The sequence below is a fragment of the Lactuca virosa genome, chromosome 2 (genome assembly GCF_052849685.1).
Source record: "Lactuca virosa cultivar CGN04683 chromosome 2, Lactuca_virosa_CGN04683_v6, whole genome shotgun sequence".
NCBI classification, from domain to species: domain Eukaryota; kingdom Viridiplantae; phylum Streptophyta; class Magnoliopsida; order Asterales; family Asteraceae; genus Lactuca; species Lactuca virosa.
Genome location: NC_136427.1, coordinates 286,925,772 through 286,997,860, shown reverse-complemented (window position 1 = coordinate 286,997,860; position 72,089 = coordinate 286,925,772). Strand labels below are relative to the sequence as shown.

General features: G+C 38.0%; 5 protein-coding genes and 2 pseudogenes across 6 annotated transcripts; 5 read left to right on the top strand and 2 right to left on the bottom strand.

The window, feature by feature from the left end:
• Positions 1–20,452: 20,452 nt before the first annotated feature.
• LOC145161327 (uncharacterized) lies at positions 20,453–22,250 on the bottom strand. The gene is made up of 2 exons (XM_079080828.1): positions 22,144–22,250; positions 20,453–21,792 (listed from the first exon to the last, which is right to left on the bottom strand). Exons 1-2 carry the CDS (start codon positions 22,162–22,164, stop codon positions 20,665–20,667), a joined length of 1,149 nt encoding a protein of 382 aa, XP_078936954.1. The 5' UTR covers positions 22,165–22,250; the 3' UTR covers positions 20,453–20,664.
• Positions 22,251–34,975: 12,725 nt separating this feature from the next.
• On the top strand, positions 34,976–38,146 carry LOC145161326 (uncharacterized; annotated as a pseudogene). The gene is made up of 2 exons (XR_013738468.1): positions 34,976–37,618; positions 37,706–38,146. The product of XR_013738468.1 is annotated as an uncharacterized LOC145161326 (transcript).
• A 1,602-nt stretch (positions 38,147–39,748) lies between these two features.
• LOC145161325 (uncharacterized) lies at positions 39,749–42,995 on the top strand. Its single transcript, XM_079080827.1, has 2 exons — positions 39,749–42,388; positions 42,477–42,995. Exons 1-2 carry the CDS (start codon positions 39,778–39,780, stop codon positions 42,848–42,850), a joined length of 2,985 nt encoding a protein of 994 aa, XP_078936953.1. The 5' UTR covers positions 39,749–39,777; the 3' UTR covers positions 42,851–42,995.
• A 7,504-nt stretch (positions 42,996–50,499) lies between these two features.
• Positions 50,500–51,351, bottom strand: LOC145158609 (uncharacterized). The gene is made up of 2 exons (XM_079077482.1): positions 50,979–51,351; positions 50,500–50,903 (listed from the first exon to the last, which is right to left on the bottom strand). Exons 1-2 carry the CDS (start codon positions 51,349–51,351, stop codon positions 50,500–50,502), a joined length of 777 nt encoding a protein of 258 aa, XP_078933608.1.
• A 6,442-nt stretch (positions 51,352–57,793) lies between these two features.
• On the top strand, positions 57,794–58,489 carry LOC145158608 (secreted RxLR effector protein 161 pseudogene; annotated as a pseudogene).
• Positions 58,490–59,390: 901 nt separating this feature from the next.
• On the top strand, positions 59,391–61,678 carry LOC145157079 (uncharacterized). The gene is made up of 2 exons (XM_079076222.1): positions 59,391–61,314; positions 61,390–61,678. Exons 1-2 carry the CDS (start codon positions 60,179–60,181, stop codon positions 61,415–61,417), a joined length of 1,164 nt encoding a protein of 387 aa, XP_078932348.1. The 5' UTR covers positions 59,391–60,178; the 3' UTR covers positions 61,418–61,678.
• A 5,547-nt stretch (positions 61,679–67,225) lies between these two features.
• LOC145157080 (receptor kinase-like protein Xa21) lies at positions 67,226–68,089 on the top strand. The gene is made up of 2 exons (XM_079076224.1): positions 67,226–67,558; positions 67,639–68,089. Exons 1-2 carry the CDS (start codon positions 67,270–67,272, stop codon positions 68,001–68,003), a joined length of 654 nt encoding a protein of 217 aa, XP_078932350.1. The 5' UTR covers positions 67,226–67,269; the 3' UTR covers positions 68,004–68,089.
• Positions 68,090–72,089: the final 4,000 nt, after the last annotated feature.

Below are 72,089 nucleotides of genomic sequence, written 5' to 3'. Positions count from 1 at the left end.
TCTACTCCAGTGGATCCAAGAATCAATCTACATGGACAAATGGGAGAACCTTTTGATGATCCTTCAAGATATCGGAGATTAATTGGTCGGTTATTGTATTTAAACATAATGAGACCTGATATCTCTTATATAATTCAAAATTTGTCTCAGTTTGTTGCAAATCCACGAGTGCCACATTATAATGCTGCTTGTCATTTGGTTCGATACCTTAAACAAACTCCAAATCAAGGAATTTTTTTGTCTTCAAAGTCATCCATGGTGTTAAAGGAATTTTGTGATACTGATTGGGGTAAATGTTTGGATAATCGACGTTCAGTTTCTGGTTTTTGTATTTTTTTTGGGAGATTCCTTGATTTCTTGGAAATCGAAGAAACAGGCCACCGTTTCAAGATCATCTGCTGAAGCGGAATACAGAGCTATTGCGTTAACGACTTGTGAGCTCATTTGGTTGAAACAGCTTCTCAAACATTTTGGTGTTTACAATAATGAAGCAGCTTTGTTATTTTGTGACAATGATTCAACAATTAAAATTGCTACTAATCCTACATTTCATGAGCGCACAAACCACATAGAGATTGATCTACATTTTGTGCGAGATAAAGTCATTGATCGTATGTTAGATGCATTTCATGCATCCATTTTGTAGTTTTACTCCATAAAAGTGCATTGCATTTACGTTTAAACTCGTGCATTTTGCATGTTTTTCGGGATTTTTCATGAGGCAATTTCATTCACATATTTTTGTGATATTTCAGGGACTTTTGGAGGTAGGATATTGTTGGAGGAGGTAAATAAGAGTTGCGGACAAAATTTCGGGACTTGCGGAGCACCGAGGAGCAAGACATAAAAGAAATGAAGATTTTGGCTTTACAGAGATTTACACGGCCGTGTAAATGGAAGCCTTGCGTTTACACGCCCGTGTATACGTAGATTTCTGCGCAGTGTATTTTTGCGTTTACGCGGGCGCGTAAACGACAGTGTTAATTTATGCGGGCCGTGTAAACGTAAATGCGGGTTTTAAAGCAGTTTTTCACCATTCTTAAAGGAGGGAACCGATTTTTTTAGAGAGGAGTTGATTTTAGGAGCAGAGAAGGCGATTTTTTGGAGGATTTTGGAGTTGATTAACACTTGGGAACCTTTGATTTCACTTTGTAAGAACTTTAATTTCATTTTCTAGATTTGTGATCTTGTTCTAGTCATGAGTGGCTAGAACCCTAGTTTCTCCAACTTCATGTCTTGACTTTTTAGTTGTGTCACACCCCCAAACCAGAACGGCGGAAACGTTCGGGGGCGGAGGACTTCATGTAAGTATCACAACACATGCAATATAGTAATCAAAGTACAAACAACCATTGCATTAATAAGTATAAGTTTTACATAAGTGTTTAAACATTACATATTCAAACACCAAAGTAGATACAGTAGAAGACAAGAGTCGCAGTACGGTACTAGGTAGTCTTCTCAAAAGTTTCGGGAGTGTACCTGTCTACTGGATTCCTGAGAATACAAGTTATTTTGAAAGAGTAGATCAACATTTAAGCTGGTGAGTTCATAAGTATTTTAGTTCTATAAAGTATACTCTAAGTTCTTGGAAAAGTTCGCTGGTTCCTCCAGAAAATGCTATATTTCCTGAGGTGATAAACTGATAACCTCAATAGTTCCCTATGCAATTACTTAGTTTATATTAATTATATATAACCTAATATCGAATGGACAGTTAAATGGGTGTATCTGCCCTAAGCCCACAACCAAACAAGGAACATGAAGTAAGGCGGAAGTCACACATTTCACTGTCAATCGGATATTACTTATGTATAACTCTGATGTAAAAACTAAGGAATTATAGAATTAACCACTAAAGGTCATTTATGTTATATTAGTTTAAAGAGAGTGAATGACTAAGTTCTATCTGATAAGTAGTTTTAAATCCCCATAAAACCGTTTCTGAATAGTAGTTTTAATTCCCCATAAAACCGTTTCTGAATAGTAGTTTTAAATCCCCATAAAACCGTTCCATTTGTAAAAGTAGTTTAATCTCATAAACCGTTTCATTTGTAAAAGTATCTTAGTTATATCTGTTCTACAGTAAAACATTTGGTATTAATCCTGGAAAATATTATATTTTCCATAATACTGATTTGTGGGTTTAAACGTTCCAAAACCAAAAGTACAAGTATATTTGCCATACTTGATTTCATGTTACGTAGTTTTTACTATAAGTAAAAACTAACAGAAAGTATATTTGGTCAGTAAAATAGATCGGATGTAATTATCTTTTCTTACTGTTTTAAGAGAAGTGTATTACTAAGTAATTTACTCGTTGTTTTATCCATGTGAGTTCTATTAACCATACTAATATGACTGATGTGCCTGATGCGACGTTCTTCAGGCGTCGGAAACGATATGACATTTGTCACCCTAGGTGTCACACCCCCAAACCAAGGATGGCGGAAACGTCCGGGGGTGGAGGACTTCATGTATAGTATCATAACAGCAATTGTAATAGTAATTCAAGCAAACACAACCAACATATATATAATTGAAAAAAAAATTACATCATTGTATGAATTACATGTTTACGAATCAAATACAATATGTTGATAAAATATGAAATAGTAGACGCCTTAGCGTCCCATCCTCAAAAGCACTTGATTACCTGTTTAATGATTTCCTGAGAATACAAGTTGTTTGAAAAAGTGTCAACACAAAGGTTGGTGAGTTCATAAGCTTTTCGTTTGTAAAAGTAGTATTTGTGTTAGAAAAATCCAATATTTTCCTTAATGTGTAAATGTAGTCTTAAAACCCAAAGACCGAAATGTACAAGTAATTTGTCATATTTATAGTAAAACAACGCAAGTTTAAATCGACATAAACTCGTTAAATTTTAATGAAGTTCCCGTAAATTCCAATGTTTGTTAATACTTTATGTGAGTTTATTATAACCATACTATGACCAAGGTTGCCTAAAACGACGTTCTTCAGGCGTCGGAAATGTTATGACATTTGTCACCCCAGACCTATCGGTCTAACTGTTGCATGCAGTTTAGGTGTGGGTTTGTCAAACCCAATATAGATCTATACACAAGTATCACGCTCTCCCTCAAGGAGACTCTGGTTACAATACAGGACTTAATGGTAATTTGAAGTAAATGTCTCACAAAGTCATTAACGGAATTACGTGTTATGAAAACTTGGTACCGTATGGCCGTACCTTGCTTAATGAAAATATCCTTTGTATAAATGTACCCTTTTTAAATGTATGTGTTATGTAATGTATCATAAACTATACCTATTATAGTTTATCAACCAAGGGTAGTACGTGGTAATGTATGCAAACTATATTCAAAATAGTTTATTTAATGTTTGAATGTATCGATTGTACTTTGATTATAATCACTTGTTATTCTTTATGTTTTATATGACCAAATCCATTTGTAAGCTGATGTGTGTCTAAATATTAAGATAAAATGTCATATATTGCAGTAACATATAGTCACATAAAGATATACACCTTGCTCAACATGTTACAAGGTGAAATGAAATTAACAGCAACTTTTCGTTAAAAACAGTTTCTGTTACCGTTCTTAGAAAATTTATAGAAAAATCATAACAGCTCTAAATCCAAATCCGCAAATTTTGAGAGTTTGGAATATGAGTCTAGTTTGTTCGTAAATTTTATCATGATTTTTAGTGATCTCTAACAGAGGTGAAAATGTTCATAATCACAGACTGGTCCGGGTTTGCCTCTGAAATGACAGGCAGTTTTGTAAAAATCACCATTAATTGTAGAAAAATCATTTGGAGATGTGCAAGTAGTCATTTTAAAGCTAAGAGTTTGAGCTACTTGCACCTGAAACAGTTTTGAAAACTAAAATTTTTAAGTTGACCAAAACAGTTCGTGATTAGCGTCCATCTTTTCTGATGCAATCTGTTAGAAAAAGTTTAATTGTGTTCTTGATGATTTTACTTGTATTCCCCCCTTAAAACTTAAGAAAAACATGTAAATGTATGGGTATGAACTCACCTTATGTGGTTTCAGTAGATGAAAGTGAGAGAGAGGAAGTGTTCAACTCAAGAACACTAAGAAGATGTCTTGATGATTCGAGAATCTAACACCGAATAAGATGGAACTTGTGTAAGATATCAATGATTTGAGTAGAATGGAGTTTAATAATTATGTGAATGATGAAGATATTTACTAATTGAAGAAAGAAATCCCTGGAGAGGGCCTTGAAGTTCTTGAAGTTGAGAGAAAAGATGAGAGAATTTTGGAGAGTGTTCTTGGTTGCTAAGTGTAGAATGAAAGAGTTTTATGGAGAATGAGGAGAGAGGATCAATCCTCTAGCTCTTAGAACGTCGGAAGAGCTGGAGATTGGCTGTAAAGGTCCACTAAGGAGACAAGGGGTAGTGGGAAAGAGTGGCTAATCATAGAGTGAGGTGGTAGTGGTTTGCTTTTGCCATAAATTAAGGAAAAGCAAATATTCCCTCAATAATTAGTTCAATCACCAATTCTTTTAATATATTTTATAAAAACCCTGAAGATTTATATATTTTGGGGCCTTAGTTTATAAAATAAAGTTTTGGGTGAAAATCCCACGTTAAAATAATGAAAAACGGAGTTAAAACGAAGTCGTAGTCGAAAAACCGGTAAAAAGGGGCTGGCTTCGGACCCTGGCTTCGGACACGGGCTTCGGACCCTGACTTCGGACACGGCTTCGGACCCTGACTTCGGACACGGCTTCGGACCCTGTCTTCGGACACGGCTTCGGACCCTGTCTTCGGACCCTGACTTCGGACCCCTGACTTTGGACAAGCCTCGGCTTCGGATCAGAGGCCTCGGATGCGAGGCTTCGGTCCAAAAGCTTTGGTTTCGGATCCTTAAAGCTATTTTACTCGTTTTTACCCCGTTTCAAGCGATTTTTGACCCGGTTAAGGGTCGAGATGACCCAAATGATTACAAAAAGTTAAAGTAACTTTTGAGAGAGATTTGGGAGAGATTTGGGAGAGATTTGGGAGAGATTTCAATTAGAAAGAGATAGAGTGAAAACGATTTAGAGAGGTTTCGTTTGTGATTAATTTGAGTGTCCGGCTTCACAACGCAAGGTTCGTAAACCCCATTAAACCGTGTTTTAGTGTCTTACACAATCCCGATGATTGTGTAATAGTGTTTTATCGTTTTGGTTCGTTGTTTAGCACTTGTTAAGGCTAAGGAAAATCAAACACATGAACTTTCCAAATGATGATTTCTCATTAAAATAGCGAATTGTGTAGTGATTACATAACGTAAACCCTAGCATACAAGGGTTATTGGAGTTGACCGGTTTGACTTGTTGACTTTGAATTGACCGAAATTTGACGGTTGTCACACTAGGCCTGCCGGCCAAACTGTTGCGAACTGTGAAGGTGCGAGATTGTCAGTCTCATATAGATCTATACACAAATTCACGCTCTCCCTCAAGGAGATTCTGGTTAATAAGTCAGGACTTAAGGTCGTACTTAGATAAGTACACCATGAAGAGTCTCACAAATTTATTGTTTCAACGAGATTATGATGTATTATTACCCCGTGATTGCTAACCCTGGTACGTTGTATTTGTACCCTTGTTAATGCAAACCCGGTATGATGTATTATTACCTCTTTAATATATTATCCATATACTAAAAGTATTATACATATCCTGGTATAAATAAATGAATTGTTAGTAATTTCCTTGGAATAAAAAGTATACAATTGTTAATCATACTTGTATATTTAGTTTTGAATCATAAATTATACCTATTATAATTTATATGTTCTATCTGATTAGCATGATTTCTCATGGATGAACACCTTTGCTTAGCATGATACAAAGGTAATGATACCGAATGAAGTAACCTTTTATATTCATATATGTATAATATATATACAATTAAGAAGGGAACGACCTTCGGACAAATAACACCACCTTAATTCCACATCCAAACAAGGAAAAAGAAATAAGATAATTCATTAGTCCTAAGCCCTTCAAATCTTATTTATATATTTATCCATGTATAAACATGATTTTGGCAATTATAATTTGAAATAGTTTATAAAACATTTTTCAAAGAATTTAACAGTATTAAAAGAGTTCACATGACTTTAATGATTTAACATGGCTTTAAGTCATTTTGGAAGTATTTGGAAATCCTTAAAAACATAAGGAAATCCTTTGTGTGATTATTATCACATACAATTATTAACACAATTTATATTGTGTTCAACTTGTATCCCCCCTAAAAAGCATTTAAAAACCATTAAAAAGGTAGATTATAGGGGTATGAACTCACTTGATAAGTGGTGATTTGGTCAACGTTTCGTTTCTATAGATGATCTTTCTCGAAGAAACCGCGAGTTTTTTATTAAAAAACCGGGCTTTACGCGGGCAGAACTTCGACTGGAAAGAGGTTAGTTTCTCGAGAATTCCTGGGCTTCGGGGCTTGCTTCGGGTTTTAGATATGATACCGGGTCTTTGGGGGGTTTTAAGGAAGTTTGGGGAGGTGAAAAAAGTGAAAAATGATGAAAAATGAGGTAAAAATGGTGAAGGAACCGGGAGGGTTCGCACCTCCTATTTATAGTCCGAAGTCTCGGACAGGTGGCGAGGGGGAGAGGAGTCATCTGTGAGGTGGCAGCGAGGGAAGGAAGCCACGTGTTCGGTTCGCAAGGAGCCACGAGGCCGAAGTCTGAGGCGGTTGTGCGAAGCTCGGATGCGAGACACGTATGCGAGGCGCGTCGAATGGCTACTGGACCGATCTTCGGTCCAATAAGGAAACGCCACGAGCAACTTCGGTCCAATCAGCAGCGAAAACGTGGTGACACTAGGAAGCCTCGCATGCGAGGTGACGTGGCCGAAGGGTGACCATGCGATTTTTCCCGGTTTTCAACATTTTTCGATTTTCGTGCCAAAAGCTTGCGAAATTCATAACTTTCGCATACAAGCTCCATTTTCGACGTTCTTTATATGCACGCGTAGGTAAAATTATACTCTACGACTTTCGTTTAGACTTCATCGGATAATTTTGAATTTATTTTTAATATTATTATTTTTAACAGACCGGGACAGGAAATCCGTTAAAAATTCATAACTTCTTCATCCGACGTCCGTTTTCGTCTGTCTTTTTACCGTTGTACTAATTTTGACGAGATCTTCGATTCTCGTATAAGTTGTGTCGGCTAAATATCGATCAATTTTTATTTTGAATTTTTAGCTGTCTACTGCTAAACCGAAACTTAGAAAAATCATAACTTCCTCATACAAAGTCAGATTTTTACGTTCTTTTTATGAAAGTTCTCGGTTTAACATATTCTACAACTTTCATTTATATTGTTATGGCTAAAAAGCCTTTTATCGAAAATTCACATTTTACACTGAACAGTTTTTTGTCGGTTTTGTCGCGGATCTTCGATTGGTCATAACTTCTTCGTTATAACTCGGATTTCAGTGTTCTTTATATTTTTGGAAACCTTGTTACAATCTCTACCACTTTGTTCATCCCAATTACGATTATTGATCAATTTATTTTTGACCTAAATTTGACTGGTGTTACAAGTTGTGATTTCAATCATGTGATTTGATGTTTGCTTCCAATTCCTACCTAGTGAATTTGATTTTGTTTCAACTGAATGTTTGATTCTGATTGTGATTCTTATTGGCCATTTGAATTAGGGTTAGGTCATTCAAGTTATCTAATTGCAAAATCCATAATTGTTTTGTGAATTGGACTAAGTAACAAACACTAAATTGATTTCCATTGAATGAATTTAGTGTAAATCTTATTCACATACTCTTACACTCCCGAGCTTGTAAGGAGTATTGGGTGTTGTTGGGAACATTCACATAAATCTTATTGCAACCTTTTGATTTCTATCTAAGAGCTTGTTTAGACTTAAATTAGAAGGTTAGGTTATTTTCAAAGAGCTTGTTTTGAATTTGACAACTTGTTGAATGGGAAGTGTTAGAACTTGTTAACACTTTCAAGTACCAACTTAGGTGGATTTGAGTAGAAATCATTTCACCCTTGGAATCACATTGCTAAATTGTCTTACATAGAGTTGGAGTCCTTACAGATCTTGAATCTACTTCATTTAATCAATCATTTACTTATTGCTTTATTCTATCGTTTAAATCATTGCTTATAAATTCCCCCCATTCTGTGACCATTTTTGTACCTTACGCAAAAAGGTATAAGCACTTGTCTCGTGTCTCTGTGAATCGACCCTGGTTACCTTGTATTACATTTTTAGTGCAAAGTAACAGTGTTTTGGAGTCATTTTGTACCCTTTTATTTGTTGGGTTTGACACGCCTAACATCGTACTATACGATTGATACCAATACATACCAATTTTCAACTTGCAGATCTCTTCACAAAACCACTTCCAGCTACAAAATTACAACCATTTATGTCCAAGATGTCACTCTAGAATATCTATTCTCTAGTGTCATCTTGAGGGGGAATATTAGGGGTTATTTTGTAAATAAAAGAAGTTGAGGGTCAATGTTGTATTTTATCTTTAATCAGTTAGATTAGCTGTTAGAGTTGTTAGTATCCATTGTATAAAGGTTAGATTAGTTCATTGTAAATCGTGATGAATCAATAACAGATTTTCGTTAATGGTTCAATATTATCTTTGTAATAGTTGTAGAGTTTCTCATTACCTTTTCGTGGATATAAGGCCGTCGAAACCGAAGTTGAAACGAAGAAGTTACGATCGATTGAAGTTAGAACAATTTTTGGGTTAGCCACGTACGCGGGGCGTACGAGGAGTACGTTAGGCGTACTAGGGCATCCCTAGTACGCTGGGCATAAATTGAGTACGTTGGGCGTACGCGATTAGTACCCAAACCCTATTTTTGTTTTTTGAGCCCTATTTAAGCTCCTTAACTTCCCCAAACCCATTCCATTCTCACCCTTCACCTCTCCAACACCCTCCCTTGAAAACCTAACCCTAGTTTGAGCCTTGTGAGCAAAAAGAAGATGTTTTGAAGTGTTCTTGGTGCACCTTGAAGAAGAAGGAACTCATTGAAGAATCGTTGGTTGCATTGGAGCTTGTAGATCCAGACCTTGTTCACATTGATCTTTCTTCTGGAGGTATAAAGTTTAAATCTTGATGATGAAATTGTTAGATCTAGCTAGTTTTGGGTGTTATGAGCTTTTGGTCACTTTAGTGCATAAATTTTAGATCTTGAAAGTTTGTGACCTTCTTATGGATAAAGTTATAAACTTTATCCATCTAAACATCATATTGATTCAGATCTAAAAGCTTGAGACTTGGACTTAATGGATAAAGTTGGAAAAGATGCATTTTTGGTCCCTTTGAGACTTAAAGACTAGACCTTGGTTGGTTAGACCATTATAATGGATAAAGTTGGAAACTTTATCCATTATGGAGTTATTAGGAACCATAAAAATATCATCTTGATGGGTTTGGTTGAATTATGTTTAATTTGGTGTTCATATTATGAGTTTAGATGGATAAAAACAAGTATTGGGTCCCTTTAAGTCATGCAAAGAAGGAAAGTTGTTCACCGTAATGTTGTTATCATGCAACGACGTCTTGTACGTTGTGCTTCGGGGGTGATTACATGGGGCGTATGTTTCTGGTACACGGGGCGTACGTTTCTGGTACGCGGGGCGTACTCCCCAGGGTGTTCATTTTGGGCCTTTTGGGGCTTGGGCCATGAGATGTTGTACAAGTTTTGGGAAGGGTAAAATCGTCTTTTACCCTTTAGAAAGATGGATCTTAGATTGGGCCTTGGATTTCTGGATATTGGTTTAATTATTAATCAAGTTTATATTTATTGTTAGTTGGTGCGAGGTTATCCGGTTCAACGACCCGCGCAGTGATTTGGTTATCAGCGGATTGAGGCGAGTCTCCTCACTATGTTTGGTGGGTTGAAAGCATTAATGTCGACCCATGGTTTATTATGATTAGGATGCTAGTTGTCTGTGTGACTCTTGCATGTATGATATGTGTTTATATGTATGCCGGGCAGGGCCTGATGATTATATTGTATGCTATTTATCTTTATGATTCTTGATGGGTTTTGAGCAAAAGAACATTCCTATGTGCACATGCAAAACCCTAAAGCTTTGGATGTAGGTTTCTCTATTGTACATTCAAATTTATCCAAAGCTTGTAAACCCTACATCTAGCATATCAAAATCGAGATCTACAACTAATACAAGTTTAGATGATTACCTTTTGATAGTATCAAGAATCTTCTACTTCAAGAGCTTAGTATCACAAGTGTAATACCTCTAATGGCTTACAAACACCAAGGCAAGAAGATGATTGAGAAGAGAGGGAATGGAGGCTTGATTTCGGCTATAGGAACTCTAGGGCTTCTTCTGGTAGCCGAAATATGCAGCCCTAGGGGTCCTTAAATAGCTGAGCTGCTAGGGTTTCAGTCAAAACCCTAATTGGATAGCTTAGGCCCTAAGCAGCTCCAAGAACCTTCTGGAATAGTGCCCTTGGACGATTTCTAAATGGGCTCCCACCTTGAAATCGTCCACTCCCTTAAACCATAAGATCCACAGCCCAAATTCAATTATCTTATAATTGACAATTCCAGTCCCCTTTATTTAATTAATCTCTTTCAGCCACAAAACCAATTCTTAATTAATTCTTGACTAATATTAATTAAACAATATGATTTCTCCTTTAATATATTAATATATTAATAAACCATAATATCCTCTCTCTCCATAAATCATCCTGTCTAGTTGCTTTGATGAAGGCAACACAAAAGGACCATGCTACAACCGGGTCAAGTACATACTAAATATAGTTATGGACTTAGACACTAATCCAACAGTCTCCCACTTGGATAAGTCTAATAACTATAAATGCAAGTACGACTTCAGGATCCGATTAGCAATCGTAGCTCTCAAAAGTCGCTGTCGAACTCTGATCTTATCAGTAACCTGTCCTTTAGATAAGGGATCGTATAATCCTTCGTTCAAGATATCGTGCGGACAAATACATGGAACATAGTCATACTTATTGTCCAACAGTTTGTTTCTCGATCTCTGATTCGTCTAACATAGAACTTAATTGAACACATCAATTCAGTCCTGACCGGGCCCGACACATAAGTCAAACCAAATCATCGAGGGGCCCAGATATCGCTTTTACCGTCATAGGATAAAAGGAACAGATAAACTTCGACTTATATGCATTTACTATTCACTCATCAAATCATACACAACAATGCGTTTTATAACATCAAGTTACTGATGCGTTTACGCATTATCAATGCACAACCAACTTGCAAACAATAAACCATATATCTAGGTTTAAAGAATATATGATATTATCGTCTTGCGATTACTCGTGATAAATTCCATGAAGCGATACCAGCAAGCGTGGGTTTAATCCAATGCTCAAATCTTAGTTCATAAGCACTCATGAACGTTGTAGCAAACTTTTGCTATGTCTAATACACTTTAGATAATCTACAAACCAATTCATGACAGTCTTCTTTCATACCTACTTCCAAAGTATGAGCGACTGTGGACTGTTTGAATAATCTTATTATTCAGGAAGTCAAAACATGCAAAGTGAAACAATAGGTAAATGATTAACACAAGACAATAACTTTACTTATAAATAATACACCTTTATTTAATCATCAAATGTTAATTACAATTTATCTATTACATGTTTCGAAGCTATCTAATCTAAACTAATATCATCCTTCAGCCCAATGCTCCTAGCATGCTGCAAGTGCTTAACCCTACTCAGTCTCTTCATAAGGGAATATGCTGGATTATCCTCTGACGATACCCTCTTCACTACGAGGAGTCCCTCTTCCACCCGATGTCTAATAAAGTGATATTTCCTGTCGATATCTTCCATGATCCCTCGGTTCCTTGGTCAAGGCAACCGCTCCTTCATTATCGCAGAATATCTCCATAGGCTCCTTTATGGCTGGCACAACTCCAAGGTCTCCAATGAAGTTCTTCAACCATATCGCCTCCTTTGACGCTTCGCTCGCTGCTATGTACTCTGATTTGCACGTTGAATCAGCTATGGTCTCTTGCTTGGAACTTTTCCAAGTCACTGCTCCTCCATTTAGGGTAAAGACCCAGCCTGACTGAGATCAATAATTATCTCGGTCTGTCTGAAAACTGGCGTCACTATACCCTCGCACCCTTAAGTCATCACTCCCACCGAGAACTAGAAACCATTCCTTGGTCCTCCGAAGGTACTTAAGAATATTCTTGACTGCCGTCCAATGTGCTCTGCCAGGGTTCCCTTGATATCTACTGACCATGCTCAAAGCGAAGGCCACATCAGGGCGAGTACAAGTCATAACATACATGATTGAGCCAACTGCGGAAGCGTAAGGTATTCGGCTCATCTCTGCTATCTCGATCTCTATACTCGGGCTTTGAGTCTTACTCAGTTTGGCGTTGCTATGGATTGGTAACTCCTCTTTCTTAGAATTCTCCATACTAAAACGTTTTAGTACTTTATCCAAGTAAGTATTCTGACTAAGTCCTATTAGTATTTTACTCCTGTTTCTCACTATCCTTATTCCCAGAATATAGGCAGCCTCTCCGAGGTCCTTCATAGCGAAACACTTCCAAAGCCAGGACTTAACCTCCTGCAGGGCCATGATGTCGTTTCTTATGAGTAGTATGTCATCGACATACAATATGAGGAAGCTAACTATACTCCCACTGGCTTCGACATATACACATGACTCATCCTCGCTTCACAGAAAGCCAAACTCTTTGACTTTCTCATCGAAACAAAGATTCCATCTGCGAGATGCTTGTTTTAATCCATAAATGGATTTCTCAAGCTTACACACTCTATTAGGATGCTTCGCATCGATAAAACCCTCTGGCTGACTCATGTAAACATCCCAGCCAAATTCCCATTAAGGAAAGCGGTTTTGACATCCATTTGCCATATTTCATAGTCATGAAATGAAACAATGGCTAGCATCACCCTAATAGACTTTATCTTCGCAACTGGTGAGAAGGTCTCATCATAGTCAACTCCTGGAGTTTGAGTAAAGCCTTCGTAAACAATCGTGCTTTATAAGTGTGTACCTTCCCATCCATGTCGGTCTTCTTCTTGAAGATCCATTTGCACCCGACCGTCTTACGACCTGGAACATTGTCAACCAAATCCCAGACTTGGTTGTCATACATGGACTGAATCTCGTTGTCCATAGCCTCTTTCCATTTCGCAGACTCCGGGCTTGCCATGGCTTCCTTGTAGCTGTTAGGTTCATCCAAATTTATTAGTGTACTGTCACTAATAAACGTATCACCTTCACTTGTTATATGAAAAGCATATAACACAGGCGGAACACTAACTCTACTGGAACGTCTAAGAGGTAAGGACCCGTCAATCGGTTCAACATGAGTTTCCTCCTCAGGTTAAGCGCCAGTGTTAGAGGTTCCTTCATCGTTCGATTCTTGAAGCTCTTCAAGATCGATTTGCCTCCCACTGTCTCCTTGGCTTATGAGTTCTTGCTCTCGGAAAACCCCTCTCCTGGCAATGAAGACAACATTGTCACTCGGTCTATAGAAGAGATATCTAAAGGACTTTTGCGGGTAGCCGATGAAAATACATCGCTCACTTAGAGGTTCGAGCTTGTCGTGAGTCTCTAGTCTTACGAAAGCCTCACAACCCCAGACCTTGATATGTGCCAACGAGGGAGCTTTCCCTGTCCACATCTCATGAGGTGTTTTGGCAACCTTCTTTGTAGGGACTAGCTTAAGGATATGGGCGGTAGTCTCTAAGGCATACCCCCAGAATGAGATAGGTAGCGAAGCACGACTCATCATGGAACGAACCATGTTTAGCAGGGTTCGATTACGCCTCTCAGCTACACCATTCAATTGTGGTGTCCTAGGTGGAGTCAATTGCGAAACGATTTCACATTCTTTGAGGTAGTCGTGGAATTCAAGACTAAGGTACTCTCCACCTCGATCGGATCGAAGCATCTTGATTTTCCTGCCCAATTGATTCTCCACTTCCTACTTAAACTCTTTGAACTTTTCAAAGGTTTCTGACTTGTGCTTGATTAAGTAGATATAGCCATATCTGCTATAATCATCAGTGAAAGTCACATAGAAGCGGCTCACATCCCTTGTGGTGGATCTAAAGGGCCCACATACATCTATATGTATGAGATCCAATAAACCCTCACCCCTTTCACAAGTACCAGTGAAGGGTGACTTGGTCATCTTTCCAAGTAAACAAGACTCGCACACGTCATCGTCCCTAAGGTCGAATGACTCCAACACTCCATCCTTTTGGAGTTGGGCTATGCGTTTCTTGTTGACATATCCAAGACGACAATGCCACAACCATGCTTTATCCAAATCGTTGGAAGAATCGATATACAACACATCATTTCCTAAATTGTCTACAACCATCACAGTTTCATATATTTCATTACAAGGCAATGCTTCAAAATAGAAAACACCATTAAGGAAAGCATTAATTGAACCTTTTTCATTATCAAACGAAAATCTAAATCCTTGTTTATATAAACCATGAAAAGAAATGATGTTTCTTGCCATTTCTGGAGAATAGCAACAATTATTCAACTCTAGTCCTAACCCACTACTAAGCACTAAAGAGTAAACTCCAATCTTGGTGACATGCGATGATCTTCTGTTTCCCATGATCAGGTTTATCTTCCCATGCTCCACATCCCTATTTCTTCTCAGGCCCTGCAAATCAGAACAAATGTGAAAACCACATCCTGTATCAAGAACCCAAGAAATAGCATGCGATGAGTTATTAGATTAAATAGTATAAGTACCTGCGTAGGATGGTTTTATCTTTCCATCCTTGATGTCCTGCAGATACTTTGTGCAACTTCGTTTCCAGTGCCTCTTCTCATGGCAGTAGTAGCACTCTACATCCTTTGGGTTGGAGGTGGGTGCAGTGGTACCAGCCTTGGTTCCACTAGAAGAGGTGCCATCATGAGACTTTCCCTTGTGGTGGCTCTTGGAAGGAGCCTTCCTCTTCTTACCCTTCCCCTACCCAATAGCCAAGACGGGGGCAGCGACAGTAGGAGTTGATGCAACAGTTTTATCCTTGAGGCTGCTCTCAGCAGTCCTCAACAGGCCTTGCAGCTTGCTCAACGTGGCCTCCTCTTTGTTCATGTGGTAGGTCATGCGGAACTGGTTGTAGCAAAGAGGCAGGGAATGAAGAATAATATCAATCGCCAGCTCTTCATCGAAGTTAACATTTAACTTCAGCAGGCAGTCAACATATCTCTGCATTTTCTACGGGTGAGCAGTGACAGACTCTCCGTCCCTTATTTTGGTAGTGATCATCGAAGTGATGATCTCGTACCTTTCCTGTATGGCACTCTGGTGGTACCTGTCTATTAAATCCTGATGCATCTCATAGGGAGAGAAGTCCTCGTAGGACTTTTGGAGTTCTGCAGTCATAGTCGCGAGCATGATGCAATTGACTTTCGTAGCATCGCGCTCGTGGGCCTCAAAGGCAGTGATCTCCTCGGGAGTAGCAGTGTTTACATTCACCTCCTTCACCTCCTTGTCGAGGACATATTCCTTGTCCTCGTAGCGGGTAACCATTCGAATATTGCGGATCCAATCATTGAAATTGGTCCCATCGAAAATTACCCTCCCACATAAATTCATGAGTGAGAACGAGCCTGAAGATGTTGAGCCTGAAGCGTTGTTGTTGTTCGAGTTAGACATCTGAAAAGAAAAGAGACAAAGTTTGATTAGATAAGAATCCCCCATTAAACACCCAAATGAGAAATTAGGGCTAGGATCCAACAACATTATTTGCAATTTAGAAGAGGGATGCCGTAATCTAAACAACAAATAATTTGAAGGTAAGTGAATGACGATTCACTAATTTCCACCATGAAAAAAGAAATTAAGTTTTAAATGTATTGAAAGCTCCTAGATCTATTGAGATTCATTGAACTTTTCAATGGCATGTTTAAATCTCGATATGCCCTTCAAGTTTGTGACTGGGATACCGAGGATCACAAACAAGGTATGAATAACCATGCAAATGTACATGGTTCCCTCAATGTTACAGTCACCTAATCAATGTGCCGGTTAGCCACACACGCTCCATTGATATATGACAAACATCGAGTCACCCTCTGCCCCCTTCGCTAGACCCAAATTAGTGTGCCGGTTAACCACACACGCTCCACTAACGTCTTGGCAAGGGTACAAAGTGTAATTTCATGGAATAGCATCATTTTCACATTTTTCCTAAAGTAACTAAGATTGCGAATTTTTATAAAAACATTTAGTTACTTTGTATAATCATTATACTTTTAATGAGGAATTAGTTGCCATATCCTACCCGTTCGGCTAACGACCCTCCACCAATCAAGGAAGCGGTGGGTGAGAGTGGACACCCATTAAACTGTCATTTTATAGGCAGCAGCCTTATACCCCCTTATAGATCGGCTTCGTGAATGAGGCCTACTAACGGTAAGACTAGCATTTATCTTATACATATATAATAATTATTCTTATAATATTATAATAGTATAGGGTGAATTTTAAACTTGTAAAATTCTAGGGTTCAGAATTTAAATATTTCAAAATTAAACTTTTAATCCAAAAATTTAAATCCCAAAACTTGAGGGCAAGTTTTGAAACATTTCAAAATTATCTTGATCAAAATTCAAATAATACAAATAAACAATTAATTTGGTGATTATCTAATTTTGACCTAATCCAATTTCATGCAAGATAATTGATCAAATAATTCAAATAATTCAGGTTTATCACATAAGGCAATAATTATCTAATTAAATGATAAATATCTTTTATTTTAACTAAGATAATTACATGGAATCAATAAAATTCAGATTTTATTAATCAAAAATATTTATGGTAATTATCCCAAGTCAAAATAAGCCAAAATCCCGAAAATCCATCTGTCTGACTCCCCGACTCGCCGAGTCCCTTACAGAACTCGCTGAGTTCATCAGACTTGTCGAGTATACTTTGGGACTCGACGAGTTTGTCAGGCAGATGGCAAGAAAATCGATTTTAAGCAATGAACAAACATACCATGCATCAAATACAATAGAAACCAAGCAAGTCTCTGATACCACTAATGGATTTTGAGCAAAAGAACATTCCTATGTGCACATGCAAAACCCTAAAGCTTTGGATCTAGGTTTCTCTATTATACATGCAAATTTATCCAAAGCTTGTAAACCCTAGATCTAGCATATCAAAATCGAGATCTACAACTAATACAAGTTTAGATGATTACCTTTTGATAGTATCAAGAGTCTTCAACTTCAAGAGCTTAGTATCACAAGTGTAATACCTCTAATGACTTACAAACACCAAGGCAAGAAGATGATTGAGAAGAGAGGGAATGGAGGCTTGATTTCGGCTATAGGAACTCTAGGGTTTCTTCTGGTAGCTGAAATATGCAGCCCTGTGGGTCCTTAAATAGCTGAGCTGCTAGGGTTTCAGTCAAAACCCTAATTGGATAGCTTAGGCCCTAAGCAGCTCCAATAACCTTCTGGAATAGGGCCCTTGCACGATTTCTAAGTGGGCTCCCACCTTGAAATCGTCCACTCCCTTAAACCATAAGATCCATAACCCAAATTCAATTATCTTATAATTGACAATTCCAGTCCCCTTTATTTAATTAATCTCTTTCAGCCACAAAACCAATTCTTAATTAAGTCTTAACTAATATTAATTAAACAATATGATTTCTCCTTTAATATATTATTCATATAATATATTAATAAACCATAATATCCTCTCTCTCGATAAATCATCCTGTCCAGTTGCTTTGATGAAGGCAACCCAAAAGGACCATGCTACAATCCAGTCAAGTACATACAAAATATAATTATGGACTTAGACACTAATCCAACAATTTTTTCATGTGTTTATGTGTTTGTATGTATATCGGCTAGGCCCGATGCTAAGCGGGGCCTGATAACTGATAGATTTGTTCCGAGCGGGGCTCGATGATAGGCGGGGCCCATTATATGTTGATATGTATGGTATGTGGCATTTTGGTAAACTCACTAAGATTTGTGCTTACGATTTTCAGTTTATGTTTTAGGTACTTCTGGTTCGAAGGGGAAGAGCTCGGGTTGACCGCATTGCACACACCATATTGTTCCGCGTTTTATTTGACTCTGATGTATTTGGATGTTTTGGTTATACTCTAACTCTATTATGGTTTTATAAAAATATGTTTGGGTTGATGGTTTTATTATAACTAAAAATGAAATTTTTTGGTCTTAATTTTTGGGACGTTTCAATAGGAGATGTTATAAGTCATATCAAATCTACAACACGAGTTCAAGTGTTCGACGGGGACGTTGAACCCTGTAAAGTGGGTGTAGGTGGGTGGCTACTTGCACGTGATCAAGGAAAAGTAAGCACTCCTTATAAGGGGTTTGAATACCTTCCCTATCACACCATACTTTAAATTCGTAAGGATAACAGATCCCATGATAAATTTATAGTTAAGGAGGTCTGGATGGGAGAAATTTCAAGATGGGTGACCTTTGGGAAGTTTTCGTGTCAGGTGGCCCAAAGCGGATAATATTGTGGTATTTGCTATATGGGATGTTACAAATAATATCAAAGCTAGGACACGATTCGATGTATTCAACAAGGACATTGAACCTTGTAAAGGGGTGAATATGGGTGCCTACATGCACCTGATCCCACTGATCCCACTCGACTGAGAATGAGAATTAAGCATTCTTTCTAAGGAGTGTAGATACTTTCCCAGTCAAAACGCGTTTTAAAATTATAAAGGCAGTAGATCCCATAATAGCTTTCAACTTAAGGAGGCCCAAGGGAGAAATTTAAGGATCGGTGACCCTGAGAAGTTTTCGTGTCATGATGCCCAAAATGGAAAATATTATGGTACGTGTATGTAGGGATGTTACAAAGGTTCTCATCCTTGACCGGCAGACGAGGCTCTCTCCCTTCGAATTGTTATTTAACATATATATTAGACACACTTGTACCACTTCCCCGTTCGATAATTTATCAAGTGAGAACCGGAGAACCACATCTATGTCTTTCAACTTCACCGCATTAGTTACTTTTACGAATGGAAGCAACCACTTCATGCACTTCGTTACTTTGAATAAATTCCACAAAACATTGGCTCGTTATAAGACAATAACCCCCATTTCCAAAGTAGAGCTATTAGACACGCACCTCAAAATATAGTTCATCTATGTTGAGTTGTAGATTTGTACATGCCTCTTTATATAAACATGTATTACAAAACAATGGATCCTCTTCCACATCGGGACATCAAGCTATATATCGAAGCGTGAAGGCTTAAAAATTGCTTCACATGTTGGGGAAGATTATGGCTTGCCAATTATTATTCCACCAAGTTATGGATTTCATTTCATTGTCAACAAAGCACCATGCACATGGTTATGCTAAAATAACAACATATCAAGTCGCTAAAACAGAAATTGGGTGATACATTTAAGAGAAGTTGCTTGTATTTCAGACATGGTTTTCCTTTCGAGCATGTTCTTTGGATTTCACACTTGGTTTATCATTTTGGAAAACTAAATCTACTACTCAACTACTTACCAAACCACATGATCATGACTTTTTATGCCTAACTACCGAGAATACACATTGACTACCTATTTGAAATGAAAACAAAATCCTTTTCGGAGAAGGTCTTTGGATTTTGGGCAAAGGATTTTATTTTGGAGTCGATATTCAATATTTAAACACGATAAATTGTAACAAATATGTACAAACTAAAAAAAACATGTTCAGTTTTGAATCTCTTCTGCGTATGATTCCATGTTGCTTCAATTATAGAGTTTGAAATGGTATTTGTAGATGTGGGTATCGCATTTCAGATTTCCATTAAAAAAAGACCACACAAAAAAGATGGATACCTGTCAGATCAATGGGTCCAAAACATCCTTTTTGGAGTTGGTGATCACTTTTGTCATGTGCAAAAATATGTTATTTTGTGTAATCCTCGTCTAACAAGTAGTCAAATTTGTGAACATCCCGCTAATATAATTAAGAATAAAATATTACCAAATCGACCTATTTTCATGTAAATTGTCATAACACCATGGCAGGAAATGTAAAAACAATTAGATATGATAACAATTTCGAAGACATCCTAATACTAAACAGATTCTCCGATATAGAGATGCTCATGGACAAATTCAAAGCATAGCCAATCTAACAAAGAGCATGTTCCAAGGAAAAAACACACATAACCCATTCAAACCGCGGATTCAATTAATTCTGCTATTTTATCAATTCCATTCCACCATCTTCCGTCCAAGTTTATGCTATTTGGAGAACATATCCACAGGAATGAAAACAAAACCAAACAATCACATAGCCACGTGAAATAGCAAAATTAGGGGCTGCAATTGTTAAGTGAAAGTGTGTAAGCGCATAATATTTTCACAATGGCCTTTTAAGAAAATAAATCTATGTTTACACTTTACATATATATACTTTGCATATTTTCTAACAATTAAGCCATATAATCAAGGCTACAATACTAGTACAAATGGATGACATCCCATTATCTTACATATGGACTTAAGTGATACCTCCTCTTTTAAGTTCTCAAACTCGCTACATGTATTTTTTGAAATCAGTAGCATGTATTACCCCCTTGACAATATAAAACTTGGTGCTGATGTATGAACCACACAAAGATCACTTTCAATGTTGATTTTCAGCTCTTTAATAATAACTACTCCATATTTCAAATCATAACTATACATACTTTTACTTGATTCAGAATCCTTGAAGATAATATATCTCTTACTTATCACAGTTGAAATGGGATATATTCTAAAGTACTGATCCGGGAAAGTTACTAACTGCAACTTCTCCCACTCCATCCTCCGAAAATCTTTAAGACTCCATATGTAAACTTTGTCCAAAGAAACTCCACCAATGAGAGTAAGGAAACCACCCATCTCAAAAACAGAATAGAGGTTTATCATACGATCACCAGAACGTTTAGGTAGCTGCAATTGGAAAAATTTCTCCTTCACCATATCCATGGAAACCAGGTACTTAGAAAGATTAGCACTCCAGTGAAAGTACTTGCCTTGAACTGAAACCGGGTGACACCAACTAGACATCCCTTGACTCATATAACCCGGGACTTTGATGTTTTTCCACTTCGAGGAAACACAAGAGACGATATCTTTTTTCAAAATAAGAATATCGCATTGCATTGGTAGGCCCATAGACACACGAAGGACCTTGTATACTCTCTTCAATCCGTCAAAAGAAAGTGCCACTCCACATAGGCAAAAATAGCGTCCCACACAGGATATACAAAGAGGTAGATATGATCCTTCCTTGGTGATTAGATTAAAAAGATATACAGATCCTTTTCTATCAAGATCCCTTATCAGAAGAAACTCATTACACCATGACTCTATCCTGCCTGTGCAAGGTATGTGAAGATACCGCTCTTTCACTTCTAGTCCTTGTCTTTCTTCCCTTATGTCCACATGGCGTGCTGTGTAGATTCCAGTTGGCTTCTGGAGGATGAAAGAAGCATGGTCTAGCAAGATCATGTTGGTGATTATATGGAACCATCGTCTACAGACATACTTAGCCTTATAACGAAGGAAAGCATCAGGAAGCCTTTTAAGGATATCCAAAAGGATGTCATCTGGAAAAAAGACAACCCCGTTGATCTTATTTTGATTTCTCGTCATGTGTTCATCTTCAAACTCTTTCCTGAACTTTCCGATTGTCATCTTCATCAACTTCTGAAAGCAGCAACATGAAAAAGAAAAAGAAGAAAAAACAGCTATTTAAGTTTGTCCGATTGTATACCGTTCTCAGGAAGGACCAAAACAGAGTCAAACACATCTTCCGAACAAAACAGGGTCAAATTCACAACTTCCGGCACAAATTGTTCAGCTTTGTATACCATAGATTCTAAAATGGAGTTCAATTGTTGTAAACTAGCAATTATATCACATCTAGAATCTATAACTATTTAGTCATTAGAACTAACATCCATTGATCAGATCGTCGTAAAGATTTCATGAAGACTTATCATAGAACAAAAGAAGTACATAAGAATCCCCACAAATTAAATTGAGATGAGAGAAAACCTGTAGGGCGGTAGCTTCCATTTATAAGTGCAGAAATCGATTATAATGGAACTTAGTTATTTGTTGCGTAATCGACAGAAATTGAGAGGGTTTTTTAGGACTCGAGAACTACTTATTGGTCATGTCTGACGTCACGATTCTAGTAGCCTCTATTTAAACAAAATCTTTTTTTCTATAATATTTCAAAAAAATGCTATTAACAATTACATAATTTATGATATATCTGAAATATTTTTTTAAATTATTGGTCAGTTTACATATGATATTTAATTTTGTTTGAACCTTTTATAATTTAAACAAGACAAAGCTGCACGAATGGTCCTTGTGGTTAGCTGAAAATTATCACTTTGATTTAAAAAAAGTTTGGACTAGCACTGGAGGTCCAAATTTTACATTTTGTTGTGAGTTTGATCAATTTTGGTTTTAAATTTTTTTAATGACTATTTTGCCCTTGATATTTTCTTTTTAAGTTTTTTTATTATAGAAATTAAAAAGAAAAAAGAAAAGGAAAATACTCTCTCTCTCTCTCTCTCTCTCTCTCAATCTCTCTCTCTCTCTCTCTCTCTCTCTCTCTCTCTCTCTCTCTCTCTCTCTCTCTCTCTCTCTCTCTCTCTCTCTCTCTCTCTCTCTCAAACACACTAAGAACACACATTGAAACTCAAGAACACATATTCATATTCATGAACACATACATAAACACTCCATATTTTTTAGGTTTATTCTCCAAACACACACACTCAAGAACACATACACGAAATCTGATATGATGAAGGGTTTTCTGATGAACACATTCAAGAAGACAAAATCAGATCGAGTTATGGGTCTCCGATCTCCTCCTTAGACGACGACTTCCTCCTCCTATTAAAGGAATATCTGGCGTCACGCCTCGTGAAACTCTACGACCCGGTCGTCGTTAATAGCCACAACGAATCAAGATCTAGTAGGGGGTTGAAGGTGGCGGTGGCGGCGGCTAGGCTTTATAATTTTTTCCCCTCGTCGCCGTTCTCAGTTTAGATCTATCCGGCCATCGTGTTTCTCCTTACCGCCAACATCTCCGAAATGACTGTGTAATATGTTAGGGTTTGTAATGGTGGCGAGCTGAAACCCTAGAAGTGGCGGCGTTGAACTCGACCTCATCAACTGATATTTGGCGACCACAATCTCTTTACGAACCCTTTCTCAAATCTTACACCGACGAAGGTTTGTGTGTTTAATCTTTCGTTGGTCTTCTTCGAGTTTGTGTGTGTTTAATATATGTGTGTGTGTTTGTGTTGAATCTGTTGAGAAATCGATGGATGTTTGTGCTGATCAGTGTGTGTTCATCAGATTTCATGTGTGTGTATGTGTGTTTTCACATAATCTGATTTTGTGTGTGTCTTCATCTGATCTGATTTAGATGGAGATAGAGGTTGCGGACGTGGTCGAATGGTGGTGGTGGCAGACGGTGGTCAAATGGTGGTGGTTGCAGAAGCTATTCTTCAGTGTTCTTGAGGAAAAAGAAGAAGATGGATAAGAGAGAGAGAGAGAGAGAGAGAGAGAGAGAGAGAGAGAAAGAAAGAGAAAGTTTTTTTTAATTTCTATAATAAAAAAACCGAAAGAGAAAATATCAAGTAAAAATTGTCATTATAAAAAAGTTAAAACCAAATTGGACCAAACTCGCAACAAAATGAAAAGTTTGGACCTCTGGTGCCAGTCCAAACTTTTTGGGCCAAAGTGACAATTTTCAGCTAACCCTAGCTAAGAAAACCCTAAGCCGTTTTTGAAGAGTTTGAGCTATTCTTTGTGGTTTTGAAGCTTGTGAAGGAAGGAAAGGCTTGGAGATTCAAGAGGGAGGCAGTAGATCCAGAGTGCAAGCTTTATTTTGGACTCATTTGAGGTACAAAGCTTATACCTTGGCTTTCTATCGCTTAGATCTTCATTTAGGATAGTTTTTTGTTATTTTTGGGCCATTTGAAGTCATTCTCGGGATTTGAATGCATTATGGAGTTATGACTTCAAATCTGGGCACATATGAGCTCATGAAGCTTAAAGTTGCCACCTTTATTAAGCTATGGCCCTTTTCCATGTCCTAGACCTCCCTTATAGCTTGGTTTTGGTGTTTCTAGCTTCATAACATCATGCATGGACGTAAAGTTAGCAACTTTACGTGCTATACAAGCCTAAGGAGACCAGATCTAGGATTTAGAAGCATTGGAATCGATTGGAATCGACTGAACGAGTGTGGACTAAGAGGAACTCGACGAGTTGCTCATGCAACTCGGCGAGTTGGATCGTAACCCCTACTTTTCTGACTTCGGAGCAGCCCAGTAAGTCTAGGAGACGACTCAGTGAGTTGGTCAAGGCTCTCCGAATAGGGAAGACTAAGGAACTAGTCGAGTTCAAGGAAGCACTCGACGAGTTGACCAAAAATGTCCCGATTCTGCTTCAGGGAAAAGACCCGTCGAGTTGGAAGATAACTCGACAAGTTGGATCGCGATTTCAAGGTTATCTGATTTATGGAACTCGACGAGTTGCTGGACCAACTCGGCGAGTTGAGTCAACCAGGATGTTGACTTTGACCAAAATGCTGACTTTGACCAAGCTGTTGACTTTGACCAAATTGACCCTCAAAGGGTTATGAATATGAAAAGGGTAATTGAATGGAATGTTTATGTGTAGGAGGTTGAGTGGATTGATTTTAAAGCCGAGGACGATACAACTACTACACAACATCTGAGGTGAGTTACGTTCCAGTAGAAGTAGGTCGAAGGCACAAATGTCGGCCCACTAGTAAGAGTTATAGTAGAGATGATTGTCTTTGTGATAATTATCTTGTATGTCATTATCTGTTATGCTTTATGTGCTAGTATGCTATGATGTTATGTGATAGTCGTAGGAGGGGTAGGATAGACCCCAGCACCGGTCAATAGGGCCGAAGGGGTATGCCAGCACCCGGATAAGCTAGGAAATATATGACTTATATGTTTATGCACTAGGATGCTATGTGGTAGGATTAGGGGGTGAAATAGTCCCTGATACCGGTCGAAAGGACCGAAGGGGTAGGCCAGCACCCTGATATGCTAAGTGAGGTACCGGTCGACAGGACCGAAGGGGTAGGCCAGCACCCGGATATGCTAGGCAAGATATCGGTCGACAGGACCGAAGGGGTAGGCCAGCACCCTGATATGCTAGGCAAGATACCGGTCGACAGGACTGAAGGGGTAGGCCAACACCCTGATATGCTAGGCATGTTACCAGTTGAAAGAGACTAAAGGGGTAGCTAGTACCCGGATATGTTAGACAGTATGTGTTATGTATGGTATGTGGTACGATGGGGAGACTCACTAAGCTTTGTGCTTACGGTTTTCAGTTTTGGTTTCAGGTACTTCCTCTTCGAAGGGAAAGGAGCCGGCACGGTAGCAGTGCATATACACGATTTTCCGCATATGAGATTATTGGGATTTTTACTCTAACATCGTTACTATATTATGACATGCTTTTGAGACATATGATCTATGGTTTTTATGAAATGAAATAACTTGATGATGTTTTCTATAAATTGTTTTGTGAACCGTTATATCAAAAATGAAAATTTTGGTCATGATTTTTGGGATGTTACAATGACAACTCACGCCTTGTAAATGGCAAAAAATTGAGGTAGTGTGACAAATCCTAGTTGGCACCTAGGTGGACTATTGCAAGTGTGACACTACTCCCTCCGACATTAGTGGTTCTTTTTTTGTAGGTTGTCTTTTGAATGTTCAAGTTACAAAATTTATCAAACCTAAAATACTTGGTTTAAAGTTTGATTTTCTTTAATGTTTCTGAAACTAATTTTTTTAGTAAAAGCTTTTTTCGGTTTGAGTGCGTATGAGTTTGGCGGGTTTCATGGCTTTGTCGTATCTCGACTCAATCTGACATGAACCCGATTTCCAGGTCTATGTTATTATATTTGATTTGAGTTTTTTTTGGTGCTACTACCGCTAAATATTCATGTGTCCACCATTGACCATATTCCATAGATAATTACTCATTTCGCCTCATGTGAAATCGTCAAGATGTGGTCCTATGGTATTTTTCTGGTCCCTAGTATTTAAAAAAATAATTCGACTTAATGTTTGCACCGGTGTTTTAAAAACCGATGTGAACTAGTCAGACGGGAAACCGGGGACGGGAGCGATTCAACAACAACCGATTATATGCTATGTTCTAGATCGATTTGAATCGGGCGATTTCTTCAAAAACCGGGTTGAATAGGTATGTGAAACCGGTAAAAAACCGTTTTGCCGATTTATTGGATTTAAATAGTTGGATTTCACTTAGCCCTTTTAAAAAATAATATATTTGCAACTAAATTTGAACAACTCGCTCAATCAGGAGTATCCGAAGTGTACACAACTCGAAGACCGACGCACATCACTGCCGGATGTAGATCACCGACAGTTGAACCGGTGATCAACAGTAGAACAGGAAACCGGTCATTAGATCGCTTCAAATAAAAAACTGAATTTTAAAACATTGATTTTCACTTTTATTTCATAATATACTAAGAGACATTACCAACTCAAAAATGATTGAAGATGGAAATAGATATATTCAAGTAAGTTTTTCTTCTTTATATGGTTTACATTCACATATAATACTTGGATATATAATACTTGGATATGGTGTAGATCTAGAATTTTATTAGCATAGGAACGATTTTACAAAACCAATTTAGGTTTTGTAATGTAAGGATGTTGTTTGTCTGTACACATATTACGAAATGGGGATATGTAGATCTAGAATTTTATTAGCATAGGAATGATTTGACAAAACTAATTTGGGTTTTGTAATGTAAGGATGTTGTTTGTCTATACACATATTACGAAATGGACCTTTCACTACAAAGCCCAAATAGGTTGTGTGAGATCCAATGACAAATGTATATAACCAGAGGTGGGTCATTTGACCCACCTATGTTTTTCATATGTGTAACAAGTTATATATTATTAAATATGTGACTTACCTAAAATAATTGTGGTGAACTACCCTAATATCTTTGGCAAGAAAAAATCAAATACAACTCATATTCTACATTTTAATAGCCCAATATTTTTCAAATTATAATCCAATATGAATAGCTCACTACAAATTAAATTTAAAAAAAAATTAAAAAAATTGTATATACGAATCGACTGATCCAGACCCACATTTTTTATTTTTATTTTTTATTTTTTATCGTTTTCTATCAATTTCATTTAAATAGTGAACTATATGGATTTACGTTTTAGACTCATCGCCGGTGAGATCATTTCAACATGGTTTTGATTATATTTGATTGTTTATAGCATATAATAGGTCATTATGGTTTGAATACTTGGATATCATGTCATGGTTTGAATACTTGGATATCGTGTCGATCTAGAATTTTGTAGCGTTAAATGGGTTTGCAAGAAGAGTATGGGCTTTGAAGTGCGAATTACGATCAATTTCTCGGTATGGGCATTGCAAATAGATCTTCGCACTACGAAGCTAATATCCATCCCGCAGAATCTAGTTTTTCTCTCGTATCTTGCCTTTGTTGCACATAATAGGTTGTTTGATGTTTCTACAAAGGTTATTTCCCAGTACCCAGAAACAAGCTTCTCAGAGTGAAGATCCTCTTCGTAGGTCTTAGATTGTGATGTGTATATCCATTGTGCTCCTACATGAGGTCTTTTTGGATCCCATCATGGTCGCGGAGGAGCATGTATTATTATTTGATATAAGAGGTTATTGTCTCTCTTTCAGACGAGGGGTATTGTCGTATTACAAAATTTAGATTCGAGCAGATTCCAATACTTGATACCATTAGATTGTCCTTCCTGACATGTGTATTCCCAAAGATTAGTCTCGGCACCTCTATTTACTTAGAGGATGTGGTTCTATTTTATGATAGCATGAAATTTAATGATTTATAAGCGGATGTCGGTCCACACGTGTTGCATGCTTTATTTATATTTATCGTGGAGAATTTTGAGTAGGGCGGTAGAGGTGCACATAAGGCTTGGGACTTCAGTCAAGGCATGTATTGGATTGGCTTGCGACCGACCAAGCTTGTACGGGCCTTCGGCCTAGGCACGTCCTTATGCAACCTCTCTTTCCCTTATTTCTTTGTTTTTTTTAATTATTTTAATTATTTTTTAACTAACGAATAACATAAATAAATGAGTAAGACTTCATCTCTATTCTTAACAAGGTTTTAGAAACGAGGTCGATCCAGCACCGCTTCTTGGTGAAGAGAGAGGATCAAACCAGGACCGCTTCTTGGTGAAGAGAGAGGATCAACCACAAGCATGTTTTTTCCTATTTAAGACATGAATTTAACCGGCCGGTTTACCAAAAAATTGGTTGAACCGTTGACCTAAAACCCCATTTTTACGTGTTTGAAACAAATATTCAACGTTACCGATTTTAACACTTGTTCAATATTCAACATTTCCGTAATAAATAAATAAATAAATGTAATCATATATACCTTATTTATGTGATAATAATTTATCAGGTAAAGTTCTTAGTGCCTTGGTATTTGCACTAGCTTTTTACTCTTATCCCTCAAAGGCAAACTATACGGTACCACTGTCGTTAAGTTCCATGAGAGGAATTGAGGCACTAAATCTCTCTCATAATAATTTATCGGGACAAATTCCTTGATTCCTGGAACGATTTCTCTTATTAAAGTATGTGTTACGTATCCTTTAATGGTTTTGAAAGTGAAATACCACTGATTGGACTGTTTACCAATACAAGTGCATTCTTTGTCTTGGGGAATAGCAGGCTTTGTGGTGGCTTGGCACAACTTGGGTGACCAAAATGCAAGGCGACAAGCAAACAAAAAAAAGAAGTTTTTGGCAAATTTTGGAGTTTTATGTGGAAAATAGTTCTTTCACTATTCTAAACCCAAATGAGGGGCTAGAATACTAGCTGGTAGGCTTCTTTCTTAAACAAATTTTGGAATTTAATGTGGAAACATGGCTCTTTTATTATTACACAACGAAAGAGGGGTCGGAATACATGTCACCTTTCATTTTCTAAGTTGACTTTTAACATTTTGTGAAAATATTTGATGAGAACGCCATTGTGTTGAAAGCTACTACTCTTAGCCAATTAAAAGATACGAAAGGGATTAGAGGGAGTTAATTAATAAAGTTTGATAAAAAAAAAAAAAAAATCTTTGATTTATACCGAGAACATTTTATTTTTTTGGATTTTATAAAGATCTAGATCAAAAAAGTCAGAAAACCGTCTTAAGAGCACTTGCACAGATTCCACCAATTATGGTAAAAATGTTTTGTTGGAATTCAATTCATATAATAGCTCTTATATTAGTCTGTTTCTTATCTTCAAAATTTTGTTTTAAGTCCCTGTCTGTGTTGAGTATGAATCCACAGAAATGTTGAGTGTGAATCCACAGAAAAGCTGGTCAAAAATGGCAGGAACAATGTGAAGTTGTGAAGCCACAATTGTTGAATGAAGACCCAATTGTGTTTTTTGACTACTTCTGATTTCCATCTCTATATAAGAGATTATTCTGTATTTGTAACACTTGTATCTAGTGTAACAAAGAAAGAGTGCAGATTAGCACCAAGAAATATAAACTCCAAGTTACCCTCGTGTGGACGTAGGTCAGAAATAGACCGAACCACCTTAAATCCTTGTGTTCTTGTTTTTCGTGAGCTGTGTGTGTGTTTAGAGTCGTGTGTTAAGTGTCTCGATCCTAACAAGTGGTATCAGAGCGTTGGTTTAGCTCCAGAAGGTGATTTTCAGTTTTTTGGTCGAAATTTGTTTTCGTCAAAAACGATTTTGGTGTATACCGTTGGAAAGGTCTCGTTCCGAAGATTCCGAAAATATTTTTTTCTGAATTTTTCGACCACCGGAAGACGTCCAAATCGCCGGTCAAAGGTTCGACGGAATAGTGACCGGGAAAACCAGTTCGCCGGAGAAGACGACACTGTAGCGCCGGAGCCTTGCCGGAAGACGACACTGTACGCCGGAGCCTTGCCGGAGAAGACGACACTGTACGCCGGAGACTTGCCGGAGAAGACGACACTGTAGCGACAATGTAGCGTCAATGTAGCGTCACTGTAGCGTTACTGTAGCAGAATTTGAAAAACTCAGATTTGGTCCCTGAAGTTTCAGAAAATTGCAAAGACCGGTCCTGAAGTTCCAGAAAATTGCAAGACAGGTCCTGAAGTTTCAGAAAATTGCAAGACAGGTCCCTATTCTTTCAGAAAATTGCAAAAATGGCAGAAGATGGTAAAATCAAAATTGACAAGTTTGATGGAACCGATTATGGATTTTGGAAGATGCAAATTGAAGATATGTTGTATCAGAAAAGTTTGCATTTGCCTATGTTGGGCGAACAACCGGATGACATGTATGATGAAGAATGGAAGTTGTTGGATCGACAAGCCTTGGGTGTAGTTAGGCTTTCATTGGCAAAGAGTGTTGCGTATAACATTGTTAATGAAACAACTACTTATGGAGTATTTAAGGCTTTGTCCAACATGTACGAGAAGCCGTCCGCTTCCAACAAAGTGTTCCTCATCAAACAATTGGTTAACACCAAAATGAAGGAAGGCATGTCAGTTACCGCTCACATAAACGAGTTTAACTCGATTATCTCTCGTTTAGCCTCAGTTGCAATAAAGTTTGAAGATGAAGTACAAGCGCTCCTCCTTTTATCATCTTTGTCCGATAGTTGGTCAGGCACCGTCACAGCTGTTAGTAGTGCATCCGGCACTATTAAACTCACTTTCGAGAGTATTCGTGACTTGATTGTAAATGAAGATATCAGACGGAGAAGCAATGGTGAGACTTCTAGTTCTAGTTCTAGTTCTTTATTGCATACAGAAAGTAGAGGAAGAAGAAACGAAAGAGGACGTAGTCGAGGCAGATCAAAGTCCAGAAAAAGGGGGCAGTCCAAGAACCGAAAAGATATTGAATGTTGGAATTGCAAAGAAAAGGGTCACTTTAGAAGCCAATGCCCAAAACTACCAGCTGAAAAGAAAGAAGTAAACAATGTATCCTCTGAAGAATCGGGAGATTTTCTCATATGCTGTGTTGAGAATTCAGTGGAATCCTGGATTATGGATTCGGGTGCTTCTTTCCATGTCGTCTCATGCCCAGATATGGTCAAGAACCTACAAACAGGTGATCTTGGCAAAGTTCGTTTGGCCGATGATCAAGTGCTTGATGTTACGGGTATTGGGGACGTAGATTTGGAGACCTCCATGGGAACCAACTGGACATTGAAAGATGTCAGGGTTATCCCAAACTTAAGGAGAAAGTTTGATTTCAGTTGGAAAATTGGATGATGAAGGGTTTAATGTTCACTTTGGGGGTGGACAATGGAAAGTGATCAAAGGCAACTTGGTGATTGCCAAAGGAAAGAAGAAAGGCACTCTATACATGGTAGAGATACCTGGTGATGGTGTTCATGCAGTAACCACCAATCCGAGTCCATCTAATTTATGGCACCAACGACTCGGACACATGAGCGATAAGGGATTGAAGATGTTGGCTCAGAAAGGAAAGTTTCCAGACTTGAAGAAAGTCGAAACTGAATTTTGTGAATCTTGTGTTCTCGGGAAACAAAAGCGGGTTACTTTTGTAAAAACGGGGAAGACACCGAAAGCTCAGAAGTTGGAGCTTGTTCACTCGGATGTATTTGGACCAACACCAGTTTCATCTCTAGGAGGCAAAAACTACTATGTAACCTTTATCGATGATTCAACACGCAAGGTATGGGTCTATTTTCTTAAAAATAAATCTGATGTATTTGATACTTTTAAGATATGGAAATCTGCTGTTGAAAATGAAACTGATTTGAAGGTAAAATGCCTGAAGTCGGATAATGGTGGTGAATACATAAGCAAGGAGTTTGTTGACTATTGTGCCAAGCAAGGGATAAAGATGATCAAGACGGTCCCAGGAACCCCTCAGCAGAATGGTGTAGCTGAAAGAATGAATAGAACTCTGAATGAAAGGGCTAGAAGCATGAGGTTGAATTCTGGTTTACCTAAGACATTTTGGGCTGATGCAGTTAATACTGCAGCCTACTTGATCAACCGTTCACCGTGTGTTCCCTTGGATTTTAAATTACCAGAAGAAATGTGGCAAGGGAAGGAAGTAAGTCTCAAACACCTGAAAGTCTTTGGTTGTACTGCTTACAGTTTGTTAAAAGATGGTGACAGGGATAAACTTGATTCAAAGACCAAGAAGTGTACATTCATTGGTTATGGGTCAGATGAAATGGGTTTCAGGCTTTGGGATAGTGAGAGCAGAAAGATAATCCGAAGTAAGAATGTCACCTTTAACGAAGCCGAGTTATACAAAGACAGAAACAACAAAAGTCCAGAAGATCAGAAGGAGTATGTTGAGTTTGAAGGTGTTGAAAAGAAGAAAGAAGCTCCAGTCGAAATCCCTGAATCCGGGGATGATTCAACTGACAGTGGGAGCTCAGGGGATAATTCCAGTAATGATTCTGAAGATGAAGAAACTAGTCCTCCAACTCCAGAGTCCCCAGTCACACCTCAAGTTCAACTAAGAAGATCTTCCAGAGTCACAAGACCACCAAACAAATACTTACCATCTGTCAACTACATTCTTTTGACAGAAAACGGTGAACCCCAGTGTTACTCTGAAGCTATAGGGTTGAAAGATTCATTGCAGTGGGAGCTAGCAATGAAAGATGAAATGAAGTCGCTTGAGAAGAACAACACATGGCACTTAACAAAGCTTCCAGTTGGGAAGAAGGCTCTTCAGAATAAATGGGTTTTCAGGGTCAAGGATGAACATGATGGTACCAAACGGTACAAAGCAAGATTAGTAGTCAAGGGCTTTCAACAGAAAGAAGGAATTGATTTCAATGAAATATTCTCCCCAGTAGTGAAGATGACCACTATCAGACTTGTTCTCAGTATTGTAGCAGCAGAAAGTTTGCATCTAGAGCAACTAGATGTCAAGACAGCTTTTCTACACGGTGACCTAGATGAAGACATTTACATGACACAACCAGAGGGTTTTCAGGATAAAGGCAAAGGAAACTTGGTGTGTAAATTGAAGAAGAGTTTGTATGGTCTGAAACAAGCACCCAGACAATGGTATTTGAAGTTCGATAACTTCATGAGAAAAGTTGGTTACAAGAGATGTGACAATGATCATTGTTGTTACATCAAGAAGTTTAAGGGTTCTTATATCATTCTACTACTCTATGTAGATGATATGTTGATTGCCGGTTCAGACATGTCAGAGATCAAGAAGTTGAAGAAACAGATGTCTGAAGAGTTCGAAATGAAAGACTTGGGAGCTGCAAAGCAAATACTCGGGATGAGTATATTCAGAAACAAAGATGGTTCTTTAACACTATCTCAAGAAAAGTACCTTGAGAAAGTATTAGAGAAATTCAGCCTTAAAGATGCCAAGATCAGAAGCACACCTTTGGGAAGTCACTTTAAGCTTTCTAAAGCTCAGTCACCCAGATCAGATGAAGACAAGAAAGAAATGGCTAAAGTTCCTTATGCATCCGCATTTGGTAGCCTCATGTATGCAATGGTATGCACGAGACCAGATATAGCTCATGCAGTGGGAGTTGTTAGTAGATTCATGTCCAATCCAGGAAGAGAACATTGGGAAGCAGTTAAATGGTTGTTGAGATACTTAAAGGGACTTCAAAGACGGCATTAAATTTTAAGGGAAAAGACGTAGTTCTGAATGGTTATGCAGATGCAGATCTTGGTGGTTGTAAAGATTCATACAAAAGCACCACATGGTATGTCTTTACAGTGGGCGGCACTGCAGTAATTTGGATGTCCAAACTACAGAAAAGTGTTGCCCTTTCAACCACAGAAGCAGAGTATATGGCAGTTGCTGAAGCAAGCAAAGAGCTTATATGGTTGAAGAATTTTCTCAACGAACTTGGCAAAGAACAAGATGATTGTGCATTATTTTGTGACAATCAAAGTGCAATTCATCTTGCAAAGAATCCCGTCTTCCATTCGAAGACAAAGCACATACAGCTGAGATATCACTTCATCGGAGAAAGAATTAATGATGGCACTCTGAAGTTGAATAAGATCAAAGGAACTGAAAATCCAGCTGATATGTTGACTAAGGTTGTCACCTTAGAAAAGTTGAAGCTTTGCATAGCTTCAACTGGCCTTCAGGATAATTGAAGAGAAGGCCAGGGTAACTAGGAAGGAGTTAAGATCAAATACAGATGCACAGTTGAAGCACAGGTGAAGATTGTTCCGTGGCTTCAAGTGGGAGATTGTTGAGTATGAATCCACATAAATGTTGAGTGTGAATCCACAGAAATGTTGAGTGTGAATCCACAGAAAAGCTGGTCAAAAATGGCAGGAACAATGTGAAGTTGTGAAGCCACAATTGTTGAATGAAGACCCAGTTGTGTTTTTTGACTACTTCTGATTTCCATCTCTATATAAGAGATTATTCTGTATTTGTAACACTTGTATCTAGTGTAACAAAGAAAGAGTGCAGATTAGCACCAAGAAATATAAACTCCAAGTTACCCTCGTGTGGACGTAGGTCAGAAATAGACCGAACCACCTTAAATCCTTGTGTTCTTGTTTTTCGTGAGCTGTGTGTGTGTTTAGAGTCGTGTGTTAAGTGTCTCGATCCTAATAGTCTGGACCATAACAAATTATTCCTATAAGTAATTTTGACTAGCAGGTCCTCAATTTGTCTTGGTCAAGATGATACGGAATTTACGGATGGCTTTCATTTTGCATGCATGTCGTGTAGGCTTATAATTAATTAACATGCAAAAACAGAGTATAAATTTGAAAGCCAGCACCCAGTTATCCTTGTACTCTTCTTAAATTAAAATGAACTCTGATCGTATTACATTCCTCTATTCTACTCTTGTTATTTTTCTGATAACCAACACCATTTCTGCTTCTGTTGGCGGTAACGAGACTGATTTTCAGGCGTTGATGGGGTTCAAGTCGATGATCAGGAATGAAGAAGCTCTAAGCTCATGGAATGCATCCTTTCATTTCTGTGATTGGAGTGGTGTTTCATGTGGGAAGCGCCACAGAAGAGTCATTGATGTATCATTGGAGTCGCAAGGGCTAGAAGGGTCGTTGTCTCCACATGTAGGGAACCTCAGCTTCCTTCGTTTCTTCTCTCTCTGGAACAACAGCTTTCAAGGAACCATCCCTCATGAACTGGGTCGTCTATCCAGGCTACGTGTCCTCGATCTTCGCTTTAACAAATTCAACGGAATCATTCCAAGTAACTTGTCTCGTTGTTCTAACCTTGAAAGGCTTGGCCTTTCTAATAACAAGCTAGTTGGAAGCATACCCAAAGAGATTAGTTTCCTCTCAAAACTTACTCACTTTGTAATTGCTAGAAATAAGTTAACAGGTGGAATCCCGCGTGTCTTGGGGAATATAACATCAATGGAAGTGTTCTCTGCTGCTGAAAATCCATTGGGTGGGAGCATTCCAGACTCCTTAGGCCATTGGAAAAGCTTAACAGGTTTTGATTGTGGTCGTTGTAATTTATCTGGAACCATCCATCATTCCATTTATAACCTCTCACTCCTAACTCATTTTATCTTGCCTTGGAATCAGCTTACTGGTACTCTTCCCTCGTCGTTAGGTGCAATGCTCCCACATCTTGAGTACTTTCAGTTATGGGGTAACCAACTAACCGGACTTCTCCCACCCTCGATAGCTAATTGTTCAAAATTATATCATCTTGAAATGCAAGCAAACAGTTTTAGTGGGAAGTTGACAATTGACTTTGCAAAACTAAAAGATATCCGTGTGATATCCCTTGGTGGTTACGTTAATGGTAACATCAGTGGACTTGGAGAAGGTGATGATATGAGGTTTATTGATACTTTGAAAAACTGCAGCAAATTAGGGACTTTGCAGGTTTTTAATTCCAAGTTTCAAGGAGTGTTGCCCACATCAATTGGTAATCTTTCTGGTCAACTCTATCATCTAATCTTAGCAGAAAATAATTTATATGGACACCTCCCTTCAAGTATAGGTAATCTAGTCGGCTTGACCACTCTAGGTTTATCAGATAACCGATTCACAGGAGAAATCCCTTCCACCATTGGTCAGCTTCAAAATCTACAATCTGCTGATCTATATGACAACCAATTTTCCGGGGCGATTCCAGATTCCATTGGAAACTTATCATTGTTGATTAACCTTGATTTAAGTTCCAACAGATTAGAATGGCATATTTCCATCAAGCCTGGAAAATTGTCATCGTCTATTACAATTGCAACTTGCTCACAATAAACTCAGTGGCAAAATTCCTAAACAACTTGTTCAACTTTCATCTCTAGCCGTAGTATTAAATCTTTCTCAAAACAACCTCACTGACTCACTTCCAATAGAGGTTGGCCAACTCAAGATGCTGAGTGCTCTGGATTTATCTGATAATAATTTATCAGGAAACATTCCTAGTAGCCTTGGTGATTGCACTAGCCTTTCATTCTTATCCCTCAAAGGTAACTCATTTCAAGGCATAGTACCATCGTCATTAACTTCAATGAGAGGAGTTGAGATACTTGATCTCTCTCATAATAATTTATCAGGCCAAATCCCTCAATTCATGGAACGGTTTTCATTCGTATATGTAAACCTATCATTTAATGATTTTGAGGGTGAAGTACCAGTGCTAGGAGTGTTTGCCAATGCCAGTGCATTCTCTGTTATGGGTAATAGCAGGCTTTGTGGTGGCTTGGCTGAACTTGGGTTACCCAAATGCAAGAAGACAGAAAAACATCAAAAAGAGTTTCCTCTGTCCATCATATTCATTATAATTGCGTTCACCATTTTCAGCATTCTATGTTTAGTGTATGTTTGGTATAAGAAAAGGAAGGGCCCATCATCTCAATCACTTAGGGATGAACAGTTCATGAAAGTATCATACGGTGAACTTCTCAAGGCTACCAATGGATTCTCCGAAGCCAATTTGATTGGCGAGGGTGGGTTTGGCTCTGTTTACAAAGGAGTCCTTGATGATACAATTGTTGCAGTCAAAGTTCTTCATCTGCAAAACCGAGGTGCTCACAAAAGCTTTATAGCGGAATGTGAAGCATGGCGGAATATCCGACACCGGAATCTGTTGAAGATAATAACTTCATGTTCAAGTCTTGACTTTCAAGGCAATGACTTCAAAGCTTTGATATTCGAGTTCATGCCCAATGGGAGTTTACATGATTGGTTGCATTCAAGTTCAAGTACATCCAGGCTAAACCTTCTTCAAAGAATAAAAATCCTCCTTGATGTTGCATCTGCACTTGATTATCTTCACAATCATTGCCTGCCAACAATCGTTCACTGTGACCTGAAGCCTAGCAACATTCTGCTAGATGATGATTTAGTGGCTCACATTGGAGATTTTGGGTTAGCTCGATTTCTTGGAACAAATTCAGACCAAAACAGCACAAGTGGCATTAGAGGAACAATTGGGTTTGCACCTCCAGGTAAAGTTCATATATTCCGGTTCATGCTCATATATATTTGTAGCTACTACATTTCCTTTTATTAAAGTAACTGCTTATAAGTTGCAGAGTATGGTGTTGGGAGTGAGATGACAAGTAGTGGGGATGTCTATAGTTTTGGAATACTATTGTTGGAGGTGATGACAGGAAAGAGGCCGACAGACAACATCTTTAATGAAGGCCTCAGCCTTCATAAATTTGCAGACATGGCCTTGCCAGACCATGTAATCGATGTTATTGATGATGACCTTCTGAATTTACTTCAAGAGGAAGTTATTGCTACGCAATGTACGGAAGCGAAAGCAAAGAAAATAGAGGAATGTGTGGCCTCAACTATGAAGATTGGAGTATCATGCTCTATGGATTCCCCGCCACAACGGATGAATATTGAAAATGTTGTCCGTGACTTGCAGCATATTCTGGATATGCTTCAAAATATGTGAGGTGTCATGTTAGTCCAGATTGTGTGTATTTATTGTTAAATATGGATGTATTTGAGTATTTGCTGAATCTTGTATTTTGATGGTATAAACTATGAAATAAATGGATTGAATGTATTATTTTGAAAATATGGTGGTCTGTTAAAAATAAAATTGGGTAGAGTTGAAAGAATGGAATCTTTGGAGGGTCAAGTTGCAAATCTTGGAAGTTTGAAAAATACATATACCATTTATTGTTTTTTTTTTCATGTTGGGTTTTTGTTGGTGGGATAAGAAACAAAGAAAAGAATCCAAGAACAAATTAAGCATATTATTAAAGATTAAGAACCAATTTTTTATTGGATTAAGGTTGTGGAATCGATTAAGAGCATCCACAATGATGAGTTCAATGGAAGAGTTGAATGAGGTGACAAGTCAGTGTCATTCAATAGATAAACTCTACCATTATGAGATGCCACCTTGGCATTCAATGGATTTGGAGTTCAATGGCCATTGAACTCTTCAATGGGAAAAATGAAAGTTTTTAATTCTTAATTATTTAGTATAAATTACATTTTGTAACATTCTATCGAACTCTGAGTTCAATGCATTGTGGGAAAAAAAATGATAAAGTTGTATGAATTGTAGAAAGATGATGTGACAATTCATTGAACTCTATGGAGTTCAATGCATTGTGGATGCCCTAAGGGATAGAGTTCGTGGTCAAAGCTTAGAAGTATGTGTACGGTGTTAATATTGACCTATTCTTGCTAAATAAATTCCACAATCATTAGATTCAACCCACACCCAAGACAACACCACAAAATTCCAAATCCATGGTCTTCCCCTTTCAAATTTAGTTCACACGCACGTGTTTGTGGCGTTTATGTGGGTTTTTTTTATTTTCATGAATTGGTTGGACTTCTCATCACCATATATGAAGTCGAAGTTCTCCAAAAAGAAAATGAATGGGCAGGGGTTATGTTTGTGGATGACATTGATTTCACTAAGTGTGTAAAACTTGACACTTTTTTGGTATTTGCCCATAAATTTAAAAGCCAGCAATGCCATAAATTGAATCGCAGTAACACTGATTTGAGACAAAAGAGAAGTTAGTCTTTAAATTAGGTAACTTAATTAGATACGTATAAACAAAAAGGAAGATATGGCACTAACTTAGGGGTGTTCTAAAGCTTAGTTCACCATTTCTGTCCAAAAAGCTTGCCCTGTTTCTTTCTCCTTTGTTCTGTACTCTGTTTTTTCTTGATTTTGGTACAGCACCAAGAGGTTGGTTATTTACAGCGATACTAGTTGAAAAGACCAAACCTGAAACTTTGAAACTCGTTTGACTGTAGCCAAAGAAAACAGCAAACCACAAGGACCACTTTTGCAATTTTCTCTCTCTTTTTTTTATTTGATTGGTTGGTTTTACAGTAGAACTTAGACTATTTCTTATCTTTAAAACAAAAAATCAACGTGTGGAAATATGTTGCCAAACATATAATAATCATAATTATTCCTAAAAATTATTTGACCAATAGAGTCCTCAACTTTGTGTTGGTCAAAGTGACAATGAATTATTGGATGGCATTCATTTGACTAGTTGCATGTCATGACAAGGTCATGATGGCATTTATTTTACTAGTCGCGTTATCATACAAAAACTGAGTATAAACTCAAACGCCATAAATTATCCTTGTAATCCTAAGTTTAGTTCAAAAAATGAACTCTGGTATTGCTTTCCTTTTTTCTAGTATTGTTATATTTTGGATTACCTCTACTGTCTCTGCTTCGGGTAATGAGACCGATTATCAAGCGTTGTTGCAGTTCAAGTCAATGATCACCAATGATCCATTAAGCTCATGGAACGCCTCCTTTCATTTCTGTGAGTGGAGTGGTGTTTCATGTGGGAAGCGGCACAGAAGAGTCACTTCTCTACAACTGTATTCACAAGGCCTAGAAGGCTCATTGTCTCCTCATGTAGGGAACCTCAGCTTCCTTCGTTTCTTTTCTCTTTGGAACAACAGCTTTCAAGGATTGATCCCAAATGAACTTGGTCGTCTATCCAGACTACGTGTCCTCGACCTTGGCTATAACAAATTCAACGGAGCCATTCCAACAAACCTGTCCGGTTGTTCTGATATGGAAAAGCTTGGACTCCATAATAACAAGCTGGTTGGAAGCATTCCCAAAGAGATCAGTTACCTGTCCAAAGTTACTTTATTTTCAATTCTTACTAATAACTTAACAGGTGGAATCCCGGCTGTCTTGGGGAATATAACATCAATGGAAGTGTTTGCTGCTGTTGACAATCCGTTGGGTGGGAGCATTCCAGACACCTTAGGCCAGTGGAAAAGCTTAACAGATCTTGGCTTGGGTGCTTGTAACTTATCTGGAACCATCCCTCATTCCATTTATAACCTCTCACTTCTAACTATTTTTTCCTTGGCTGGGAATCAGCTTACCGGTAGTCTTCCTTCAGCCGTAGGTGAAATGCTCCCGAATCTTGAGCGCCTTCAATTACGGGAAAACCAACTGACCGGACCTCTTCCACCCTCGCTATCTAATTGTTCCAAATTACAACTTGTCGCAGTGAACAAGAACAATTTTAGGGGGAAGTTGACAATCAACTTTGCAAGACTAAAAGATATCCATAACTTAATCTTGGGTGATAACATCTTTGGATCCGGAGAAGCTGATGATATGAAGTTTATTGATACTCTGAAAAACTGCAGCAAATTAGAGTACTTGGATTTTCGCAATTGCAAGTTTCAAGGAGTGCTGCCCGTATCAATTGGTAATCTTTCTGATCAGCTCCGTTATCTTGTTATACAGGGAAATCATCTACATGGACGCCTCCCTTCAAGTATAGGTAATCTGTTCGGCTTGACCTCTTTGGCTTTATCAGGTAACCGATTCACTGGAATAATCCCATCCACCATTGGTAAGCTTCAAAAGCTACAAGAAGCTTATCTACTAGGGAACCAATTTTCAGGGCCGATTCCACATGCCCTCGGGAACTTATCATTGTTGACTAGACTTTGGTTAAGCTCCAACAGATTGGAATTGGATATTCCATCCACCCTGGGAAATTGTCATAATTTATTCGAGATGTATCTTGATGACAATAAACTCAGCGGCAGAATACCTAAACAGCTTCTTCAACTTTCATCTCTAACCATAGCATTAAATCTTTCTCACAACAACCTGTTTGGGTCACTTCCAATAGAGGTTGGCGACCTTAAGATGTTGAATTATCTTGATCTATCTAATAATAATTTATCTGGTAAAATTCCTAGTAGCCTTGGAGGTTGCACTAGCCTTTTACACTTATCCCTCAAAGGCAACTTATTTCAAGGCATGGTACCACCGTCATTAAGTTCAATGAGAGGAATTACAGTACTCGATCTCTCTCATAATAATTTATCGGGACAAATTCCTCGATTCTTGGAACAGTTGACCTTGTTAGAATATGTAAACCTATCCTTTAATGACTTTGAGGGCGATGTACCGGTGGTAGGAGTGTTTGCCAATGCAAGTGCATTCTCTGTTTTAGGGAATAGTAGGCTTTGTGGTGGCTTGGCTGAGCTTGGCTTGCCCAAATGCCAGGCAACACGAAAACCTAAAAAAGGATTTCCTTTGTTTGTGATATTCATTCTGATTGCATTCACCCTCGCCGGCGTTTCATGTTTTGCATATGTTTGGTGTAAGAAAAGGAAGGGTCAACCGTCTGAATCATCGAGGGACGAACGATTCATGAAAGTATCATACGCTCAACTTCTCAAGGCTACCAATGGTTTCTCCAAAGCAAATTTGATTGGTGAGGGCGGGTTCAGCTCTGTTTACAAAGGAGTCCTCGATCATGATGATAGATTTGTTGCAGTCAAAGTTCTACATCTTCAAACTCGAGGTGCTCACAAAAGTTTTATGGCAGAGTGTGGAGCATGGCGGAGTATTCGACACCGGAATCTGTTGAAGATAGTAACTTCATGTTCAGGTGTTGACTTTCAAGGCAATGACTTCAAAACTTTGGTATACGAGTTCATGTCCAATGGAAGTTTACATGATTGGTTGCATTCAAGTGAAACTACATCCGGATTGAACCTCGTCCAAAGAATAACCATTCTCATTGATGTCGCATGTGCACTTGATTATCTGCACAATCATTGCTTGCCAACCATCGTTCACTGTGACCTGAAGCCTAGCAACATTCTACTTGATGATGATATGGTGGCCCATGTTGGAGACTTTGGTTTAGCACGATTTCTTGGAACAAATTCAAACCAAAACAGCACAAGTGGCATTAGAGGAACGATTGGGTACACACCTCCAGGTAAATTAAGTCCATTTATTCCCACATGCTCATATTTATTTGTAGTATATAATAACCTTTTCCTAAATTAAATGCTTATAAGTTGCAGAGTATGGTGTTGGGAGCGAGATGACAAGTAGTGGGGATGTCTATAGTTTTGGAATACTATTGTTGGAGGTGATGACAGGGAAGAGGCCAACAGACAACATCTTTAACGAAGGCCTTACCCTTCATAAATTTGCACAAATGGCCTTGCCAGACTCTGTAAATGATGTTATTGATGATGACCTTCTAAAATTTTTTCAAGAGGATGCTATTGCTACACAATCCACGTTAGAATATGCAAAGAAAATAGAGGAATGTCTGGCTTCAACCGTCAAGATTGGAGTATCATGCTCTGTGGATTCCCCACCACAACGGATGAACATCGCAAATGTTGTCCATGAGTTGCAACATATTCTAGATATGCTTCAAAACATTTGAGGTGCCATGCTAATCAGTATTGTGGGTGTTAATTGACTAAAAATAGATGTATTTGAGTATGTGATGAATTTTGTATTTTGTTGGAATAAAATGTGGAAGGAATGGAATTAAGGTGTTATTTTAAAAATATGGTGGTCTCTACAGAGAAAGATAAAGTTTTGAGGTACATTTGAAAGAACGGAAACATTGGGGTTAGATTGCAAATTTTAAACATTTATAAGTACCATTGTGAAACCCATAGTGGAAACATACACATCATTTGTAAGTAAATGTGTGTCAAATCCTTCTATGGGATCTGTGAAACATAGAGAACCCAATCAAGAGATTTGCTGTCTTTTGTGCTTATTCTGTCAGTTTAGATGCTTACATGTATGGTTCTTATAGTTATTGCTGGGAGTTCATCACTACCACCACCTTCATCTTTGTGTTCTACAACATAAGGAAATCCAAAAGCCAGATGGTGAACTTCGATCCTCATTATCCCTCTCCAATACTTATTGTGAAATTGTGGAATGTTTCCTTTTCTTGTTCTACTGTTGGTAAGAGGTGAAGGATTATAGGAGGCTATACCTCATTTCTTTGTTTCTTGCACGCTGATGTTGATCTGCACCCAACAAAGCCGATTTCAGAGGAGAAGAAAAAACAGAGAAAACAGAGAATTTCTTTGAAAGGCTACTGGAATATTGATGAATCACATATGTATGCACGCCTTCCTACTCCTGAATTTAAAAAATAAAATTAAATAAATAAATAAATAAAAACCCAATAGATAAGTATATAACCAGTTACACAATTAACACATCCGAACTTATAGGAATCAAAAGAAGTGCATTAAGCTGGTAAACTGGCAGAAATGGGAAAAAATCTTCTGTCCAAGCAGTGTTTATCTTTTTGAAAAACAAACATTATTTAAGTTTTCAACGAAACATTTGTGCGGTTAGGTTTATTTAAAAGTTTTAGCAACTTAAGTATGAAGAGTTGATTCCATTTGGGGTGTCTTCCCTGCTTGATTGATCCAAGTTAGGGATGTCAACGGGGGCAAACGGGACGGGAAGTGCAGTCCCCGCCCCCGCCCCCGAAATTTCCCCGTTCCTCCTTCCCCGCCCCCGCTCCCGAAATGTTCAGCCTTCCTGCCCCCGCCCCCGAATCCCCTTTATTACCCCCGCCCCCGCCCCCGATTGATTTTGGGATGCTTTTTTTTGGGTTAAAAAACGTTATTTTTTAGGCTAAAAGAAGCTATTTTTTAGGTAACAAATAATTATTTATAACATAATTTTATATGTTAAAAATAAAAATGTTATGACATCTTAAAAACATTATACTAACAACTTAAAAACATGTTTTTTGATGAATTTTGGAAGCTCAAAATCATGTTATTGTTTATTATATTTATATAATTAATATATGTGTAATTTATTAAAGGGGTCCCCATTGGGGTTTCGGGACGGGATTGCCTACTCCCGCCCCTGCCCCCGAAATTAAAACGGGGGTTAACTTTGCCCCCGCCCCCGTCCCCGCCTCCGATTTTTTTAAAAAATTCCCCCAAAAGGGACGGGCCCCCCACAGGAAGGGGGTCCCACATGACTTTTTGACATCCCTAATCCAAGTGCGCCCTTCACATTCATATGGTCAACTTTCCGGGCATAGGAAACTAGATTTAAGTAAAGAGCATACTGATAGATTCTGTTTGAAATAAGCAAATGATTGAAATAAAGTGACCTGATTCGAGAGGGGCAAAGTCTCCAATACAAACGTAATACCCTGATAAAATCTAAAACTGACTAAAAATAAAACATAGCCTGTTAATAATAAAAATGGTTACTAACTGCTCCTGGAAAAGGGCTTGTGAACTGCCCCACATCATTCCATTTCCCCACTACTACTTTGACTAAGTGGGTCCAACCAATACCCAAATATTGAATTAAGTTGCTCCAAGTCCACCTAGCTCTTTGACCCGTTTCTTTTTCCTTGTGTACACTTTAACCGGTATTGTATCACGTACCTTGACAGACTTGTTTACACTAGAATTCCATTTTTTTGAATTGGATTAAAGAGAAAAAGATGTGGAATCTAAAAGAGGGGAGTTTTGAATAATCAAGTATCTTATTTCAAACTCATCATTGAATTTGTCTTTGGTTGTATTGGAAATATTGGAATAGTTTGAAGGTTGTTTGGTAAGTTTTATTGGTATCAGGTTTGTTATATCTATTCTTATGCAGGGTGTATATTGTATTTACTAGATTGTGTTGGACTGCGCTTCTAACTTTATACATATAAACACGCAGATCTATTTCGGGTTAAGGTTGGGTGGAGTTTACTTGGATCTGTGACCCGGTTTCATGCCATGAGCATATATTTGTGTTATGTGTGTGTTTGTGTAATTAGACACAAAAAAATTTCACACACACATATGCTCTTCTCTCTCTTTTTAGCTCTTGAGTCTATTAGGGTTTCTATCTAGATTAGGATTTCTGTGGTTCAAGAGTTATATTGTTTTTCCTTCTTTGTTCTTTGTGTTCTTGAGTGTAGAATAGGGAGAGTTTTGTGGTGAGGAGAATTGTATTGAAAGTGAGAGAATCTGTAGTGAGTTTTCGTTTGTATGTAATGAAAATCAAATGGTTCTTATAATAAAAGGGTTGTTGATGTTGTGTATGTTTAGTTTGTTTTCTTTTTATGGTATCATAGCCACATTCGGCTCATTAGTGTGTTGATCGTCTTCTTAGAAGTCGATCTGTTGTTCGTTCTATGGTCAAGATCTAGGGTTTCTATCCATCTAGATCTTGTGTCTCGGTGTTCTTGGCTGTTCTTACCCTATCTCATGTCAGATCTAGGGTTTCCTACTCATCGGAGAGTTTCCCTGATCTAGGTTTCCTGCTCATCGAAGATTTTCCCTAGTAGTTTTCCTTGTCACATTTGTTTAAGAGTAAACGATCGGAGCGGTAGTAAACATTAGTGTATGAGCGCTAACGGCCAACACATCTAGGGATGAGCATAGGTGGGTACCCGCCCTAATTATCTGGAACCGAAACTGGTGGTTCCTAAAATATTGGAACCAAAACCGGAACCGGCGGGTAGCGGTTCCAATATCGGGCACCTGGTTCGTTAATTTGTTGAATTTGTAAAACTTTTACAACTATATCTATGAGTTAGAATTCAAAGAATTAGAGTCCAAAACTAAACGAATATTTATATTAGTTAAAATTTAACTTGAACATAATAAGGCATTATGTCGACTATTTACAAATTCATTTTGAACATGGATAGTTTAAATTCAAAGTGAAAATCACACATGGAAATTTAAAAGTTTAAATTACTCAAAATTCTAGAATTTAAATGATGTTATTTAAGATACTTTATAAAGCAATGTTCTAAAAAGCTTGCCACGGCTTCGCCATGGCGCGTCATGGCTCCAAGGCTTGTACTTGTCGCCAACCTTTGAAAAAATGCCGCCTTAAGTCACATATGTATATAAAAATGAATAATAGTAGAAAATACATATAAAATTATTAATTATATACAAAATTGCCGCATTAAGTCACGCTTTACAAACAATATGGCTCGTCATGACTCAAAAAAGCTTGAGGCTTGACATTGCCGCCAAGTCACGCCTTACGTTATTTAGAACCTTGGTATAAAGTATATATATATATATATATATATATATATATATATATATAAGCACACAAGTTTCGACGAGTACCCAACGGGTAGCAGTTCCGTAAAAATGAAAACCGGAACCAGAACCATTTAAGGTTGTTCCTAATCCGGAACTAGCAGTTTTGAGGCAGCTCCGGTTCCGAAAGCAGGTATCCAGTTCCGTTGATCATCCCTAAACGCATCTCTGATCGGTCAACATTAAACAATGTGTAAACGAGAAAACTTTTAAAAGAGGAGGTCATGGAATTTGGATGCCATGTTGCTTCTCGGTGGTAGATCGGTTTGAAATAACTGATTTATCGAATCTATATTGATGTTTGCTCTTATTCGTCTCGTAGAAATGCATTGTAAGTCTTCTTTTCCGTATTATTGTTTGTTTGGGTTCTTCCTGGGTATTGATTGGTCCACCTGCTATTTAGTTGGGTTTTTTTGTCTATCTGTTGTTGTCTAGTATTTGTCTAGTCGTTTTATCACTCATTGTGCTCTTGTCTCATATGATCAAGAATCTCTAGAAATCAATGGTGACACAGAACAAGAGAATAAAGTTTTTCTTTGATTGATTTTTCATACATCGATTACAACAAGAGAGACAAAATAAATAAGCTAAACAATCACAAAAAAAAGAAGATAATTGATTGACCAATATTTAAGGAGGGAATATATGGACGAAAATAGAGAATCCCATACTCCCCTTCAAGATGGAGCATGGAGATCGCGAATGCCCATCTTGTTTAGTAGAGAACGAAGTTGTTGCGTGCTGAGACCCTTAGTCAGAAGGTCTGCAAGTTGAAGTTTGCTTTCAATTGGTTGTGGTTCGATGTCTCTAGTCTCTACACGTTCACGAACAAAGAAACAGTCCATTTCGACATGTTTTGTTCGTTCATGATAAACGGGATTGTTAGCTATGTGACGAGCAGCTTGATCGTCACAAAACAAGGATGTTGGTGTTGTGAGTTGAACTTGCATATCTTTGAGTAACCATCTCACCCACAAGACTTCACTAACAGTGGAAGCCATCGCTCTATATTCTGCCTTTGCCGAAGACCGAGAGACGATTGACTGTTTTTTTGTTTTCCAAGAGATGGGGCCGCCACCGAATAAAAGAAGGTACCCTGTTCTGGACCGTCTTGTAAAAGGACACCCAAGCCAGTCTAAGTCACAGTAAGCAGTCAAATTTAAAGGCCCTTCGCGGGGAAGAAGATCTCTTGACCCGGTGTTCCTTTTAAGTATCTTAAGACCCGATTTGCAGCTTCCAAATGGTTTTGACGAGGGTCCGATACAAATTGACTGAGAACATTCACGGCATATGTGACATCAGGTCGGGTAGCTTGTAGATACAACAATCTTCCCACAAGTCTTCGATATTGGGTAGCATCCACTCGAGCTCGTTCTTCTCCTTTGTCTAGTTTGGTTCCTTGCTCGAAAAGGAAAGCACTTGGCCGACAACCCAACATTCCGCTATCCTTTAAGATGTCCAAGATGTATTTTCGTTGACTCAAAACTAAGCCATCACTTGTTTTGGCAACCTCAATCCCAAGAAAATATTTCAGGGGTCCAAGGTTCTTGATACTGAATTCATTGTCAAGTTGTTACTTTGTCCGTTGAATCTTGTCAGAATTATTCCCAACGATGATGACGTCATCTACATAAACAAGGATAGCAACATAGACCCCTCCCTTTTGATAAGTGAATAAGGAGTGATCTGCTTTTGATTGTTCGAAGCTCAAGGAGATAAGGAAACTTGTTAACTTTCTGTACCAGTTTCTTGACGCTTGCTTGAGCCCATAAAGAGATTTTCGAAGACGACGGACTCTAGTTTCTCCTTCCTTTACAAACCCTTTTGGAATCTTCATGTAGACTTCTTCATCTAAGTCTCCATGTAAGAACGCATTGTTGACGTCCAGTTGATGGATGATCCAGTTTTTCTTGGTTGCAACGGCTAATAGAGTTCGAACAGTGACAAGCTTGGCAACCGGAGCAAAGGTTTCATGATAGTCTACTCCTTCCATTTGTGTGAAACCCTTTGCAACGAGTCTGTCTTTCAACCTCTCCATTGGATTTGAACTTTGTCTTGTAAACCCATTTTGAGTCTATAGGTCGCTTTCCTTTTGGTAATTCTTCTAAAGTCCACGTCCCATTCTTTTCAAGAGCCTTTATTTATTGATGCATGGCATTCCGCCATTTCTCATCCTGTGCAGCTTGTTCAAAACAACTTGGTTCTTGATTAGAACTTATTGCCGTTAAAAAAGCTTTGTGAGAATGAGAAAATTTATCATAAGAAACGAAATGAGAAATGGGGTGTACCGTCGAGTTTGCTTGACTGGATTTGGGTTGTGAGTTGGTGACCGAAAGGGGAAGGTTCACGACGTATTCATTGAGACGAGCCGGTTGTATTTGTATCCTTTTGCTTCTTGGTTCCGGTTTGTCGTGAGGAATGGCGTGATTTTCTTGGATTTCTTGATCCAAAATGGGGCTGCCATTTTTCAAAAGAATCATCCTCATGTTGAGCATTGTTTTATTCTTCAGTTCTTGTATCATCAGATGTGGTGCTAGGACAATCTCGTGATGGATCATCAAAACAATTGTTTCGCTCACCACCGTCCAAGTTGGAGTTAGTGAACTCAAAATGAACTTTGGTTGGTTCATCTTTGCTGCAATCAAAGCTTCCGGAAATGTGCTTGAAGGGAAAATTGTCTTCAAGAAATAATACGTCATGGCTCACAATGATTTTTTTACTTTCAATGTCATAAATTTTGTATCCCTTTGTTCCTTGCGGGTAACCCAAAAAAACTCCGGGTTTCCCTTTTTCTTCAAATTTGTCTCCTCCGGTGTTGATGTTTTTAAAATAAGCTAAGCATCCGAAGACTCTCAAATGCTCATAATTAGGTTCTTCATTCCAAACAAGTTCGTAAGGGGTCATGTTTTCAATCACCTTCGATGGGAGACGATTTATTATGTATGCAACGGTTAAAATACATTCTCCCCAAAATCTTTTTGGAATATTTGCCTCGAAGCGTAAGGCACGTGCTGTCTTCAGCAAGTGTCTGTGTTTCCTTTCCACAACCCCGTTTTGTTGAGGGGTGTGGGGGCAAGTAGTTTCTACCAAGATTCCGTTTTTCTCATAAAAGGCGATCATGGCGTTGGATGTGAATTCCCCACCGTTATCACACCTAACCCTTTTTATTCGTTTTTCAAATTGAACCTCAACCAGCTTATGAAAATTCATTAGGCATTGACTAGCATCACTCTTGTGTTTTATTAAGAAAACTCACACCGATCTACTATAATCGTCAACGATGGTGAGAAAAAAATTTGCACGTGTGTATGAAGGAACCCGATAGCCTCCCCAAATATCACAATGGATAAGTTCAAAACAGCCAATGGTTTTAATAAAACTCTTTGTAAAAGGGTTACGAACATGTTTGGCCTTAGCACACGAATCACAAAAGACATTGCTAAGTTTAGTAGAATTATTTTTAAAGAGATTGACATTGGAGAGTTTATCCCTTGAAGCATGTCCTAATCTTTTATGCCATGTGTCTGTGGTGACAATCATCGCTTGTCTTCCTTTCTTGAACATGTCCATGAGATACAACCCCCCTTGGCACCTACCCGATCCAATCAAGCTCCTCATTCGAAGCCCCTGCATGACAAAAAAAGGTAGGGAAAAAGGTTACAACACATTTGAGATCTTTGCAAATTTTGCTAACAGAAAGGAGGTTATGTTTAGAATTAGGGATATAAAGAACCCCTTTTAATTTTTCTCCCCCTGGCAACCAAAAAATCTCCATTTTCCTCAACAGGAATGGTATCGCCATTTGGTATGACGATAGGAGCTTCATTTGAGATTCCCTTCTTATTTTTAAGAAGATTGGATTTGTAAATTATGTTTTCGGTGCAATCTGTGTCAACAACCCATACATCGTCCCTATTACCTGTCATGTTGGCCTCGGGTTTTGTCTCACCATTATTGCTCAAACTCGAAAAGAACTTCATAACTCTTGGTATTGTTCTTCATTTAATCCGGGTATGGAGCTTGCTTGGGTGTTAACACATGCAGCTTTTGGTTTTGTCTTGTCGTCTCTCTTCCCAGGCCACCAATCGGGATAACCAACTAGTTTGAAACACCCTTCTCGTTTGTGCCCGTTCCTTCCACAAAAAGTGCATTCATCATCTTGCTTGTTTTCTTTTTCTTGTTTGGCCGTGTGCTTCCCCTTCGCTGGTCTGAAATCACGTTTCTGGAAGGCTTTGAATGCAGCTGGTTCTGGAGTGGATTGGTTCTCAAGTGATATGGCCCTTTGTCTTTCATCTTTTGTCACCATGTGATAAGCCGTCCCTAGAGTAGGAACGGGTTTTGTTGCTAAGATTTGGGTCCTGATAACACTGAAATCGTTGTCTAGGCCCATAAGAAACTCATAAAGTTATTGTTTCTCAAGATGAGCGGTGATTTTCTTTCCTAGTTCACACATACATTTGTTACATGAACAACATGGAAAAGCAAAAATTGAATGAGACCCGTCCCATAATGACCTGAGATGGGTGTAGTAGGTCGAAACGCTGCTGCCCTCTCGATGTGTAGCGGCGATCTTCTGCTTTAGTTCATAAGCCCTCAATGCACTTTCTTTTCCAAATCTTTCTTTCAGGTCTGACCAAATCTCTAATGATGTGTTGGCGTATTTCATGCTGTCACGTATGCCTTTCTCCATGGCTGTGGTAAGCCACCCCTTTATCATTGCATCGCACCTCATCCATGGTTTGTATTCTGGAGACGAAGGATGCAGGTAGTATGGCGATGAGAAGTCAATGGTGCTAGATCCACCTTTGTCGCCTTCGTTTCCGGTCATGATGCTGGGATCAATTGATTTTAAAACCGCTCTGATACCATCTAGAAATCAATGGTGCACAAAACAGGAGAATAAAACTTTTTTTTGATTGATTTTTCATACATCGATTACAACAAGAGAGACAAAATAAATAAGCTAAACAATCACAAAAAAAAAAAAAGATAATTGATTGACCAATATTTAAGGAGGGAATATATGGACGAAAATAGAGAATCCCATAGAATCTGGGTTGAGTTATAGATTTCTTATGATCTATCAAATACTAGTCTGTTAGTTTCCAGATAGTTTTGTGCTCTTGTTTTCTATTTGATTTGTTAATATAGTTGGTCCTAATGATCCTCCTGAGTCTTCCAATAAAACTGAAGTTATTGATTTTGATGATCCGTATATCTCCATCCATCTGATAATACAATAACTATAATAAATTTTAAGCTTAATGGAACTGAAAATTATAGGATTTGGAAAAGTTCTATGACCAAGGGCTCTAAAAGCTCATAATAAAATTGGTTATATTGATGGTACTGTGGTTAAAGATAAAATTGATAATTCTACGGGTCTTAAATGGGACAGAGTTAATGTCATTGTCCGTTCTTAGATTCACAATTTTATATCTAAATCCATTTATGTTGGTCATGTTTGTTATGAATTTGCAATTGATATTTGGAATTAACTAAATGAAACTTACTTTAAGGCCGATGGTTCTGTGGTTTTTAAATTGCACCAACGTATTAATTCTTTAACACAAAGTGGTTTGTCTATGTCCGATTATTATAATAAATTTAATGGTCTTTGGAAAGGGTTTGACGGTTTAACTAATTATATTGAATGTGTTTATGATGCTACAACTCAATTTAATAATCATTCAAAACTAATGTAGTTTTTAAGTGGTCTTGGTGATTCTTTGAATCAAGTAAAGAGTCACATTCTGATTATGGAACCATTGCCAAATGTTAAAAATGTTTTTTCTATTGTGTCAAGAGAAGAGTCAAATCAGAAACATGGCTCTATCTCTAGTATTGTAAATAAAGGCCAGTCGTCTACTTTTGTTGGAAAGGTTAATGATACTAAAAAATTTAAAGGAAGAAATCAAAATTTACAATGTAAACATTATGGTCTTAAAGGTCATACTATTGAAAAATGTTACAAACTTATTGGTTTTCCAAAAGATTGTAAACCTAGAAATGATTTTAACAAATCTTTTGTGAGTGTTCCTATTGTAGCCTCTCATGTTAGTGATGTTCGTAGTACTTCTTCTGATAAGTTGGATCAGAATTTTCTCACAAGTGAGCAGTATTCCAAAATTGTTTCTCTTTTGAATGAAAAAAGGGACACATAAGGAAGTATCTGGTAGTGCCAATATGGCAGTTATCTTGTAACAATGTTTTTAGTAATAAAATAACCAGTGGGTTGTTGATTTTGGAGATGGTCAAAATATGATAGTTGATGAATCACAACTCCATGACATTGTTGATGTTTCTAAGCTTAATCTTAAAGTTGATCATCCAAATGGATCAACTGCTAAGATTGATAAGATTGGAAATATGAACAAGTATGGATCTTCAGGATGTTTTTTTGTTCATGATTTTCACGTTAATCTTCTATCTGTTCATAAAATTTGTAGAGATAATAAATGTAAAGTTGTTTTTAATGAACATAATTGTGTCATCTAGGATTCACTGTCTAAGGAGACTGTGGAGACTGATAATGAAACTGGAGGTCAATACGACCTCTTATTTGTCTAAGTCTTCTCTTTGTTATGTGTCAAAGCTCACTTGGCATAATAGACTTGGACATCTTGCTGATCACGCATTAAATGTCATTAAACCCTCTTTAAATTTTGATAATGGGTCTATTCCTCCATGTGAGGTTTGTCACAAAGCAAAGCAAACAAGAGACCCTTTTCCATTAAGTGAACATAAAACAAGTAAACTTGGTGAGTTAGTTCATTTAGATGTCTGGGTCCTTATAGATTTGTTGCTTCTGAAAGTTTTTGATATTTTGTGTTCTTGAGTGTAGAATAGGGAGAGTTTTGTAGTAAGGAGAATTGTATTGAGAGTGAGAGAATCTGTAGTGGGTTTTCGTTTGTATGTAATGAAAATCAACTGGTTCTTATAATAAACGGGTTGTTGATGTGAGTGTAAACCTACTTGGGTGTGAACCTGCCATGAGTAGCTGTACCACCCTCTTTAGTTGACAAATGAATCCCTCCTTTGTTGACAATAAGAACTCAAATGGCAACTTCGTATGTTCACATAATGAACACAATAAATGGTAGCAGTAGTAATTGTAGGCTTGTTTAAGTATAAATAGAGGCTCTAACCTCAGTTGTAAGACACCACAAACAGAAAGTGTAGTGTGTAATACTTAGAGTGAGTATTAGAGGGTTGTTTCTTTTTCTTGTAATATTGAGCGTGTAAGCTCTTCTCTTTTGTTCTAGTTCTGAATAAAAGTGTGTTTCAACCCCAACAAGTGGTATCAGAGCTTGGTTAAGCTCCGGAGGAAGCATTCTTTGTTTTTTGGTCGAAAATTTTTTGTCTCAAAAACAATTTCGGAGTACACCGTTGGAAAGGTCTCGTTCTGAGGATTCCGAAAATATATTTTTTTTAAATTTTTTGACCACCGGAAGGCCTCCAAATCACCGGTCAAAGTTGGTCAAATCTGCCGGAAAAGTCGCCGGAAAAACCAGGGTTCGCCGGAGAAGACGACACTGTAGCAAGCACTGTAGCAGTGACATCAGCAGTGACGTCAGCAGCTGACCAAAGTTCTGGAAATTGCAGTTTAGCCCCTGTTTTTCCGGAAAGTGCAATTTAGCCCCTGTTTTTCAGAAAAATTACAATTTTGGTCTCGTTTTTAAGAAAAATTTCAATTTAGCCCCTGTTTTACTTCTATAAAAGTTCTGTTTGCCCCCTGAACTTCTGAAAAGTTCATATTGGTCCCCGTACTTCAAAAAAAAATATTCTTACTCGTGTATGCCCAAGTATATGCCAAGAATGACTACACCAACCTCGTCATCTTCTCAAGCCGGAGTTGAAAGTTTTCAAAGGACCGGGAAAGACGGTAGCGTTACGTTACACTATCCAATGCTCACGAAGATGAACTACGCGGTGTGGGCCATAAAAATGCGAGTGAATTTACAAGCACAAGGAGTATGGGATGTAATTAAAAATGCAGAAACGGACGAACGTAAAGATCGGATGGCTCTTGTGGCTATTTATCAAGCAATTCCAGAGGACGTACTTCTGATGTTAGCTGAGAAGGACACAGCTAAAGAAGCATGGGAAACGCTCAAGATGATGCACATGGGAGCCGATCGGGTCAAGGAGGCTAAAGCTCAAACCTTGAGAAGTGACTTCGAGGTGATCCGGATGAAAGACAGTGAATCGGTAGATGATTTTTCCATGAGATTGAATACTATCGTAACCGGTATTCGATCTCTAGGTGAAAAGATTGAAGAAATTACGGTTGTGAAGAAGTTTTTGCGATCCGTACCGATACGATTTATACAAATCGTAACATCGATCGAGCAATTCGGAGATTTGAAGAATATGACGGTGGAAGAAGTTGTGGGTCGTCTTAAGACCCATGAAGAGAGACTTCGAAGCTATGGAGAAAAAGAAGAAGGACCTTCTCTATTGCTTACACATGCCGAGTGGGCATCTCATTCGAAGCAAACTGGCGAGAGAAACTCGTCAAACACTTCAAGAGGACGAGGAGGACATGGTAACCGAGGCCGTGGACGAGGCCGAGGTCGTGGACGTGGCCAAGGAGGTGGTCGCGAGTACAATACAAATCGGAATGACCATAATCCTTCTCAAAAGGATAAATGTAAAATCAAATGCTTTACTTGTGAACAATTTGGTCATTATGCTTCGGAGTGTCCAAACAAGAATCGAGGTGAGGAGGCAAACCTCACTCAAGCCAACGAAGAAGAGCCTATTTTAATGATGGCAACCTCACAAGAATATGCACACAAAAAAGTGTCTCTAAGAGAGAAGATTTGTGTTAATCTTCTTGCATCGGGAGAAAGTCGAGTCGAGTCTGAGGTATGGTATCTCGACAACGGTGCTAGCAATCACATGACTGGAGACCGCTCAAAATTTCGCGAACTAGATGAGCACGTTACGGGCCATGTGAAATTTGGGGATGGTTCGACCGTCGCTATTTTGGGAAAAGGGTCGATTTTATTCGATAGCAAAAATGGCGACCAAAGACTCCTTAATGAGGTATATTTCATTCCAAGTCTAAAAAACAATATTATTAGTTTTGGACAAATGACTGAGGAAGGGAGTCGGGTCATAATGGATGGGTCGGATCTGACATTGTTTGACAGAAACAAAACTCTACTTTTGAGAGTTAAACGATCCCCAAACCGGTTATATAAAACTCCTTTAAGGACCGGTAGACCGACTTGTCTTTTAGCAACAAAAGACGAACCAGCTTGGATATGGCATTCTAGACTCGGTCATGTTAACTTTCTCGCCTTAAAGAAGTTGTCTGAAAAGAATATGGCAATCGGAGTCCCAAAGATTGAGCACCCAAACCAAGTATGTGAAGGGTGCGTTCTTTCCAAACAAACCCGAATTCCTTTCCCGGATCATGCAGTTTTTCGGGCTCAAAAACCTCTACAACTTGTTCATGCGGACTTATGTGGTCCGATCACACCTACGTCTGTTGGAGGGAGTAAATATTTTCTCCTTTTAGTAGACGATTTTAGCCGGTGGATGTGGGTTTACATGCTATCGGAGAAGTCTCAAGCCTTGAGCGCTTTCAAACGGTTCAAGTTGATGGTTGAAAAGAATTCGGGTTATAAAATAAAGACACTTCGAACGGACCGAGGGGGAGAGTTCACTTCAAAAGAATTCTCATTATTTTGTGAAGAAAATGGTATTCAAAGGCATCTTACGACACCATATTCGCCTCAACAGAACGGAGTTGTAGAAAGGCGAAATCGGACCGTTATGGACATGGCAAGAAGTCTGCTCAAAGGTAGAAATGTTCCGGGAGAGTTTTGGGGAGAAGCGGTTAGACATGCAGTTTATCTTCTCAACCGCCTGCCAACAAAAGTACTTCCCGACAAGACGCCTTATGAAACGTGGTTTGGCAAAAAGCCCAACCTTGAACATCTAAAAGTTTTTGGTTGTGTTGCTTTTGCTAAACTTGTAGGTGGTCACTTGAAGAAGCTTGATGATCGAAGTAAGAAGATGGTGTATTTAGGTGTGGAAGATGGAACTAAAGGCAACCGTTTGTTTGATCCGCAAGACCGAAAGTTGCGAGTTAGTCGCGATGTTGTTTTTGACGAAAAAGAAGAATGGAATTGGTACAAAAACAAAGAAGAAGAGATGGCGACTCCTAAGACCTTTACCATAATTGAACCACAACCCCAAATACACCTCGAAACACCTCAAAATGACCCCGAAATCAATCCGGAACAACCAAACAGCCCAGGAATCGATGCTATCCAAGTTGGACAACCATATGTTGAATTTAACGAGCCTGAACCAGCTCCACATACTCCTGTCTCAGCCCCGTTTTCTTCAACCTCGCCCCATATGGAAAGCCCTTCTAGTGAGATTGGGCCAAGGGGATTGCGTCCGTTAACCGATATTTATTCTGAAACCGAAAATGTGTTCCTTGAACCCGGAGAATTGTTGATGATTGCAGCGGATCAACCCTTGAATTTTAAAGAGGCGGTAACCTCTAAGGCATGGCAGGAGGCTATGCAAACAGAGTTGGATGCAATCGAGAAGAACAAGACATGGCAACTTACCGATTTGCCATCCGGACACAAAGCAATCGGTTTGAAATGGGTGTTTAAAGTGAAGAAAGACAACTTGGGAAAAGTGGTGAAGCATAAAGCTCGACTTGTAGCAAAAGGATTTGTACAAAAGGAAGGAGTCGACTTTGATGAAGTTTTTGCACCGGTAGCACGACTTGACACCGTAAGGCTCATTCTTGCCTTAGCAGCTCAACATGGGTGGGTTGTCCACCATCTCGATGTCAAATCGGCTTTTCTCAATGGAGATCTCAAAGAGGAGGTTTATGTCACCCAACCAGAAGGATATGTTGATAAAGCAAACAGTCACAAGGTGTTCAAGCTTTATAAAGCTCTTTATGGTCTACGACAAGCTCCTCGAGCTTGGAACATTCTTTTGGATAAAAGCTTAAAAAGGCTTGGTTTTACAAAAAGTTCACAAGACCCAGCTGTTTACAAAAGGAACTCAAAAGACAAAATTCTTATTGTTGGTGTCTATGTTGATGACTTGATCATTACCGGGTCGAACACTAATGATGTTGTCGAATTCAAAGAACAAATGAAGAAAAAATTCGAAATGAGTGACTTGGGATTACTTTCTTACTACCTTGGAATCGAAGTTTCGCAAAAGAAGTGGGGAAGATTTTAGAGCAATTTGGGTTGCTGGATTGCAATCCGACAACGTCACCAATGGAACCTAAGTTGAAGGTTAAGAAGGATGAAGATGGTGAAAAAGTTGATCCAACTGAATATAGGCGAGTGGTAGGTTGTTTGAGGTACTTGACTCACACTCGACCGGACTTGTCATTTTCAGTTGGAATTGCAAGTCGTTTCATGGAGGAACCAACCACTTTACATTTCCAAGTTGTGAAACACATCTTGCGATACGTAAAAGGAACTGTTGATTATGGAATCAACTATGGAAGAGGTCGTGAAATTGAAGATTTGGTTGGTTTTACCGATAGTGATCTTGGAGGTGACCCTGTTGATAGCAAGAGCACAAGTGGAATGATTTTCTATCTGGGAAGGAATGCGATAACTTGGCAATCCCAAAAGCAAAAGACTGTTGCTTTGTCCACGTGTGAAGCCGAGTTCATGGCAGCTACAACAGCAGCATGTCAAGCCATTTGGCTTGCTAATCTCGTGAAGGAGCTCACAGGACATCATATTATGCCTATCACCTTATATGTCGATAACAAGTCAGTAATCGCATTGATGAAAAATCATGTGTTTCATGGTCGAAGAAAACACATTGACATTCGTTATCACTTCATACGAGAATGTGTTGAACGTGGGCAAATTATAGTGGAATATGTCAACTCGAAGGATCAACGGGCGGACATCTTTACAAAGGCTTTAGCATACGTGAAACATGGTGAAATGTGAAACATGATCGGAGTGACGAATCTCGAGCCAAGTTAGGTTTAAGGGGGAGAATGTGAGTGTAAACCTACTTGGGTGTGAACCTGCCATGAGTAGCTGTACCACCCTCTTTAGTTGACAAATGAATCCCTCCTTTGTTGACAATAAGAACTCAAATGGCAACTTCGTATGTTCACATAATGAACACAATAAATGGTAGCAGTAGTAATTGTAGGCTTGTTTAAGTATAAATAGAGGCTCTAACCTCAGTTGTAAGACACCACAAACAGAGAGTGTAGTGTGTAATACTTAGAGTGAGTATTAGAGGGTTGTTTCTTTTTCTTGTAATATTGAGCGTGTAAGCTCTTCTCTTTTGTTCTAGTTCTGAATAAAAGTGTGTTTCAACCCGAACAGTTGATGTTGTGTATGTTTAGTTTGTTTTCTTATTAGGGAGAAATCGTCATAGGGTAGAGATTGGAATCATGATACCCCCCTACTATGAAATCCTATATCCGCGCCGGGTGAGCATGGGTTGTTTAGCCTTTCACATGTGATTTGCATGACTAGGCTCTTTAACCCAGTCCAATTAGATGTACCATGGATTTAATATATTTATGGCTAATCGAAGATGGTAACTTAGGATTCCAAACATTTTTTTTTCATTAGACAGTGATTTTCAAAGATGATGCATAGTGCTTTACAAAAACTGTAAAGCCAAAGTAAATTAATATAGTCTTGGTCTTCTCCACCTACTAACGGTTTTGAACACCACAAGATTCCAAATATATGAAGCTCTGCAAAAATAAAATGAAAGCACAGAGGTTATGTTGATGGGTCGTAGGGTCCTCATTTGTCTTGGTAACAGCCAAAAAAAAAGAGTAAATTTAAAAGCCAGAAATTCTTGTACTCCTAAATTTAGTACCAAATTAAAATGAACTCTCGTATTGCTTTCCTCTTTTCTACTCTTGTTATTTTTCTGATTACCGCCTCCATTTCTGCTTCCAATGATGGTGGTAATGAGACCGATTATCAAGCTCTGTTGCAGTTCAAGTCAATGATCATGAATGAAGAAGGTCTAAGCTCATGGAACACTTCCTTTCATTTCTGTGATTGGAGTGGTGTTTCATGTCGGAAACAGAATAAAAGAGTCACTGCTCTAGTACTGAATTCACAAGGCCTACACGGCTCGTTGTCTCCTTATCTAGGGAACCTCAGCTTCCTTCGTGATCTTTATCTCAAGAATAACAGTTTTCAAGGTACGATCCCTCATGAACTCGGTCGTCTATCCAAGCTACGTTTTCTCCAACTTGGCTACAATAAATTCAACGGAGTCATTCCAACTAACCTGTCCCATTGTTCTAACCTTGAAGAGCTTGGACTCTATGCTAACAAGCTAGTTGGAAGCATACCCGAAGAGATCAGTTTCCTCTCCAAACTTACTTATCTTTCAGTTTATGATAATAACTTAACCGGTGGAATCCCGCCTGTTTTGGGGAATATAACATCAATGGAACTGTTCTCTGCTACAAGAAATCCGTTGGGTGGGAGCATTCCTGACACCTTAGGAAATTGGAAAATTTTAACAGAATTTTACCCTGGTGCTTGTACTTATCTGGAACCATCCCTCATTCCATTTTTAACCTCTCACTCCTAACTAATTTTTCCTCGCCTGTCAATCAGCTTACTGGTAGTCTTCCTTCAGCCATAGGTGAAATGCTCCCTCATCTTGAGTTCCTTCAATTACGCGGTAACAAACTGACCGGACCTATTCCACCCTCCATATCTACCTGTTCGAAGTTAAAATTTCTTGAATTGATGGATAACAATTTTAGGGGGAGGCTGAAAATTGACTTTGCAAAACTAAAAGATATATATTTTGTATCCTTGGGTAATAACATCTATGGATTTGGAGAAGCTGACGATATGAAGTTTATTGATACTTTGAAGAACTGCAGCAGAATAAAGGTGTTACATCTTAGTAACTGCAATTTTCAAGGAGTGCTGCCCACATCAATTGGTAATCTTTCTGATCAACTAAGTATTCTAAGTTTGGATGGAAATGATATATATGGAAACCTCCCTTCAAGTATAGGTAATCTGGTCGGCTTGATCGGTTTCTCTTTAACAGAAAACCAATTTATAGGAAAAATCACCTCCACCATTGGTAAGCTTCAAAACCTACAAGAAGCTTATTTATATAACAACCAATTTTCAGGGCCAATTCCAGATGCCATCGGGAACTTATCATTGTTGACTGGCCTTTGGTTAAATTCCAACAGATTGGAAGGACATATTCCATCAAGCCTGGGAAATTGTCATCATCTATTGGAGTTACACCTTGACGATAATAAACTCAGTGGAAAAATACCTACTCAACTTCTTCAACTTACATCTCTAACCATCATACTAAATCTTTCTCAAAACAACCTGTCTGGGTCACTTCCAGTAGAGGTTGGCGACCTCAAGATGTTGACTTATTTGGATTTATCTCATAATAATTTATCAGGTAAGATTCCTAATACCATTGGTAGTTGCACTAGCCTTTCATTTTTATCCCTCAAATGCAACTTGTTTCAAGGCATTGTATCACCAGCATTAAGTTCTATGAAAGGAGTTTCGACCCTCGATCTTTCTCATAATAATTTATCAGGCCAAATTCCTCGATTCTCAGAACAGTTCTCATTTGAATATGTAAACCTATCATTTAATGATTTTGAGGGTGAAGTACCGGTGCTAGGAGTTTTTGCCAATGCAAGGAAATTCTCTGTTTTGGGGAATAGCAGGCTTTGTGGTGGCTTGGCTGAGCTTGGGTTACCAAAATGCAAAGAGACAGAAAAACATCAAAAAAGGTTTCCTTTGTTCGTCATACTCATTCTAATTGCATCCACACTTTTCACTATATTATATTTTGCATTTGTTTTAAGTAAGCAAAGGAAGAGTCACCCGTCTTAATCATCGGGAGAAGAACGGTTCATGAAAGTATCATACAGTCAACTTCTCAAGGCTACCAATGGATTCTCCGAAGCCAATTTGATTGGCGAGGGTGGGTTTGGTTCTGTTTACAAAGGAGTCCTTGATGATCATGATGGTAGAATTGTTGCAGTCAAAGTTATACATCTGCAAAACCGAGGTGCCCACAGAAGCTTTAAAGCGGAGTGTGAAGCATGGCAGAGTATTCGACACCGGAATCTGTTGAAGATAATAACTTCATGTTCAAGTTGTTGTAAAATACGACGGATCCAAATTGACTTAAATAATATTAGCTCAATGCGGAATGGGATCAAAATTTATCAAAGCGTAATAATTACAACGTAATACGAATAAAATAAATAGAATAGAGACACAGGAATTTACGTGGAAACCCAAATCGGGAAAAAACCACGGGCGGAGGAAGCCGAGAAACAATTCACTATAATTTGCAGTGTTTACAGGGATTATGAAAGAGATTACAAATAGAGTGGGAGAGCTAAAATATACGGTGGTGTATCAGAATATATATATATATATATATATATATATATATATATATATATGTGTGTAATGCTTTACTATATATATATATATATATATATATATATATATATATATATATATATATATATATATATTTGATTTGGTTCGTGGGTTTTTTTTTTTTCAAGCCTTCTGGCTTAGGCTATTTATAGCCAAAAGAGAACATATGAAAAGAAAAGAAAAAGCCGTCCATAATTGTAGGCGAAGAAGAAGTTAGGCGCCCCACATGTAACTTACCGTCCATTCTCATTTTCAATTTCACACTTATATTACTATTCATAGTCAAACTATGAATAGTAAATGATAAGTTACAGAAATAACCCCTGAACTATTTGTCACTTGCTAATTTTGGAGGCAACTTTTCCACAATCTCCACCTTGACGTCAAAATTAAGCAAGTCATGCTTTACGATTAGTCAAAACATATAGCTCATCAAACTCTAAAACTTCCATAAGAACCTGCAAATTTTATATAGAGAAAATTTTTTTCCGAAAAATAAATAATACTTCCTCCACCTACGAGCCTTCAGGCTCAACTGCGATCAGAAACACCCGCCATGTCCAAACATAATTTGAACTTGGCTATAGGAAGACTTTTAGTGAACATATCAGCGGGATTATAATCTGTATGAATCTTGTCCACAACACAATCACCTTTTTCAATGATATCCCGCACAAAATGATAACGAATATCAATATGCTTTGTTCGGTCATGAAACATTTGATCTTTACTCAAGAAGATAGCACTCTGGTTGTCACAGAAAACTGTGGTCACCTTTATTCTATCATCGAGTTCTCCAAATAACCCCTTCAACCAGATATCTTCCTTAACTGCTTCTGTAATCGCCATGTACTCTGCCTCGGTAGAAGACAGGGCAACTGTAGACTGTAACTGGGCTTTCCAACTAACAGCACAACCATTTAGAGTAAACACATACCCTGTAATTGATCTTCATTTATCCAAATCTTTGCCATAATCTGAATCAACATATCCGAACACCCCAGTGTTAGATTTACCAAAACTTAAACACATAGAAGACGTACCGCGTAAATAACGAAAAATCCATTGTACTGCTTTCCAGTGTTCTTTCCCCGGGTTCGCCATGTATCTACTAACCATGCTAACAGCATAAGCCAAATCAGGGCGCGTGCAGATCATAGCATACATCAAAGATCCAACAGCACTAGAGTATGGAACACGTGCCATGTAAGCCATATCAGTCTCATTAGTAGGACTCAAAGCGGATGATAGCTTGAAATGAGCTGCAAAAGGTGTGTTGACAAACTTTGCTTCGTGCATACTGAAGCGTCTTAGGACTTTCTCAATATAACTTTTCTGAGAAAGATGCAAGATCCTAGACTTCCTGTCACGAATAATTTCCATACCTAAAATCTTTTTGGCAGCTCCTAAGTCCTTCATTTCAAATTCAGCTTTCAACTGGTCTTTTAACTTCTGAATCTCCTTCATATCTTTCGCTGCAATCAACATGTCATCCACGTACAAGAGTAAGTAGATCTTTGAACCATTGTCACCTTTCTTGAAATAAACGCAGCTATCATAGGTGCACCTGCTGAATTTGTGACTGGTCATGAAAGAATCGAACCTCTTGTACCATTGTCTAGGAGACTGCTTGAGGCCATAAAGAGATTTATTCAACTTGCATACGTAGTTCTCCTTTCCAGGAACTACAAAACCTTCAGGTTGTTGCATAAAAATCTCTTCCTCAAGCTCACCATTTAGGAAAGCTGTAGTGACATCAAGTTGTTCTAACTCAAAATCATTAGAAGCAACCAACCCCAACAATACACGAATGGAAGTATGTTTGACAACTGGGGAATAAATTTCAGTGTAATCAATACCAGGAATCTGACTGTAGCCTTTAGCTACTAACCGAGCTTTGTATCTTGGTTTATCATTTAGGTTGACAGGTTCCTTGAGCTTGTAGACCCACTTGCATTTAACTGGTCTCTTCCCTTTCGGAATAGGAACTAAATTCCAAGTACTGTTTCGCTGCAAGGATTCCATCTCATTTTGCATAGCGAGCATCCAATCATTTGAGTCTTCAGATTTGATAGCCTCGTCATAATTTGCAGGCTCCGTTGCAGACTCAATATTATCAGCAACAATAAAAGCATAGGCAACCAAATCAGATTCAGCATACCTCTTCGGAGGAATAATCTGTCTTCTCGGTCTATCTCTTGCAATGCTTGGAGTAGTAGCTTGTGGTTGTGAAGGTGTTGAATCTTCACCAACAACATGCTCATCCGACGAAGAAGAATCTTGATGCTGATTTGTACTCTGATTAGTGGTAGGTGAAGTAGGAAGCTCCACCTCCATTTGAGCATTCTCTTTATTTGCTTCGGATGATACATCTGATGCATCTGTTCTTTTAGAAGAGTCAGCAACTGGTTGAAATATAGCAGACTCATCAAAAGTAACATCTCTTGAGATGATAATTTTCTTCAAATCAAAGCTCCATAACTTGTAACCCTTTACACCTTGATTGTACCCAAGAAAAACGCATTTGATTGCTCTTGGTTCTAGCTTCCCATTGTCAACCCGTGCATATGCTGGACATCCGAATGGTTTTAAATCTGAATAATTTGCAGGTTTACCGGACCATAATTCAAACGGAGTTTTCTTCTCGATTGCTCGTGACGGTGATCGGTTGATAACATAGCAAGCAGTCGAAGCAGCCTCCGCCCAAAAAGACTTTGGCAATTTGGAATTAGAAAGCATACACCAGACCTTCTCCATAATGGTGCGATTCATCCTTTCAGCTACACCATTTTGTTGAGGTGAATAGACTACTGTGCGATGTCGAGTAATGCCTTCCTTTTGACAATAGACATTAAACTCTTCTGAGCAAAACTCAAGTCCATTATCCGTACGAAGATACTTTACCACCAGACCTGATTGCTTTTCAACCTGAACTTTCCAATTTCTGAAGGTAGAGAAAACGTCTCCTTTATTTTTTAAGAAGAAAGACCACACCATCCTGGAGAAATCATCAATAATAGTGAGCATATAAATAGCTCCACCTTTTGAAGAAACTCGAGCCGGTCCCCACAAATCCGAGTGAACATAATCAAGTGGTCCTTTCGTTGTATGGATACCACTTGCAAACCTCACTCGTTTTGCCTTGCCATATACACAGTCTTCACAGAAATCCAAATCAACAATCTTTTGTTGACCAAGTAAACCTCTTCGACTCAATTTTGACATGCCTTGAAAACTCATATGGCCGAGTCGAAGGTGCCAAAGACGGGACTGATCTGGATCATAAAAAAACTTTGACACAACAGCAGCATCACTCGAAATTGTTTGCCCGTCAAGAAAGTAAAGATCTGAGGTTTTTCGTTCGGCTCTCAGTTTGTCGGAACCGTCTTTGAATACCCTGAGAACTCCACCTTTACCAGCAAACTCGTATCCCTTTTTGTCAAAGGAACTGAGAGATAACAAGTTTCTTCTGAGGTCAGGAACATATCTAACATCCCCCATGGTTCGAATAACTCCGTCAAACATACGGATCCTGACTGAACCATGTCCAAGAACTGGACATGTAGTATTGTTACCCATCAACACATAGCCCTGGTTAACCTTTTCAAATGTGTAAAACCAACTTTTGTTGTGACACATATGAAAAGTACAACCAGAGTCGAGTATCCAATCACCAGTGGAATCCAGTTTATCTGAATAAACTGTCAAAAGTTCTCCAATACCTTCGACCTCAGCTAGATCGGCTTCACCCGAAGTGCTAGCTTGTTTACCATTTGCTGCCGTCTTCTCTTTTTCTTTATTCTTCAACTTGAAGCATTCTTCAAGCACATGTCCCTTCTTGTGACAATAGTTGCAAAACTTTCGTTTGCCTTTTGACTTGGATCTGGTTCTGTTGGAAGATTGAGAAGTTCTACTTCTCTCTGTTGTTCTTCCTCTGGCATTCAAACCTTCGGCTTTAGCATCACTTGAACCACCACCAGTAATATGCTTCATCTTCTCTTTTGAATCCAAAGCTGTATAGACTTCATCTAAAACTAGAGTGTCACGGCTATAGATAATAGTATCACGAAAATGGCTATAGGATTCTGGCAACGACGATAGTAAGAATAGAGCCAAGTCTTCATCTTCATACTGAACATCCATATTCTCTAAGTTATTTACTAACTCTTTAAATGTGGATATATGTTCAGTTAAAGAGCCTCCTTCAATCATCTTGAGATTGAACAACCGTTGCTTCAAATGCAACTTGTTTGGTAAGCTCTTGGTCATCAACAGTTGTTCCAACTTTAGCCATAAAGAAGCCGCTGACGTTTCTTTTAGAACATCTTGCAAAACATCGTTTGACAAGTGCAAACGAATTTGGGATAAACCCTTCAGATCTTTCATCTCCTTTTCTTCTTCGGTCCATGTATCGGGCATCTTATTGAAACCCAAGAGCGCCTTGTGTAAATCCATCTGAATGAGAATGTCTCTCATCTTTACTTGCCACAACGGAAATCGGGTGTTACGATCCAGTAGTGGAATATCGTATTTTACCGAAGACATGATTAATTACTTGATAAAATAATCCCAACGAGCTAATATCACAACCCGGATGCTCTGATACCAATTGTTGTAAAATACGACGGATCCAAATTGACTTAAATAATATTAGCTCAATGCGGAATGGGATCAAAAATTATCAAAGCGTAATAATCACAACGTAATACGAATAAAATAAATAGAATAGAGACACAGGAATTTACGTGGAAACCCAAATCGGGAAAAAACCACGGGCGGAGGAAGCCGAGAAACAATTCACTATAATTTACAGTGTTTACAGGAATTATGAAAGAGATTACAAATAGAGTGGGAGAGCTAAAATATACGGTGGTGTATCAGAATATATATATATATGTGTAATGCTTTACTATACATATATATATATATATATATATATATATATATATATATATATATATATATATTGATTTGGTTCGTGGGGGTTTTTTTTTTTTCAAGCCTTCTGACTTAGGCTATTTATAGCCAAAAGAGAACATATGAAAAGGAAAGAAAAAGTCGTCCATAATTGTAGGCGAAGAAGAAGTTAGGCGCCCCACATGTAACTTACCGTCCATTCTCATTTTCAATTTCACACTTATATTACTATTCATAGTCAAACTATGAATAGTAAATGATAAGTTACAGAAATAACCCCTGAACTATTTGTCACTTGCTAATTTTGGAGGCAACTTTTCCACACAAGTGTTGACTTTCAAGGCAATGATTTCAAAGCTTTGATATACGAGTTCATGCCCAATGGGAGTTTACATGATTGGTTGCACTCAAGTGCAAGTAATTCCAGGTTCAACCTTCTTCAAAGAATAAATATTCTCATTGATGTCGCATATGCACTCGATTATCTTCACAATCACTGTCTCCCAAGCATCGTTCATTGTGACCTAAAGCCTAGCAACATTCTACTTGACGATGATATGGTGGCCCATGTTGGAGACTTTGGTTTAGCTCGATTTCTTGGAACAAATTCAAACAAAAACAGCACAAGTGGCATTAGAGGAACAATTGGGTATGCACCTCCAGGTAAAGTCCATTTATTCCCACATGCTCATATTTATTTGTAGTATATTACCTTTTATTAAAGTAATTGCTTATAAGTTCAGAGTATGGTGTTGGGAGTGAGATGACGAGTAGTGGGGATGTCTATAGTTTTGGAATATTATTATTGGAGGTGATGACAGGGAAGAGGCCCACAGACAACATCTTTAATGAAAGCCTTAACCTTCGTAAGTTTGCAGACATGGCCTTGCCGGACCATGTAACAAATGTCATTGATGACGACCTGCAGAATTTTCTTCAAGAGGATGCTATTGCTACAAAACATACAATAGAAAATGCAAAGAAAATGGAGGAATGTTTGGCTTCAATTATCAAGCTTGGAGTATCATGCTCCGTGGATTCCCCACCACAACGGATAAATATCGCAAATGTTGTCCATGAGTTGCAGCATATTTTAAATACACTTTAAAATATGTGAGGTATCATGTTAATAAATAGTGTGTATTGATTGTTAAATATGGATGTATATTGAGTATTTGGAGAATCTTGTATTTTGATGGTATAAAATATGAAATAAATTGATTGAATGCCTTATTTTGAAAATATGGTGGTCTTTTACAAAAATTAACTTTTGGGTTCATTTGAAAGAATGAAATTTTTGGGGGGTCATGTTGTAAATCTTAGAAGTTTGAAGATGTGTGCACGGTGTTTATATGAAATCAAGTATAGTGAGGATCTTAAAAGAATTCAAGTACAAATTGAGTAATTATTAAACATTAAGAACCATTTCTGTGCAGAAATCGATTGGATTAGGGTTGTGGAATTGATTAAGAGATAGAGTTCGTGGTCAAAGGTTTGAGGTATGTGCAACGTGTTTATATGGACCGATTCCATAATCCATTAGATTCCACCCACACCCACACCACAAAATTCCAAAATCCATGGCCTTCCCGTTTTCAATTTCGTTCCCAAGCATATGTTTGTGGCGTTTATATGGTTTTTTAGTTTGCATGAATTCGTTGGACTTCTCATCACCATATATCAAGTTCTGAAAATTTTCAATTTCGTTCCCAAGCACATGTTTGTGGCGTTTATGTGGTTTTTTGATTTGCATGAATTCGTTGGACTTCTCATCACCATATATCAAGTTCTGAAGAAAGAAAATGAATGGGCAGGGGTTATATATGTTGATGGGACGTGGGGTCCTCAATTTGGATAAGGAATTAATGAGTTTGTGGATGACGTTGATTTTACTATTACATTAACATGCAAACCTTGGGATAAATTTAAAAACCAGCAATGCTAGAGATCAGATCGCAGTAACACTGATTTGCGGCAAATAGAAGTTAGTCTTTTGATGAGGTAAATTGGATAGGTATAAACAAAAGGGAAGACATGCTGACAAGGTACTGACCGAGGGTTCTAAAGCTTAGTCATCATTTGTGTCCAAAAACCATCACTAACCCATTGCTATCAGTTTCTTCCATAGTATTTCACAATCTTTTAAGTATTAAAAATATAAAATGGAACTATTTCATCTGAAAGATATTAAGTTCGTCCCACCTTAACAACAACTACCACATGCTACAAAGGGCGTTTTCAAGTGTAAAACTATATTTAGGTCAAAATCTGACTAATTTGACAACAAAATCCCAGATTTTATAAATTTCAAAAAGATAATGATTCATATCCCTTCATAATCATTGTACTCCTATCACATTACATCATCTTTCAAATTTCAACAAAAAATTTCGATTAACAATAAGTTAGGTGTTGTTTGTTTTTTGGAAGCGAAAATTCAAAAAGTCTACGGACCACCTCTGCAACCTTCTGCAGTAGAAGAGGTGGACCAAAAGGCTGCAACTTGAATAAGAAGTTTGTTTGTTTTTTAACCTATGCAGACTGTTGCAATAAACTGAAATTTAAATAAATTATTTTTACAAAATTAAAAAAGTTTTTCAAAACAAAAAATTTAATAATTTTAGTCTTGAACATTGAAATTAAATTCATTACATTTTTTATAAAAACATTCAATACTATTAAATACTATTTACAAATTAAATGAATTAACATTAAAATCACATTGTTTTAGCTAAATAACGTCCTTATGAATTGCTTCAAACTCCTCTTGATTTGTAGCTCCTTCACAAAAACTTGATTCAACACTTGGAGCTAGGGCTGTTCACTATTTGGATAAAACAGAATTGTCCAATTGGACTATTTGGTTCGGATATTCGGATTTTTGGATTGGTTTTCAACAAAACCGAATTATTATTTTGTATTTCGGATTGGTTTGGTTTATAAAATAAGAACCGAATAATCCAAAAAGGCTGAATAACAATTTATTATGTATTTATTTTTAATATATCTATAATTATTTATTAATTTAATAATTTGTTTTTTCAAATAAGTTCAAAAAGTTTTACCTAATAAAAAACATTAATATATACTTTCTCTCAATAGTTTTTTATCTATTAAATATTAAACTATAATATACCTTCTTAGTAGTTGTTTATAAATTTTAAATCACAACTAAATAATTTGTTTTTGCTTCTTCTATAAAAATTAGATAATATTATAATTATATGTCGTTTTAAAATGTTTTGGTTTTTGAAAACCGAATTATAAAACCGATCCAACCAAATTGTAATTAGATCGGATCGGATTTGAATTTAGTTTGAACTATTCGGATCCATATTTTGAAAACTGAAATCAATTTGGATTTACTTCATTCGATCGGATCAAACCGATCCATCCAAACGAACACCCCTACTTGGAGTAACATTCTCTTGGCTCCTCTTTGCCTTTGATTCACCTGCTTCACAAATACAAGTATGATTTCAAAGAACATAAATAAATCACATTTTTATCGGCATACTTCTAATTACAAGCATATACCATTTGACCATTTTTATTTGTTACTAGAGATGTGCAAGACCAAACGAAATGCTATTAACTTAAACTTCAATATTCTCTTAAGTATTTCATCGAGCACCTGTAGTGCACAACTTGTTTCCCTCTTAAATTATTACCACTAGATGTATATTATCCATCCCACTGTTTAGACATCCAATTCAGTAAAGAAATGAAACATATACATGGTTTGAAGCAAATCAGAATAACAAAAATCAGACTTTTCATTGACATGCATCAAATCAAAATAAACTTACAAGAAAATCAGCATAAACTTGACCGCATAAACATATAAATGTTGCTGATTTCAGCAAGAAAATCAGAAGAACAATTGATTTCAAGAACATATAACAACAACTGATTTCATAAACATATAAATATTGTTGAAAAGAACAACTGATTTCAACAACAGCTGTCAATTTCAAGAACTAAATCAAAAGAAGAAACATACATGTTGGAGCAGCGATGTGAGATGGGAGCAGTGAACATAAAATCAGTGAGGGTGGAGCATAAAATCGGCTAAGGTGGAGTAGCCATGGCGACCTGCGACGTGTGAGGTGTTGCGACGACTCGATGGGAAAGGAAGAACGATGGGAGATGGAATGAGCGATGTTTTTTTTCAATATTATGTCCGGTTCTTTTTTTTTTCTTTTAGGTTTAGGTTAGGAAGAGATGAGAAGAGGCAAGGCCAATGTTGTATGTGGAAGAGGACGAGAAGAGGTTTTTGAGCCTAAAGCCGTTTAAAAAACAAACTGCTGCAAAATCAAAAATGTTGCGTATGTGCTGCGTCGCGCAGCAATAAGTAGTAAGAAGAGGTTTTTTTACAAAAAAAACGAACAACACCTTAGCTAACATCATACATACAACATGTAACATCCATAAAAATTCACAAAATTTTCAACTTTTTCAAACATTCAAAATCCACCACCCAATACAAAATTGTTTTCAAAAGAGTAAAACATCAGAGTATCCCAGAAATCAAAATCATAATATGTGAGGAAGTGTACGATCACGCCTTTTCCTTCCCGCGATCATCCAAAGTACCTGAAACAATAATTCATAAATGTAAGCTCGAAGGCTTAGTGAGTTACCCCCAAAATACCAACGCCATACAACAAAACCATATCATAATCAAACAGTATGCATACAAAGTCTTCAGTATGACTGGACCGCCTGCATTGGGCCTTCAGTCTATCTGGCCCACTCTCAGAACCTTCAGCATGTCTGGTCCGCCCTACCAGGCCTTCAACCTGTCTGGACCGTTCTCCGGGCCTTCGGCCTGACTGGTACACCCCGTTGGGCCTTCACTCTATTCGGGCCGCCCTGGGTTTGTTAGCCTTTAGCACAAAGCAGGATCGCATCAACCCACCTGCAATCACACAATCACATATAGATATCAAACGCTAGCTAGCATACACAGACAGACATACAGATCTAACAGATCACTAATCATAGCATCATCCTATATCCAGGATACAGATCTAACAGATCACTAAGCATAACACCATCCTACGTACCAGGATGCAGATCTAACAGATCATTAATCATATCATCAAACGATAAACCAGGATACAGTGCATAAAGACTGACCTTGATGTCGTAGACCCTATCAGTATAGTGAGGAGAACTCACCTCACATTGT

Coding starts and splice junctions, on each gene's coding strand:
- LOC145157080 (XM_079076224.1), top strand. CDS start 67,270: ATGCCCAATGGGAGTTTACATGATTGGTTGCACTCAAGTGCAAGTAAT. Junction 67,559..67,638: donor AATTGGGTATGCACCTCCAG/GTAAAGTCCATT, acceptor TTATAAGTTCAG/AGTATGGTGTTGGGAGTGAG.
- LOC145161325 (XM_079080827.1), top strand. CDS start 39,778: ATGAACTCTGGTATTGCTTTCCTTTTTTCTAGTATTGTTATATTTTGG. Junction 42,389..42,476: donor GATTGGGTACACACCTCCAG/GTAAATTAAGTC, acceptor TATAAGTTGCAG/AGTATGGTGTTGGGAGCGAG.
- LOC145158609 (XM_079077482.1), bottom strand. CDS start 51,351: ATGACCGGAAACGAAGGCGACAAAGGTGGATCTAGCACCATTGACTTC. Junction 50,904..50,978: donor ATGTTGTTCATGTAACAAAT/GTATGTGTGAAC, acceptor TTATGGGCCTAG/ACAACGATTTCAGTGTTATC.
- LOC145157079 (XM_079076222.1), top strand. CDS start 60,179: ATGCTCCCTCATCTTGAGTTCCTTCAATTACGCGGTAACAAACTGACC. Junction 61,315..61,389: donor ACAGAAAAACATCAAAAAAG/GTTTCCTTTGTT, acceptor ATTTGTTTTAAG/TAAGCAAAGGAAGAGTCACC.
- LOC145161327 (XM_079080828.1), bottom strand. CDS start 22,164: ATGGAAGCTACCGCCCTACAG. Junction 21,793..22,143: donor TGGAAGCTACCGCCCTACAG/GTTTTCTCTCAT, acceptor TGCTGCTTTCAG/AAGTTGATGAAGATGACAAT.